General features: G+C 36.5%; 1 protein-coding gene across 1 annotated transcript; it reads right to left on the reverse strand.

Moving 5' to 3' along the window:
• Nucleotides 1-1,547: 1,547 nt before the first annotated feature.
• mtx2 (metaxin 2) lies at nt 1,548-59,879 on the reverse strand. Its single transcript, XM_028806240.2, has 10 exons — nt 59,644-59,879; nt 40,858-40,905; nt 39,971-40,017; nt 11,730-11,802; nt 8,580-8,656; nt 7,861-7,953; nt 6,636-6,674; nt 5,878-6,003; nt 3,376-3,452; nt 1,548-2,294 (listed from the first exon to the last, which is right to left on the reverse strand). Exons 1-10 carry the CDS (start codon nt 59,681-59,683, stop codon nt 2,102-2,104), a joined length of 813 nt encoding a protein of 270 aa, XP_028662073.1. The 5' UTR covers nt 59,684-59,879; the 3' UTR covers nt 1,548-2,101.
• Between the last annotated feature and the right edge of the window lie 12,210 nt (nt 59,880-72,089).

Below are 72,089 nucleotides of genomic sequence, written 5' to 3' on the forward strand. Positions count from 1 at the left end.
TGGTTAACAGAAGCTAATCACCTTGTAAACACAAAGCTCTTCTTTGAGTGAAACCTTGTTAAGGACTAACAAAAAGATGCAGCACTACCAGTTCTGGGCAACATCAGCTAACATTACAATTCCCCTTATGTGAAATGCAAATCAGATTTCTTTGTTCTTCAGTGGGGGGGATTTTGTCATCATCCTCCCACTAAAATAGGAGGCAAATGTAACTATCTTAAAAGAGAACAAAATAAAAGCAGTTCTAAAAAGAAGAATGAAGACTGTATTTAAGATTTTATAGATGAAAAATATATTAAACCATTTTCAAAGTATAAATATTTAAGGTATGGCAGTATGACACAGTGGGTAAGGTAGTGGACCCTAAACCACAAGGTTCCTGGATCAGTACAGAGGAATATTTCAGACAAAAATAAATAAATAAATAAAAACATTTTAAATATAACAAATAAAAATATAAATAATTAAATGCTTATTGTGTTAACAAACATGTTTCTGTTCTTTATTTCTTTAATTATTTCTTCATTTATTTATTTCGATGAAACCACACATATGAAAAGTGGCTTGAAATAAAACAGTCAAAGTTGAAAGGGTGAGTTCTAGCAAGTACTGTGTTTTGACTGGGGTTACCGTCATTTTCAATAATGTATTTATTTTTGTCAAAAATATTCCCCCATAGCTTAGTTCCCACCTCTGACATGCTTGGTGATCCTTAACAAGTCACTTGACCTGCCTGTGCTCTAACTGTAAAATAAACTAATACTAAATTGGCCCTGTGCAAGTGTAAGACTAGAGTCTGTGATGGACTGGAAGCCTGCCTTTCATTTACTGCAAGTGGTTCAGTGGGACAGGCTCTACATACCCCATCCCAACAATCCCTCCATGGTCTTGAATTGAAATAAGTGAGTCCGAAAATGTTATTTTATCTCCGCTCCAAGGTCCTGGGTTCTCATCCCAACCCATTCACTGCACGTGTCAAGATTCTGTTTATGTCTGCATGGGTTTACCTCCCATATGCCAATGGCATGGTAAGAGTGGAGGTAAGTGCATGCATGTACCTTGCCATTGACCAGCACACTGTCAATTCCTGGCCCCAACATTATGATCCACTCTTCTGAAACAGGCAGTTGCACACTATACATAAAACCATATAATCAGATTAAAATAACAGATGGAAGGACAGTATCAATTTCACCCTTTAATTCTGCATCCAAAGTCCATCCCAGCCCGAATGCTCCATGTCCTGTGCCACAGTTTCAAAAAGTTAATCAGCTCAAAACAGTTCAGTGTAATATGAACATGTAGTGTTTCTTCCTAGCAAAAAAATAACCAAGTTTGCAAAAGCACAGTGTAACCTTCATGGAGGTGCAGTCATCTGTGACGGATACAAGTCAATTGTGTATTTTGTTTCAATCTATACAAGATGCCTCAGCACCATGCACCTCCCAAATTCCATTGCCAAGGATTCGGCAAGCCTCACTGGTTTTATCTGTAACAGTTCAGTATGTTTCTGTTAAACACACATACATAAAAACACTCAGCAAGTCTTCTTGTAAAAATAATGCTTCTTTAGTTTGCTAAAAACAGAACATTCCTCTTGCTTAAAACACATTGCAAATTCAAGCAAAGAATTTTGTGAATAAGCATCAGGAACACATTGCATTTACTGTTTTTTTTCTTCTCTTCTTTCAGTTGTAATTTGCTCATTAAAGTTTGCTTTGTTTTCCCAATACACAATCGTATTTTCGTTTTTCACAAACAGCACGTGTTTTAACTATTATGTTACAGATATTTCTGTCTTCCTTCATGTCACAATAAAAGTTAAGGTCGTTTGTATTACTGGGTTCTTTCCTTCTCAAGGTCAAGAAACACACACATGCATAATACAGCAGTAAGCAACTGTAAATGATGACCACTATTAAACAGTACACTTAAATATCATGCACAAGTTTTTTAGAATGTTCTGGCTTTGATGCTTTTATATGCTTGTATACACTTTTAACAGTTTTATTCATTTTTTTTTTGTTAATGAAAACAATGAATTACTACAAGACATCAAGCAACATAAAGGAAATGAAGCAAACACAAAAAGAATTACAGTTCAAGAAAAAGGAGAAATGCGACCGACTATGCTAGAGCTGTCATTATCTCCAAAGTAGTTCTTCTCAATTCTTTGACAAAATGACAACAGGTTGCTGTAGTTTTTCACTCTCTCTGCCAAAGCATCACTGGTCAGCTCTGTTGTAAGAATAGTGAACAGGTGTCCAAATACTAATGCATCAAGCTCAGTTGGTCTACAAAATAGGGACAGGTGAAAGAAGAAAAAAAAAAAAAAAAAGAAGTAGTCAATATATTTTATTTCTTTAACCTTACATTTTTGTCTCAAAGCCATTTTTTTTTCTGCCCAGCATGGATAAAACTTCCCAGGTTAAGTGCAAGTCAGAAAAATTAACATTCTCAGGATAGCACTTCAGATGCCCAGTCAGCTGCTGGCATTTTGTAACTAAATTAAACAAAACCTCCAAAGGTTTCACTGATGCATGCGATCTTAATTTTTATTACTGCAATTTATTATACATTCCCCAAGCTTGTGACAAACCCTGCTGTCATTAACAGATTAATTATAATTTCCCAATGCACTAAAATTAAAGAAAAAGATGGAACCATAGTCCACACAAGAAAATGTAAGTAGGCTACTGTATTTTATCACTTACTTTTCTGGCTATCCTTCACACATCATGCTTAATAAAAATAAATAAATAAAGAGAGACAGACAGAGGGAGGAAGGGAGACTGCAAGTCTGTGTTCAGTTTCCCCCTACAGCTATGCTGCATAACAAAACTAAAAAAAAACCTGATGCACTTCAAAAAAGTGCAATGCCTTTCGGCACTTTTCATCTGCGAAGTGGACTGACACTAATGAAAATGAACCCTACGTGGTGTCAGTTTTTGGATGTATTTCCTTTGTAATCCCTTCTAAACAAATGGAAATAAACACAACAGCAAAATCAAAGCCAGATATTTGCATACTGGAAGCTTGCCCTTAGTTTTACCCATGAGCAAGAGATGACCTTCTGTAACCTTTTGGCATCAGTAACAGTTGATCAGTATGCTAAAATTTTAAGGAATACAAATTAAGAGGCCGATCCAAATAAAAAAAAAAAAAATCCATTAAACTTCAAGTAATCATTAAAATATGTCTAAAAAGGCATTTTGTTTAAATTATTTGAAAATGTTAAGCCATTAAGGGCAAAGAATCAACAGTAAAAACAACAAAAAAAACCAGACTGCTGAATTCACTGCACACAAAGTAATTAGCAAGTTTACGTTTACTTTTTCTCTGTCTAGTCAGTTTCATCACATATTTTTAACTTACTGTTTGTTAAAGAAATAAGGTTGGGTCCCTAGTCGCTGTGACAAGGCCTGGCAGCATTGGCTCACGTCCTCATAAACCTGAGAATGAGCGCATTGAGAATAACAATTAGCACTCTCTCTGAAAGCAGTCGACAGAACATTCAAAACTTAGAAGTAGAAAGCCTTCTGGATAACCAAAACAGTAAATACTCCAATAAATACTTTTTTTTGCCTTGGATAAACCACTGCTTCAATATACCCATGTAATTTAGACATTAGAACACATTAGCACAATGTGAGTTTTAATAACCTAATGTTTGCTGTGGATCTCTTTATTTGAACTTTAATCTGTAAATCAAGCCTCAGGAATGAAGCACAATATATAACAAACTTTTGCCACTATTATCTGGGTTCATTATAGTGTGGTTTAACTAAAAAAAATTAAGATGATATATTTAGCACATAAAAAGGGGACATTCTAAAAAAATTAAGTGTTTGCACTTAGTAAACATTCACAGATCTAGGGTATTGTCAAAGATCTTCAGTAACAAAATTTTCTGGATGTTCACTGCTTTTCCAACCTTTTTTTTTTTGTATTTACTTATGTTTTCATATTCCAACTCTTAACTTTATGTTGGCTTAATTCCAGTTTATCAATCCATATTATTATTTTGAGACTACAATTTTACAATATAAAATAGTCACTTGGTCTACTAACAGAAAATCATTAATCAGCTAAATACATATACTAAAAGCACAGTATGCACAAAAAAATCTGTCAATGTGAGGCCTGAACATGCACCAAAAATGTTGTTGAATTCCCACTGTGAAAAGAAAATAGGGCTAGAAATGGCGTTTCCACTGTGGGTATTCTTTAGAAAATAACCAGGAAAAGAAGAGGGCTATTAGTAGAAGCAATAGAATCTAACAACCCTTTTTCCTTCTCCTAGTTTATTTTTGAAGACCACCCACAGCTGAAATGCCATTTGTAACTTTATTTTGTTTTCACAGCATGCATTCAACAACCTTTCCTTGCTAATAGCATACATATGATATTGGCAATATTCACTTTTAAGTCACACTGTCCCATTTCAATTTTTGGAAAATGAAGAGTCATTATTGTTGTTATTATTATCATCATAAATCTCTATTTTTTTCTGCTACAGTGTTGAATTACTTACTTTTGTCAATGTCTACTATTTTTTAATGATCATTAACTATTACAGTCTAGAAGGTATAGATCCTTGAAAAGGTGTCAGCAGCAAAAGAATGCAGCTTTAATTAACAATGTCTTTGTTTATTGAAAAAATACCCACAAATAAATTTTCATAATTTTTACAGCTCTATACTATTTTTTATTAATCAAATGGGAAGGAATAAGGTATAAGGAAAAAAAAATCTTCACTAATGACTGGATTGAAACACTATATAACACATTAATTTTTATGTGCTAATGAAACAAAACTGCCTTGAATACATAAATGTCTCCATATTAGCTAATAAATACATTTTTTTCTATTGTAATTTCATTCTCTTCTACTCAATCAAATATTACCATGATGAACACCATTTTTGAGATAACTTAAATATTATTTATTTATTTATTGAATTGTGCAGAGCATGGTTAGTGCTGTTGCCTCATAGATACAGTATTCTGGGTTCAAATCTAGTGTCTTGTGACTGTCTGCAAGAAGTCTGCATATTCTCCATACATCTGCATGGGGCTTTTCCACTTGTACTCTGGTTTTCTTTCCACATTCCAAAAGATGATTTTAAATTAGTCTCACATGAATGTGTGTATGAGTAGGCACTGCAATTGACAGGCGTCCCATTTAAGGTTGGTTCTGTGATGAACTCTGATGCCTTGAGCGGTCCTAAATTGGATTGGGCATTTCGTTAATTTTTTTTTTTGCTAATACCTTTCTACCTTTACTCACACATTTCATTCCATAAGGAACACTGTACACCTAAATATAACACCACAATATGGACGAAGAACAATATGGTTTTAAGATGAAAAGCCCTAAAGGCCAAATTTTTAATGGGAAGTGTAGTAGAATTTAATGTACAATATAATAATTAAAAAAACATCACAGTATCAACAGAGAAAGCTTCAACTTGCATTTTAATCAAACAGTGTGTCTTTTTAATCTAATAATGTCAATGAGATCAATAATCAAATAACCAAAGTGTGGCTATTTAAATAGTGTGGCTTTTTTGTGTAAAGAATCACACCAATCCAAGGCTGTAGTACAACTGTTTACATACTGTATTTCTTTACAATAAAAGCACAGGAGAGAAAAATAACTTGCTCAAGGTTACACAGTGTGCTGTAGCCTAGGACTGAAGTGACAGATTTATGTTTAAAGTCCACTGCCTTAGTCAGTGGGCCACACAGCTTAAATCAATTCAGATGTATACTATCAAAGAAAACTCTCAATAACATCACCATGAAAGCCAACAAAAGTTGAAAACAAAAGTGGTATTAAACATACACATACACACATAAAAATAAATTTGTTACCTGATCAATGGTCTTGCCTGCCCATCCAATGGCCTTCATTTTGCGTTTGACTTCCCATTGCTTCTGATAGGCCAAAATGTGATTTAGAGGCCATGGATAAGGAGTACTATACCGTGGTACTGTGATCTAAAAAGGAAAAATATAATCTTCATTTAGATTTTATTTATATATGTATCTATTTAAATAAACTAATGACTTGTATCTTCTTATTTAGAGGCCATGGAAATGTGAGTAATGAAGCATTGTATACTGTGCTATACATAAAAAGCAAACATTGGATATTATGAGTCTGAAAATGATTATATAAGAGAGGCATTAAACAAACAAAAAAAAAAAAATGCCACTTTCCTCATCTGCCATACTTTAGTTAGATACAAGCCAATAATATAGCATAGAAATAGTCACATAAAATGCTTTGCGCAAAATATATAAATAAAATACTTTCTTGTCTGTATTTGCCACATTTAAATATTAAACGAAAATTTTACTGAACGTGCTGCACTGCTCATTTAATTTATTTGCTACTTGATTACCAGACTTGTACAACTGGTACAAAGAAATTAATTTTTAAATGTATTCTCATTTAACTGTGCACTCTCTTATGAGTTATAGACACAGCTTTTTTGAAAATGTATGTGCAGGCAAAGTAATGCTGTAAAACACCATGTATCATTTATGAGCTGGGACTACCAGTTGTGAAGAAAGCCCCTGTTCATTAAATTTTAATTAAGATAAATGCTGATAAAAAAAGTGCTCACCTGCTTTGCAGTGTTCTCATCACACCACAGAATATACAGCTGCAGAAATAAGAAACATTTTATATAAACTACAACTGGACTCACAGTAGAGCTCTGTAAATGAATTCCATCTACAGAACGGTTTTTGATTTATAAATGAGACTGCCAAGAATATCAAAATGCTGCAAACAATTCATTACTACAGCTCCTGGAGCGCAGTGATTAATTAGCTTAATTTTATATATAAAAAAATTAATGTTTACACTAAATTCAAAGCATCAAATTGTAAACAAACAAAGACAACGGTGAACCAGAAGATATGTGAAAGTAATTAAAGCTAAAGAAAGGGGGTAATCAGCAAGAATAATCATTTGTAATCAGACTAATTAATCAAACAATTCTGTACATTTTACGCCGATCACAAAAGTGTATGGGTAGAGAACACAGTGCCATCCATTGTTGCCCAGTGGTTTCACTTCCAAAATGCTTGTTTGTAACCACTTTGCACAATGTACATTATAGCTCAAAGCCATTTAAGCCTTTTTTATCTTTTAAAATAAACCACATATTCTTCAAATGGAATTTACAATATTATTATATTAACATTTACATGTTAGGTATTTACACAAAATTAACTTACTTTGAATGTTCTTATACAGTGTTGACATGTCATTACTCTCTCTTTCACTTGACTAAAAACATTAAATTAATGGATTGTAGTATACATCTCAAATGGAATGTGAATGTTTTTTTGGAATCTAAAAAAGAATCTACACATTTTAAGAGATACAAGTGGTAACTGGGTATAATTCACTTCTTACTTTAGACTGGACTACTTATGATTATTTATGTATATTGCATGAATATATTATGAGCTATGCTCTTTTGCAGACTATGGCTCACACAATGACTTGCTGCAGCAATTTCCTATATAAGAATACAGTCAGTCTCTCACTCCCTATCTGTTCCATTTAGTTTCAATGATACCCAGGGGCAGTGACTGGTTTTTAGTATTCTAAGGACCACGACTAAGAACAGATTCTAGGATTTGCAGTTATATCCTTAAAAGACATGCATTTGGGGAGGCAGACTTTCCAAATTCCACACATGCTCTTTTGGCCTGTCAGCATTACAATAAGCTCTGTCAATTGCAAGGAAATCAAAGGTAAAGGGAAAAAAGCCACATTTTGTCATTCACTCTGCCATTTAGAGCAAGTACTACACAAGTTTTCAGAACTTACTGTACCTCAGCTGTCAACAGCATACTATTCACAAGTTCCATGTAGGCTTTCATCTCTGCCTTCTGGACTTCATTTAGTCCATCACTAAGTGAATGGCCCTAAAGGGACAGAGAAACGGATTGCACTAAGTAATATCAATCGGTTCAGCTGCAAGGCAGCACAATAGATTAAGACAGATACACAGGGATTTTTTTATTGCCATGTTTAGGGAGATCATATCATCATTTAAGTGACTGAAAACATGTCATAAGCAAAACTCAGTACTAAAGAATAATGTCAAATTATAAGTAATAAGTCAATCAAAAAGATAGCTATTATGAGAACACGGAAATGTGCTATGTACTTCAAGGCGACTCTTTAATGATTATTAATAAGATTCCATGTTGATATGCTCACAAATGTAATGAGACCAATACTGAAACTTCTACAGGTTGAATAATTTAAATAAGATCGTCAAGTGTACAGTGTTGAGCTACAAACAAACAAAAATGTTTCTTTTGTGAGTCCAAGTTTTTTTTATACCATTTGATTTTTTTGTAAGGAATTTACTTTTCTCCTACCCAACCACTAGCTAGTAAATGCTTCACGATAATTGTGAACAACCATAATTTTTATAAATCGCTCTATCAATATGTTCTGCCTGAACACGACAGAAAATGATTGATGAAGTGCTTTCTTCAGTGACTGCTACCAAAAGCATTTATAAGGATGTAGTTTCTCTTACCTTTGCTTTGGTGAACTGGACTATTGGACCCAGTTCTGATACAACTTGATTGCCAACATGGATAAAAGGTACTTTACCTGAAGATATAAATAAATAAATAAATCAAAACAGAAAAGGAACATTCTCCTTTGTATATGCAGAGTTTATAAAGAAACCCATTGTACTTTTTATCATAGCCTCTAATTACTTTTTACAAATGAACTGCAGTATTGACAGGGCTTTTGTGCATTTAATCAACTTTGTTTGTATACAGGATAAAAGGAGAAACATACAAAAAAAAATATATGCGCAAGTGGGAAACACAAACATTTAAACTTCCTGCAATTTCCCCAAATTCAAAATATACAAATCCAGGCATACTATAAACTAAACATAGTCTCACTGGCAGCAGTTTCTTAGTTTCATCTGTTCAAAATGGTCTGCTAAAAGACAAGAACCTGCACAAACACATGGCTGGGGTACAGAAAGACAGAAAGAAAGAAAGGCTATTATCAGAAATGACAATACAAAACACAGAAAAATGAAGCTTTCTTAAAAGACAATTTTTCTACCAAAAATGTGCCACTTTAAATTACCTTACTGTTAACAATGAATAAAATAAAATCAGAAACCTGTTAAATAAAATGAGTAAATAAAAGGATAAGATGGTACCATTTTGCTCGTACATGTAAATAAACAACACTGATTTAAAATTAAGATTTTTTTTGGTGCTGTTCATTTGTTATTACTGGTGCTGGATTTAGATTGCGTAAAGGCTACAGATGAATTAAAAACCTTGATATCAGGAAAAAATCTTTAAGGTATAAGAATTACATTTTCACAGATGGGCAACACTGCTAGAATATTCTGCACTTTCTGTCTGCCCTAGTCAATCAGTTAACTAGATCTCTAAAGCCGCAAATCTATTTCTGTGGAACTCAAATTAATTACATTCTTTCAAGCACTATGAAAGATGGTCTATTATGTGTAAAGCTTGGGGAAAAAAGTGTTAGCATCTAACAGTGTGCTCATATTTCCTATAAGAAAATGATATCTGGATATAATAGGACTCTGAATGCCAAATCAAAAAGAGGCACCATTGTGTCAAAAACAGAAATGCTTAACAGCATTCTGAGAATCTGTATTGTATTAATAAGCCCTCCTGAAAACTAAAAATCAATGTGGGTTAAGAAAGGGGAAAAGATTATACTGTATATATAATTATACATATACACGCAACCACACAAATAACCATAAGCACTGCAATTACTAATAAGTTAATAATTACTAATAAAAGGTTTTCTGAGGAAAACTAAAAAAAATATATGTAGCTTAGATATTAAGAGGAGTATTAAAGTAATGTTTGAAATAACTTTTGAGAAAACTAAATAACTTAATGAACGAAAACAAAGGTTTATTAAAAATGGTAATTTATCTTTTGTGCCAAATTATACTTTCACATTGTTTGGATGAATTATTTGCCACTAAACAGAAAAAATACATTAACACTTATGATCCAGAATTAGTGAGCACTGACTATGGACAGAGTTTATGAGGTTAACTGGTACTCAGTCTATTCAGAAAGCAGAACTTGTGTCCAATAAAATGCATGTTAAAATATGACTTTTAAATAAAATAAAATAGCAATTTTTTTCTTACAACTCCCTTCTCATCTTCTTAATTATGGAACCCACTGTTAAGCCCAGTTCACACAGAGTTCATACTAACAGCAGGTTCTGTCAAAGTTCCTTTGAAAAGATTCTTTCTCTGTAAGTTACAGGCAGCCTTAGGGTAATGGATGGAGTATAGCAGACCAACAAAGACTTAATCTGCATCCACACGATCAACTGTATGACAAAAGAAATGCAGCTCTCACTGACCAGAGGGGTCTCCAAGGATGTTAACATGTAGCTTCTTATAAAAAGATGGTGTGTTTTAGGTCTTTGATTATAAAGGCAAGTTTATTTGTTGCTATTTTTTCAGTTAAGGAAATAAAACAAACACATGGCATGTGTGCAAGAATTACAATAATTACACTATTTTAGCATAATACAATATGTAAGATAATGACAAAAGCTCTATTTTAGGTATGTGACAACATTTCAAAATATAATGCTTTAGTTATTTCATAAGAAAACAAATTTTGCTAATATTACTTTTCCTTTCTATCCTGTTAAATTCCAAATATATGAACAACTACATACAGTACATATACAGTGCTAATTTTTTGCTTCCTTCTAAAATGTAGAATATGAAACACTCCTCTCTTGGAATTTTACAAGGATTTTCTTTGAAGGAGGTCACTATTCACTATGGTTATGAACCAATTATAACTGAGGGGACTTGACCATTTTTCAAAACATTTTAAGAGGATTTTCTTGAAATTTGACTTAGAATATCAATCTGTTATTTAAAATATTACAGCAGTGAAAAAGGTCAAGGCAATTCAGGCTATCATGACCAAAAGAGAACAAGAAGGAACTAGCACCTTCTTAGATTATGTCCCTTAAAAAAAAAAAAAAAAAAAAAAAAGACTGTTACAAATCTAAAGTGGGTCATCCAAAAATAATGACTATTTTAATGTGGAAGTTAATATAAACACAAGAATCATCTAATAATAACAATTAAGCTACTGCCTAAACAAGGCTGACAATTAATTTAGTTTCCAACACTGGTAAGAATAATGTACGAGGTTAATTTAAAAAAAAAAATTAAGCAGTAAAGCAATATGCATTTCAAATCCGCATCCCTTGTTTACTATAACAGTGGTGTAGTTAAAAGCTGCTGTAAACAAATTATTTTTCTGCAATAGAAAATTGCTCACTGTTTTCAATGACCATTTCTTTGGATTAAAACTTAACACTTTACTAACAAATAAATAGACAATATTTTTGAGGAATAACATATTGTATGACTAAAATCATAATACAATTTACTATGTGCTGCAGAGGTGCTGGCAATAAAAATACCAGTACTGGGAAAGGGGACATTATATATAGCCTGGCTCAAATTACGTTCTTAGTAACCACAGAAAGCTGCCGGTGTGCTGGAGCGGCAGGCAATTAGAAACACTGCATCTAACGGTGTCACTTAATGGCTGTGAGCTGAAATTTTGTTGCCATGGAAGTGTGACTTCACTGCAGCAGTGCACAGAATGCACAGCAGACTTACCAGATGGGGACATGTATTCTGCATTGGCCCTACACGCCACCTGGACTGGCAGAGTGCACATTCGCAAATAGGCCTAGCGAAAAATAAAAAGATAAAATTAAATTATTCACTGAAAATTCAGAAGGACGCAAGGCATGTAAAAATTGTACACTTCCATGCAAGTTAAATGCAGTTCTCACCTTTTAATCACAGAAAAGAAAAAAAAAAGGAAGAAAGAAAGAATTCGCATTAAGGCTTTAGTTCCCAGAAACATACCAGACTTCATTTGAGTTAAATGGGATATGTATTTATGGTACTACATAATAGTATAGAGTTTAGTGGTGCCACCTTATAGCTCCATTGAGCAGGGTTCAATTACCTCTCCAGTCAATGTTCTGAGTGTACCATTCAAATGTACCTTATATCTACCTCGGCTTTCTCAAAGTATTCCTGTTCCACTCCATATCCCAAAGGTGACTATGTTAGCATAACTATTAACTTTAAACTGGTTTTATAGGAATTAGTGCGAGTCTGTTAGTAAGCGTACCCTACAATGACCTGCAATCCCATCTAAGGTTGCATCCTAGCACCAAATGCTCCTGCAAGTCTCCTTCGCTTCACTGCTCTGTAATAGATAAAATGGGCTCTGAAAATGGATTGATGGATACGTTTTATCTGTATAATGATCAATTTCTTTTTTTACTCCTCATAAGGTTCCCAAGTTCAACTCTGGAATGTGATCCCTGCATGTCAATGCTACCAGTAGGAGTGTCTGTGCAAAATGAAGTGTTTGTGTGTATTCTTCAAAAAGCACAGTATATTTATTAACAACTATAGCTTGTGCATGTTGACTACCTGAAGCTGTATTGACAAAAAATACAAGGGTCTTATTTTAAGGTGACATAGTTAAAAGTGACAATCCTTTTAAAAACCAATGCAGTTATACCAGTTTCACCTCACCATGAAGAATTAATGACTACCACCTGAGTTCTCAGATGCAACAACCTAAGACTATATCCTAAAAGTTGAACTGCAACTGGACAGTGTCAACTGGATAATCTGGGAAAGACATTTACAGCGAAAGGAGGCAAGATTGTTAAAAAATAAATTCTAGTGTTCATCATAACCATCAATGCCAAAGGCAATTTCCCTCCAAAAATACACAAGAGTTGGGAAAATGTCAGAATACACATACACATTAGTAGGTACCCGCACATTGAGGACATACTGTACTTTTACACTATATAAAAATATATAGCTACACACTGGTTGGCACCAGTGCCTCACAAATTCATATTTCTATGTTCAAATTATGCATCTGGCTGCTCTCAGCATATCACACCTACAATGTGGCATAATGGTTAAGGCTTTCGAGATCAAACCTTGAGGCCGTGGGTTCAAATCTCACTATTGTTTTAACATAAGCAAGTTGCTTCACCTGCCTGTGCACCAACTGGAAAAATAAAAATACATGTAACCAATTGTATCTCAAATGTTGCAAGATGCCCTGGATAAAAGTGTCAGCCATGCAAGTAAAGTACACAGTTTGTATCCTCTTTCTGTGTCTGTATGGGCTTTTCTCTGGGTAACCACATTTTCTTTTTCATTTTCAAAAAATGTAAGTATTAGACTAACTTTTACTTCTATATTGGCAGGTGCAGATGTTTAATTGGTTGGTTCCTGCCTAATGTTTGCTGATTCTCCCTGTGTATGTGTGGATTAAACTTCTGGTCACCCATTTTCCTCACATATCCCAAAGATTTGTGTCTTACATTAACTGCCATTTCTAAACTAAGACTTTAGACTTTGGTACTACAATGGACTGGTGCATCATTCAAGGCAAGATCATGCCCTATACCAAGTGCTGCTCCTGTCACCTACAACCCTGCACTGGACAAATTAGGAATGATAATATAATGTTATAAAGTGTAAAATGCATGAAAAAATATTGAAAACTGGTAGGTATGGAAGTCTGTAATAAATTGCTTAAAAAGAGGTTACTTTTCAAGCAATAAAAAACAATCAAATTTGACGTCTGCAAATTTGCAACGTGGCACAGAGTACTGAATATTGAAGATAAAAAGAATCTGAAATGACATACATTTATGATTATAAATATTACACTAAATTGCAGCCATTCTTAAACCACTAAATAAAGGCCATTACATCTAATAAAAAAACAGATTCATACTATTATTAAATAACAACAAAATAATATTAACACTTAAGAAAATTATTTTAACTGAAGAAACTGACAGGAATTAATATTTGAGTGTATGAGGTATACCTATCAATTGTGTATGGATGCATGTAAACACACACACACACAAAGTGTGTATATATATATATATATATATATTATATATATATATATATATATATATATATATATATATATATATATATTATATAGGGAATTTTGCCAAATAAACTTGGCAAAGTGCTACAAAACTTCAGCAGGCGGTTTGAGGATTGCAGGGAGAGAAAACAAAAATGAGGTCTGAAATCTTCAAGTCTGATTTTCCTCTATTTATCATTATTTTGTTTGGCAAGCAGAATGTCATTGGCTCCCTGAAGAATTATAGGACTGTACTGCAGAAGACAAACAATTTACTGGCACTTTGCCTCACTGCACAGCGCTGCCAGCCTGCCACCAGCTATTAATTTTCAGCCATACGTGTTTAAGTCACTCAGCCTGAACAAACATATTTGTTGGGGCACCAGCCCATTACATTTAGAAAAGGCTTGGCCATGAAGGGTTTAATTTGAAATCACTGCTCCTATCCCATTTTCCTCATAATATACCCTTTATTACTGCAAAAATAGGATAAAGTTACCTCATTTTTCTCTCCCATTTAGCTTTTCAGAATCATCTGCTTTAAAACCCATAGAACTAACATAATATTGTTTTTTCAGAAAAGCCTTTAGTCATAAATAGAATGCTTTTGCATTATAACATTTCTATGGCCAACAACTGTCATGTAATTCTTTCCCACTACCAAAGCTTAACTCTAATTTTGGCCAGGCTTTTCCCACATTAATTCCCCCAACAGCAGAACTCTAAATTAACTTTAAAGCTCTGAATCTAGCTGGAGGTGGTATGCAAAACTGCAGTGAAATACTCTGGCGCACCTTCAAGAGGCACAACCTAAATTATTCTGGAGCAGAGAGCTGCAAGCAAACTCTCTGACAGCTCTGGCCCTTAGCGAATGCAGTGAAGACCAGGGTCTTGTTCTAAGCAACTGCCACAGAATTCTCAGGATATTTACATTATTCAAAGATAAATGTATTGTCAATTCAGTGTCTCAAAACACTAGACTCACGCTGCTTTATTTCCACTGCAGCCAAAGGTTATTTCACCTCTTCAGTGCACAACATTTCAGCTTATGGAACAATAGAGTATGTCAAACCATTTTAGTAAACATCTAGGACAAGAAAAAGAAATAGAAAAATCAAGCCTGCTTAGATAAATGTTGCAGGCATTTTCCTAACTGGCATCTATTTCTTTTGCTTTCTTACACAGCGACTTCTTCATTAAACCTGGCTTTATGTTAGCTCCAGTTATACACAAATGATTTAGTACTACTAATTATAAAAAAAGCTTATTTTTTTTCAAAGAGACTTCTGCTACCTGTTATCAACCAATAATGTGCAACATCATATTTACCTTTCTTTACATAGTGATGAATGGAAACTTAGCAGTTAACTTTTTAAAATTTGTGCATATATATATCATTTTTATTTCTGCATCCTTTCTAAACTCTGACATACCAGAATATCAATACCAATAACAAATATGTAAGAAAAAGGAGATCATTATCTTGACATAAACATTTATACAATATTGTTTATAAATGCATCCATCTTCAAACATGCTTAATTTCAGTTCAGGATTGTGTGGTCATTAGCATGTACCTCTTAACTTATTTTAGGCATACAGGACAGTGATGCAGTGGCTTGCACTGCTGCCTCACGGACCCAGCCTCCTAGGTTTGAATACTGCACTCAGTCATTTGTGTGTTGTCCTCGTGTCTCCAGGTACACTGGTTTTCCTCTCATATTTCCAAAGATACGTATGCTAGATTAGCTGGTATGAACAGACTAGACCCATGTGAGCATGGCCCCTCACAACACTGAACTGGATTAATTACATTTGGGAATGTTACTGAATACATCAGAGTGACCATGGAAACAAGCTCTTTTTTAATTTGTAATAAGCTGTAGTTAATCTAAAAATACACTACTATACTCATTACATATTTACCAATAGTGACTCAGACTCACTAAAGAAGTTAAACTTAGTTTTACATTTCTTATGCATATTTTTTAATGATTAAATGGATGTCCAAGTATGAACATTACTAACAGTTAATTATTTTACTTCTTTATCATATGCATTTGACACAGAATAGCCACTCTTCTATGGTTTCTTTCAGAGTTCAGGGCAGTAAAGCCACCATCAAACTGAAACAGCGGATAATGTTTACAATGGGTAACACCATTTAAACTTTGTAATACATGCAGAGTGGACTGCTGGAGAATGCCCATATGTGCAGACTGTCTCAGATCAGACAGGGTCAATGTGCAATCAGTTTGGAAGACTAATTGATTTATGAATAAGAATATGCAATTGGCCCATTTGGGCACATTGCCTATTATGAACAAATTTGGGAAAGGGTTAGATTCACACTTGGTCCTCAATTGTGAATCTGGCTCAGATATCTTAAGTTTTAACAATTTATTAATAAGATGTTAATTAACTAAAGGGGTGGCACGGTGGCGCAGTGGGTAGCGCTGCTGCCTCGCAGTTGGGAGACCTGGGGACCTGGGTTCGCTTTCCGGGTCCTCCCTGCGTGGAGTTTGCATGTTCTCCCCGTGTCTGCGTGGGTTTCCTCCGGGCGCTCCGGTTTCCTCCCACAGTCCAAAGACATGCAGATTAGGTGGATTGGCGATTCTAAATTGGCCCTAGTGTGTGCTTGGTGTGTGGGTGTGTTTGTGTGTGTCCTGCGGTGGGTTGGCACCCTGCCCGGGATTGGTTCCTGCCTTGTGCCCTGTGTTGGCTGGGATTGGTTCCAGCAGACCCTGTGTTTGGATTCAGCGGGTTGGAAAATGGATGGATGGATAATTAACTAAAAGTTGTGTGGGGGCATTACATCTGGCCAAAGAAGGGAAAGACATTTACCTCAAATTCAGTTGTTATTTTTTTTTTCTTTTAACACAGTTAATGATGCTTTCTTAAAAAAAATCAGGAGAATATGTCTGAGGCCAGGCCTGGTCAAGGATCTCATACTTTGTACATTTTTCTAGTACATATGATTAGCTTACACTCTACTTCTTCAAGACAAGCAAAATAGGAGGGTGGGTTATTATAAACTGGTCCTATGTGAATGAAATCAGACATGTTTGTCAAAAGTGGTTTACCTGGACCTTAAAACTAAATTTAGTTACTTGAGCAAATGAATGAAGAGAGTCCTTGGAATGAAGCATTTCAATGTATTTGTGTCATATCAAAGTTGAAAATTAACATTTGTTATTATGTAACAGTGGCTTCGTGTGACCACAGAAATTAACCTTCTAAACTGATAATAAACCTGCTATCCAGAACTCAAAAATGTAGTTTTTATTTAAATATTAATTGTGACTCACTGTGAATAGAGTAATCATTAACAGTATAAATATATTGAACACACATGAAGTTTTGTTTTTAAGAAAAACATGCAAAATGACACATTTTATTGGCAAACTAAAAAGATAACAATATGCAAGCTTTCGAGGCAATTCAGGTCCCTTCTTCAGGCAAGATCTTGAGTGGCCTCAAAAGCTTGTATATTGTAGTTTTTTTTAGTTAGCCAATAAAAGGTGTTATTTTGCTACATCCATAATGGCTAGTACTATAGTAAAAGCTATCGTGTAGCATGGTGGAACTGGGGTTAGTGCTGCCACTCAGAGTCTTGTGTCTGGTCATCTGTACAGAGTTTATACATTCTCTGTGTGTGGGATTTTTTCCCAGTTCTCTGTTTTTTTATTTATTTATGTTATACATCATCTGGTAATTATAAACTCAAAACTACATAATATATATATATGTGTGTGTGTGTGTGTGTGTGTGCGCACATACGCAAGAGGGCATACCATTCAATGCTGGTTGGCATTTTTCATCAAGTGCTTCCTGAATAGGCTCCAGCACCCTGCAACACTTAACCAAATATTTGCAAACTTAACACTTAATTCAGTTAATAACCATTTAAAACATGCAAAGCCATGCAGAAATGACTTGAATACATAAGGATTTTGTATTCTTCCTTTAAGATGGCATAACTCTCATCTTAAAGGTCTCTCTACTAAATATTTCAAACGCAAGCAGTTGTGGAAGTAGACTTCCACTGAAAAATAACTTTAGAAATTCTATCCACAGGCAAGAGTACATAGCTCAAGCAATTTAATAAATATCAAATGCTTTCCACTGTGACCCACTGGTAACATATAACTCTTTACAAAAAGCATTCCAGGAGAATTTATTTTTTTTTCTTAACAGTCAGTCCAGATTTCCATGATGTTACTTAGAATTAGTTCAGCATGAACGCAACTCACAAGCCTTATTAAAGCTCCTAAAAACAGTGATTTAAATATACAGAGAGAATAGATAATGCTGTTAACAAATTACAGAGCTGGAAGCTTGAAAACACAACATACAGTGGAATCAATGCTACTGTATACTGCAAACACTTTCATACAAATGAAAAGAGTACAAGAGGCACACAAGTGAAGCATATAAAGAGATTGACACATAGTATACCATTCTAAAGCAGTTACAAAGAAATTTTGAAATTTTCACATTTTTATGTAGGAGGAAATCTACACTCGACATACAATAAACAACTACTTTAATTAGTTAAGAGTACCTACTTTCTTAGGCTTTGTTGTCTGAAGGAGTACCACAAAATACATAACATGAAGAGTTGAATGAATAACCATTTGCTTTGCTAATGTAACTCAATCGGATGCAAAAGGAAATTAAGTGAGAAGCCAGTGACTATGCTCAGACTCATCTTTTTGAGCACTTTAAGAGGTAAGATAGATAATAGAAAGGAAGAAACTAAGTATTACACACAATATCTGGATTTCAGATAATATCAATAAGGGAAATAAAATGCATGAAGGGTAATAGAAAATGGGTTCTACACAAAATACATGAATTCAGTTTCCTAAACCACTTGATCAAATTCAGGGATAACTGGAGGAGAATCTACTATGGCAGAACTGGGCATAAAGCAGGAACCAAACCAAGCGCTGGGTGACAGGGTACCACATTCACTCAAGTATTTTAGTTCACTTAACCCTGGCCAATGTTGACTCAACAATCAAACAAGCTTGAAGTGGTACAGAATTTGGGAGGAGGAAGACCTCAACTACACACAGCATTTGGACCCAGTTTAAAGAGGCCGTGAGGCAGCAGTGCTTACAATTTACCACCATATAAATTAAACAGAACAAAAAATAGCTACACTGGAGCAAATCAAAACTCACTTGAAGTAGTTGCTTAAACTCAAATGGCAAAAGAACTGCTAAAGGGCAGAATACAATTTAATTCACTCATCCCCTTCCCTTCTACTTCACCTCAGTCCAACTTTTCAGCTCTGACTAAACTGAAAAAGACAACATACATACTAATAATCACAAAAGGGGAGAGTCATAAGAGGGCAACCAAAAAATAACACCTCACCCACAATGTGTGTAACTGAGCTTAATAGGAAAGCCCATTTTAACTTTACCAACCAACTAATCTGCCCTCTCTCTCAAAACTTCAGAACCTGGACACCTTTACTCTCTTGCCAAGAGCTGCTGCACTTGTATCCATTTAGGATTTTAAACAACATAGCAAATACAATCATATGTGCCAGACAAAGTCAGTTAAAAAGATGACCATACACTTATAAAGTTCCATTTAAAATTATTTTCAGAAAGAATACAACAACAAATACAGTGGAAAGGTGAGCACAGGCCTATTATGTTTTCTTAAGAATTAACTAGCCATCCACCACAGCTCCACCCATGTATTAGTGAAACAGGACAGTGAGGAGGACCCTGCCCAGCTCCCCACTCCTGACATCATGCTTCCCCCTCTCCTCGGCCTGCAGCCTCTGTCTCGGTTTAGCGTGAATATATCACTCCTGCAAGCGAACTACGATTATTAGCTTGATGAGAGAAGTCGTAAAATCAACCGGAATGTTCAAGCAAATTATTGAAAAAAACCTGATCTAAATCCATTAAGTAGTTCTCTCACTCGCTAGCTAAGAGGAGGTAAGGAACGCTACAAGGCTGGTACATGAGTGAGTGAGTGAGGAGGAGGAGGGATTCTGAACAGATCCTCTCAGAAAGAATTTTTTTTGCAGTTTGAAATACTACAGAACATTATTATCACACTAAATTACACATGTTGAATAGGGATTCTTAAGGTTAAACAGAATACACTTTTGTTCAAGTAGTGTGGAACAGGACAGTGTTTTTCAACCTGTGTGTCACTGGATGTTTTGGATGTGTCATCAGCTTAAGTTTAAAAAAAATAAAATAAAATAAGCAATTGCTTTTATATTTTAGGGGGCAAGTAACTGGCCAATTGAAATGACTATTAACCTACATCTAATCAGAAGTAGGTGAAAACCTATTATACATTTCAGTCAAGAAATCCAACAAACTTGGACAAGTTCCTGAAAAATCACCCACTACAACCTATTCTAGTTCTGTATCAACCATAGAACATTGACCCCAAAAACCCGAACCTAACTGGAAAATTAAAAGAACATACAATCCAGACTTTGAGGTATGGATTTACTTTTACCATGAAGCACTGTAAATTGCAACTGTGCGTTATCTCCAGTGAGGTAGTAGCAAACAAAAGCACAAAGCCTTGTAAACTATTAAGACACTTGAAAACAGAGCATGCTAATTACAGAATTACCTACTTTTAAAAATAAAAAAAATTAAAATCTTGAGGCTTTACAAAAAACATTTAGGCATACTTTTACAACAAGCCATCAGACATTCCGTGCAACATACCTCAATGCACATACAACTGCCAAAAAAATAACAAAAGTTCACACAATTGCAAAAGTACCTCATCATCCCATATGCTGAAGACAAGTAGCCAAAAAACTAAAAAATATTTCTCTCTGCCATCTCTTGAATTATCCTTGATTTCGACAGTGGTGGAGTCAAAAAGACACTAAATTTAACTCAATATTAAACACTCCTTTACTGAGTTATTTCTGGGAGGAGTACCATATGTTTCATCTGTTATGTATATTGTATTTAACAAGTGAATAAATATTCAATGTTATTTGTGAACGTGTGTCATTCAGAGGAAGATGTTGGCTGGTTTACATTAAAATTCTTAAAAAAAAAAAATAGATGAAAATGAGTCTCAAGGCCAAAAGGTTTGAGAACCACTAGTATGGGACATTAAAACCAATTTTTAAAAACACACTTTCATACCCTCTGGTATCAATCCATGTCATGCTAATAATGCATTAGGGGCCATTTTAAAATCAAGGCTATCTGAAAGATTCACAAATATTTTGCATGAAATCATTTAAGTGTAGAACATATTGCCTAGCAATGTGCAAGCCTGAAGACATTGCTCAAAGGTACGACCTTGCCTTAAGCACATTTTAAACGATTTTAGGCTATAACAATTTTGTACTGTAAGCCCAAGGACATTTCACGTTCCACTTGAGGTTCACTTTCAGGCTTCCCCTAGAATCACAGACGGAGCTGCTCCACCCAAAGCAATAAGGGCAACCAGGTCACTGCTCTCTTCAGCAGCCTTTGGAATACTGTATCTGCATGCTTGAATTCTGAAATCCATTCCAAAATAAATCCACTTTTTTTTTTTTTTAAGGCTGAATGCCCAAATTTTGCCAGACATCATCTTCGACATGCATTCACTTAAAAATTCTCAAGTGCAAAGATTTCCCTAGTGTCAAAGAAATGTGAAACCAATTAGGGTTGTCGTTATAAATGCAACCCTATGTTTTGTCTCCAAAAACCCTGGAATTTTTGTATTCACAATATAATTAATGCATTCAGATACTGCTAAATAGATTTTACAAACAAAAATTTCAAAAATATTACATCTTAAAAAAAAACAAAACAATCATAAGTTGCTTTCCCTTTTCTCATTGTGGCATCTTAATTTAAGTAGTATTGCTCTATACCGCATAAACAGGTTGTCTATATTTCTTGCCTAAGTACACAAATATAAAATGTGTTTGACCACTGAAAAAGGCACTTAGTTTTTACCCTTGAGACAAAGGTCATAACCATGCCCCTAATTGTGACATGCCTGTGATTTCCGTTGGTCTTGGTCAGTGGCTTCAGAGCTTAATGGATCTGACCACTGTAACCTTCACTAATTACACTTCTATTCAAAAACCTCAGGGTGAGTTATACATTTTGATTACTTAGGGCTTATCTCTTTTCAGGCACAGTTCTGCCATATTAAAAAGTCTACACGTTCACTGTAGACTTATAATTTATCTTTGATATATGTTGAAAAGCCAAAATATAATACCAGTAAAAAAAAAAAACAAAACAAAAAAAAAAAAAACAGAATACTAATATTTATAGTTTTGATTTATTTTGTTCTTAAAAATGTCAAGAATGATTTCACCATAACATATGATATGCACACCACTCTCACTGTCCAAAAGTGCATTATGACAGTTTGAGGTTAATTGAAAAATTCAAAAAATATTCAAATGCTCAACTAATTCCATAATATTAATATGAAAACCCTTTTATTTTTCAAGATTCAAAAAAGAACAGCAGCGGTTGTTCCCAAGTTTAAAATCAGCAATCCACAACAATACCAATACAGTTAGATGGATTTTTTTTCTGATTTCCTCTTGTCCCAGAGTCATCATTTGATAAAGGAGACAGAAACAAAGTTTGAAACTGGTTTCTAGGAAACTAGAGAAATACAATCCAGAAAAGGATACCAATCAAGTAAAGCTTATATCACTGGGGTACCATTTTATTTAATCGCCTTTAAAGCAACAAAACCTGTTCATAAATCTACCATTGTTATAGAATCTCAAGGAGCAGAAGTAATAATCCAAAATACCAGGAGAATGCCAGTACATTAACCTTTACAGATGGATTTCTGGTTTTAAAGTGTTAAGCAGACATTCCACATGCACTACACCAGGCTGGCTTTTATGTCAAATCAAGTATTTGTTTGCACCACTTTAGCCCTGCTATCACTGAATACTAAATTCTCAATCTAAACCCTATAAACTTGTACTATCAAAACGTGAGAGAAACAAATAGAATAAATATAGAGAGCAGCAGCTTTATCTGAATTGGATTTAAAATATACAACTTCAAATGCCACAGCATAAGCTATGAAAGGCACAAGTCCAATAACTAGTGTGATCTAGTTAGTGTAAATAGCTGCAAAGTATGCTGGCTGACTAGCTGAGAACAATCCCATTTTCCCCACTTAAAAATACTGTTTACAATGGCCAAAATAGACAACCTAACACTACAAAAACATCCCACATACAGAGAATTGTAATACATTCATTACAAAACCACTTCGACTCAAAAGGAAAAATAGAGGTCTTCTGACATATGGCTAATCCAAATGAGTGGTTTGCTGCCTCTTAGAGAAACAAATGGGCTGGGAAACAAAGTGAATACAATTAATCTGTTAGGACCACCAGCTTCCTCCTAGACAAGCACAACTCCAACAAACAATTCAATCTAGGTCTTGTATAACACTAAGTACACATTTTGAAAATCTTGTTTATGCTCTATCATTTGTTATTCTGCAGCCTAACCAGAGAATCTGTAAACATTATTACCACTATTTGTTGCTAATTACTTCTGAATTTACAGTAAGTGGTCAAGGCATCTGCTTTTAAACTTTCCCACTCCATGGAAGAGAATGTTAACTTTCAAAACTGAAAATTATGAATAAAGCTGTCCGCAGAATGATTCATTTTTCATATCTAATTTTTACAGACTGTGTTACTGAAATAATATGTCTGAGGTTACAAATGAAAACCACACAGAATCATTCTTTATCCACGAGACAGATTAAATTCCATACCCTGTTACTGTAATAGGCACACTTGTACTTTAACATAAATTAGAACTCTAATTATATTAGCCAGTATTTTAAACAAAATAACAGATTCCTTAGAACCCATAGATGTAATTTATAGTGAAGCCAGGTTCATTTTCCAGAACAATCAATTTCACACTGCAGCTCAGGGCTAATGTAATGATGTAACACAATTTTTCCCTGGAATACTGAAAGGCTGGATTCACTGTTATCACTGAGGGGGTCTCGAAGATAAATGAAGATGCAATTTATTCAGTCATAATTTTATAGTGAAAATGTTATAAAGGGTGTCCATATGGGTAACAGAAATGTCGAAAGGGACTCTAATATATTTTAGCTTAAAACAGTATGGACAAGAAAAACATTATTTATTGCTACTATCCTCTATAATCAGTAGGTTGTCTTTTAGTGTAGGAGAAAATTATGAGCCTTTCAAGTAAACCATATCAATTTCAGAAGTCCACAAATAATGAGCTTATGATAAGTAAATCTTGAACTTGATACTTCAGGAATAATTACTACATAAAGTAGTGGATTTGACAAGATTAGGTGCATTTAAATCTGCTTTAATAAGGGTGCTTTGCTCGGCACTACTTAAGAATATATTGAATGCTGTGTGGGTATATTTAATTCACAGTTGGGCATCATTATGAAAATCCATGTTGTGTTTAATTAAAACATAACATTTCATTCTTAAACCTGCTTAATCCAATTAAGGGTTGCAGGCAAGACAGTGTACCCAACAGCACTGGACAAAATGCAAACAAACAACCCTGGAAGGGGCACTAGTCCAGTGCAGTTTATTAAAGAAATTACATGGAAAAAGTTCAAAAGGCAAACCATGTATTATCTTATAAAATGAAAACAAAAACATGTAAAGTATGTATTCCTGTATCCTGTTTTCATCTTCTTTGCTGTGTTTATTCTATTATCAGTAATAGTAACACCCCTCTAGCTTAAATAAACTGTTTTCCTCTGATGAAGTCCCTTATGATGGCATTTGCTATAAAAGTTACAAAATAAAATAAAGACTGAATGAAAGCTTGAATGAGTGGCTAAAGAGCTGGTATCACCAAAGTGAAATCAGTCAAGTAAGATGAATCATTAGCACAATAAGATGTCAGTTTTATTACATGTGTTTGACCTAATATATCTCTTAATTTACTAAGCAGAACACTTTATAAAATCCTACACAGGGCTGCAGCCACCTTAATGCTATCGCCAAAAAGCATCAAGAAGTGGAAATTTCCAACCACTAGACACTAAAGCATTATGACAAACCATATTAACATATACAAATATCTAAAAATATCTTATCAACTTTAAATGTAACATGAGAATTAGTTATAGATAACGGGCATATTTCAAAATCACATCAATGAATTTTCAGATATATCAAACATATTTTAACATATCATAAAATTACATTCTTGTCACTTTTAGATATCTGAAATGTATTTTAACATATCTTAAATGTATTTTAATACATCTTTAAAAGAACTGCGTGTATTCTGAAATGCAATTCATGTTATCACAAAATGACTTCCTGTAAAATTTCCTATGTTTTGAATAAGGCTTCCTGTCATTTTAACATATCTTCAAATATACTTAAGATACTGTATTCCAAAATGCACAGGAAGTTATTTTAGGGTATCTAGAGATGCATTTTAGCTAATCTGAAATACAATTCAGATATTTCAAAATGGTCTGTGAATGTTATTAAAATATCTTAAAATGCATTTTAGATACCTTTACATTGAGTCATGTTTGATATATCTAAAATGAATTTTACATGACAAAAATGTAGGTTTTGGATATCTTATTTTTTTTTACCACTTTCGGTATAAAACACTTGCAATTCAATGATAGAAAATATCTTTAAAAAGAAAGGAGGCTATTTCAAAATAACTGAATATCATTTTCAGATACTTAAAATGCAATTAAACATATCTAAAATATGTCTCCAGATATCTCTAGCTTCCTGTCCGTTTTAGGATATCGGAAATACACTTCAGGATGTCTCTAAATAACTTCAAGTGCATTTTCAGATGCCACAAATGCAATTTCCAGATATATTTTAAAATAACAGAGAGGAAGTACTGATGAAATAGGAAATATTACAGGAAGTGATTTTGAGATTATGTCAAAATTATGTTCAGATATCCTAAAACATGTTTTCAAATATCTCAAACTGACCATGAATGCTTCTAAGATACCTTGAATTGCATTAGAGATATCTCAAAATATGCAGCAGATGTCTTATAATGTGAAGGAACTTATTTTGAGATATTTTAAACTTTGGCTGGTTGGAAAAGTTTAGGTATCTGAAAAGCTGAACTACATTACATAATATATGAAATTAAACTTTGAAATATCTTTTGGTGTTAATCTGTCTTGAATTAAAAAATTGGATTCCCTCCTTTCAATGCTTTTTTATGATCTTTTGTCAACTATTCAATAATATTTGATAATATAATTTTAATTATCACTTTAAGTGCTGACCAAAATCACAACGATTGAGAGCATAATTACTCATATGTAGAAGAAAATGTGTATTTAATATTTATATATATATATATATATATATATATATATATATATATATATATATATATATATATATAAATTTGAGGTTGAGTTGTTCTGTGGACTGCTTAAGTAGAATAGCACAATATAAAATTATATTTTTAAGTATTGCAACGAAAAATAAACATTTGCATATATCAAACGTGTGTTTTAAAATACTGTACATACACTATATAGGCTTCATGGTTCAAGTCCATTATATAGGGCTTCAGAGACTTGAACCACAATGTCATACATGAAAAAGGCTTAAACTTCCTTATACCTTTATGGTTCTTGGAAAATCTACAAAACAAAAGTATCTTCAGGAACATGTCACGTTCAAACTTGTAAGCATAACACACAAGTAATACATAAAGAACTACATATGCCCCCTACTTCTGCTATTTTAGTACAATATATAATTATATCAAGTGTGTTAAAATATTTTAAATCTAATTTGTCCAAAACCACATTGAATGCTTAAACAACATTAAGGAAATCTCCTTTTCAAATCTGGAATGATTGGGTATATACAATTTACACCTTATACCATTACACAATACAAGAAGACTTCTTTTCAAATAAAACTGCCATCATTTGCTACATAATGATTCTTTCCATAATATGGCAACTTAGGGTAGTTGAAATTTGGACTTAAAAATACACTGCGTATGTGTACATTTCTGTATGCAGGGTTGTGAAAAAGTATTTTCCCCCTTCATGTTTTCCTCTGTTTTTGCATATTCACAACTCGTAATTGTTTCTGATTTCCCAACAAATTTCATATAACACAAAAGATAACCTGAGTAAATATAATACACCATTTTTATATAATTGTTTGATTTGTCGAAGGAAAGTAGTTGTATCCTTAAACACTCAATCAACCAATGAACCAACTTTAAATGATAACGAGTTAAATTAGACAGATATGAAGTTGACTAAAGGGTTTTAACAAGCAGCATAGCATACCTCGATCAAAAGAAATTCCAGAAGACTTGTGAAAGAATGCTACTGTAAAACATTCGAGAGAGGATTACAAAGCAATCTTTAAAACCCAGGGACCACAGCAAAAGCCATCATCTCCAACTGGAGAAAACTTAGAATATCTGTAAATCTGTCCTGGAGTGGCTGGGTAGCAACATTACTATAAGATAGCACAAAAAAAACAAAAAATCATCCAGGAAGTCACAGAAGAATGCAGGCAAACATCTAAGAACTGCATGTCTTTCTTATCTCAGTTAATGTCAGCATTCATTATTCCACCATTAGAAAGACATTGGGCAAAAATTGTATCCATGGATGAGTTGCAAGGCAAAAACCACTGCTAAACATGAGGAGCATAACATTTGTCAAAAAACACCTTGATTACTCCCAAACATTTTGGGAAAATTTACTGTAGACTGATGAGTCAAAAGTACTTCTATCTGAAAGGCATCTGGTGTAAAGCTAACACAACTTTCCACAAGAAGAACATCATGCCCACATTCAAACATGACGGTGGCAGTAAGATGGTATGAGGATACTTTGCTTTTTCAGGGCCTGGGTGATTTACCATACTTGAGGAAAGCATAAATTCTGCTCTCTTAACCATTTCATGACTGATATCATCAGTAACTTTCTCAGAACTTCTGGAATTTTTTTTTTTTTTGATCAGATGCATGGTATACTGCCTGAAACTTGACAGTGCATGAAAGGTTCCATTTGAGTGATGTTTAGATTCAGTAGTGTTGGCAGTAAGCAAGCATGTGTGTCTCTAGTCCATTTTAACCCGGTTAGTTAAATTTGGTTCACTGGTTGATTGAGTGATTAAGGGGGCAATTTCTTTTTCTACATGGCTGATATAGGTGTTAGTGTACTTTTTTCCATCATAAAATCAAATGATCATTCAAACACTGGGTACTGTGTTTAGTCTGGTTGTCTTTGTATTATACTAAGTTTGTTTCGAGATCAGGAACAATTAAGAGTTATGAATAAGCAAAAGCAACTGAAATCAGAAAGGGGGCAAATAGCTTTTCACAGCACTATATGTTGTATGTTGTTTCCCTGTTTGTGATTAAATGTTATGCATTGTGTTTTTGTTTCTTTTCTTTCTTTCTTATAATGTTAATAACTATTGTATAGAATGTTGGGCTCACAAACAAAAGTATAGTTAAAACAAGTAAACTGAATTGAGCATCTTTTAATGTTAATTTTTATAATCTACTCTACCAGGGCTCAGCCCTGAGTGGGGAGTGAGCACCACAAGCAGCAAAAGCAGACATGATCTCAACTGCAGAGTCCACAAGGCTATGTAAGATAAATGAACCTGTGAACTGTTCACTGACTTACTGTATTACTCTGTCCACGTGTTTACTGCATGTAGGTGTCTCAAAGTAGCTGTTAGTAAACTACCAATGTAAAAAAAAAAAAAAAAAAAAAACGACTTGCATTTAAAGACAACTATTTACTGAGTTGGTTTGGTTGTTATTAATTTACTATTTTATTATTTACTTATTAAATTTGTCCACATTGAGAAAAATTAAATCTATATAAAGACTATGTTCAGTATTTATATATATTATATATATTTATTTGTCCATCTATGCATTTTTTTATTTTTTTTAAACGTCTGTAATCAAGCTTGGGGTCAAAGAGGACTAAAGCCCTACATATTCTTACACTGACACATGTATAGGTGCATTTATATATTTATAACAACAATTAATATTTATAAACAATTTATATATTTATACACACATGTACATACACACATACATATGCACACACACATACACTCGACCATACACATACAAACACATGGCTGCTTGGATGTTTTTGAACTGTTACTGCAGCTATCATTATATTTCTTCCCCCTGATTATTCAAAATGCATCTTTTCTAAAAGAATATGTGAAGATTCACAAATTCTGTGCATCATTTACAGGAAGTGATTAAGGTAACTGTACAAGAAATATAGCAGATAAATAAATATTAACCTTGCATGTAAAAAGTAAATTAACCATAATCTATCAGTCAGAAAGGTAAGCAAAACCAGAACAAAAATCGTACAGGATCCAAGATAAAAGGCAAACTACCACGGAAAAGATTAAAGGTCTTCTCCCATACAAATTACACATACTGTATACCTAAGACTATGGTGAATCTACTTACATGAAGACATCTTTCAAAACCATACTACAAAGACAAAAGAATAAAAAGAACATTGAAAAAAAATGAATGACTACATGCAAATGTTTCCAGATATCAGCTGCTATGGATATTATCCATGTTAATACAGTTCAGCAAGAACACAACACAGACTGAATAACAATGGATTTGGTAAAAGGAAAGAAGAAGAAAAACTTGTTCTCAAATAAAGTATTTTACTTTTCATATTATTATGACAAAAGACTGTATGGATGATCCTGGAGAACTATGAAACACTGGTCACAGGATATAATTAATCTTGCTGGCTGCAACAAAAAAGCCATGCCTAATCATCAAAATAATTGTATCCCCACTGGTCAAGCATGCTGGCAATGTTATGATTTGGGGCTAATTACCTAACAATGGGCGCAGATGCCTCAATATCACGGAAAAATCTTGTAAAATCTTCTGGATGAGAATATCACACTCATTTTCTGTCACTTAATGATGACAGAATTTACAAAGATGAGGTCTAACTGCTATATCAGTAGAGCCAGGACAATAATCTACAATCTTAATGTCAGCCAAACCAAGGAGATGGTCACAGACTTTAGAAAGAAGACCATATTTCCATATACATCAGAGGGAATGCTGTTGAAAGAGTGAGCAGCTTTAAATTTCTTGGAGTACCTATCATTAAAAAACTGAAGTGAGGACAACACATTTTGACTCCAGCATCTCCCCTGGCTCAGATATCTGTGGACAGTTCACATTTCTCCATCTGCTCTCATAATCTTCTACAAAGGTACAGTGGAGTCATCCTCACTGACTGCATCATGTTCTGGTGTAACATCTGCTCAGCACTGTTCAGGAAGGGGTAGAGGTAGCACTGACTATTTCAAGCACCTATCCATGACATACTGTATTCTGCACAATACTCACTGACTTAAAAAGGCAAACTGGGATATTACAGATCACAGACCTGAACAAACTTTTTCTCACTCCTCCCTTGTGGCAAACAGTATAGGACCACTGGCACTTGCACCAGTAGATTCAGGGATAGCTTCTACCCACAACTCTTAAGGTTTCTGAACAGTCAATCATGCGAATTAATATAGCAAACAGTGCAAATAAAATTATAATACTTGCAAATACATATTGCATATAATGCTCCAGTTTCCTCCCACAGTCCAAAGACATGCAAGGGAGGTGGATTGACTTTGTTAAATTGACCCTAGTGCGTGGATAAAAGAGTGTGTGTTTGTTGTGTTGTGTTCACCCTGTAATGGACTAGTGCGTTGTCAAGGGATTTTTCATGCCTTGTGCACAATGCTTGCTAGGATATTCTCCAGCTTCCCCACGACCCTGCCTTAGATAAGGGGGTTAAGAAGATGGATGGATAGATACAGAAACACATTATTTTTATTATGAATTATCATATTTTAGTAACTGTTCTAAGGATACATGCAAGTCCAAATTCCATTGCTCTAAGTAAACATAACAAAAAGGTTGAGTTAAAGTTTAAATATGCATCTTTACTTCCAGTATGACTGTCTATACACTGAATAGTTAGTTTCTTTTATATATATATTATACATATATACACACTGCCTGGCCAAAAGAAAAGTCGCCACCTGGATTTAATTAAGCACATAGGTACGAGCCTCCTATTGGATAATTATTGCATGGGCGATTATCTTTCAGCTGGCAACAAGTTATTTAACACCAACTGGTGCAATGAGTTGCTTCTCATTTCTTAAACAACCATGTCGAAAGACACATCTTGTGGTCGTGGAAAAGATGTTAGTCTGTTTGAGAAGCTTCAAATCATTGGCATGCATCAAGCAGAGAAAACATCTAAGGAGATTGCAGAAACTACTAAAATTGGGTTAAGAACTGTCCAACGCATTATTAAAAACTGGAAGGATTGTGGGGACCCATCGTCTTCAAGGAAGAAAAGTGGCCGGAAAAAAATCCTGAATGATCGTGATCGGCGATCACTTAAACGTTTGGTGAACTGTGGGAGCAATTATTACAAAATGGAAGCCATACAAGACCACTGAATCTCCCTTGATCTGGGGCTCCACGCAAGATCTCACCCCGTGGGGTCAAAATGATCACAAGAACGGTGAGCAAAAATCCCAGAACCACACGGGGGGACCTAGTGAATGACCTGCAGAGAGCTGGGACCAAAATAACAAAGGCTACCATCAGTAACACACTACGCCACCAGGGACTCAAATCCTGCAGTGCCAGACGTGTCCCCCTGCTTAAGCCAGTACATGTGCAGGCCCGTCTGAAGTTTACTAGAGAGCATTTGGATGATCCAGAAGAGGATTGGGAGAATGTCATATGGTCAGATGAAACCAAAATAGAACTTTTTTGGTAAAAACTCTACTCGTGGTGTTTGGAGGAGAAAGAATGCTGAGTTGCATCCAAAGAACACCGTACCTACTGTAAAGCATGGGGGTGGAAACATCATGCTTTGGGGCTGTTTTTCTGCAAAGGGACCAGGATGACTGATCCATGTAAAGGAAAGAATGAATGGGGTCATGTATCGTCAGATTTTGAGTGAAAACCTCCTTCCATCAGCAAGGGCATTGAAGATGAAACGTGGCTGGGTCTTTCAGCATGACAATGATCCCAAACACACCACCCGGGTAATGAAGGAGTGGCTTCGTAAGAAGCATTTCAAGGTCTTGGAGTGGCCTTGCCAGTCTGCAGATCTCAACCCCATAGAAAATCTTTGGAGGGAGTTGAAAGTCCGTGTTGCCCAGCGACAGCCCCAAGACATCACTGCTCTAGAGGAGATCTGCATGGAGGAATGGGCCAAAATACCAGCAACAGTGTGTGAAAACCTTGTGAAGACTTACAGAAAACGTTTGACCTCTGTCATTGCTAACAAAGGGTATATAACAAAGTATTGAGATGAACTTTTGTTATTGACCAAATACTTTTTTTCCACCATAATTTGCAAATAAATTCTTCAAAAATCAGACAATGTGATTTTCTGGATTTTTTTTTCTCATTTTGTCTCTCATAGTTGAGGTATACCTATGATGAAAATTACAGGCCTCTCTCATCTTTTTAAGTGAGAGAACTTGCACAATTGGTGGCTGACTAAATACTTTTGTGCCCCACTGTATATATGTATGTGTGTATATATTTCTATTATATACTATATAAGAAATCTTTTTGCTCTAAGTAAGAACACATTATTTTATACTTTTTATTATTACCTTACACAATGAATTAAACATAACCAGTTAAAACCTTCCACATACTGGAATGACAAAAAATAAATAAATAAAAAATAAAAACTGCTGACATACAACTGAACCATTTAGGTCAAGTTACATCCATCTGGGTATCTGTCATGGAAAGAAGAAAAGCTATTTCAACCAGCCTCAGTTCAAAAGGTTAATAAAAGAGATCCTTCAGGGTTGCAAAGTCAGACAGAAGACTCTGTAGCAATTTGGCCCAAGTCATTTGCCTTTATCCAAATATATATTCTTATTTAACAGAAAAGGGTAGGCAATTTTACCCAGTTAGGATCTTTTAATACACACAGAAAATATTTCAGTTACTAAATTACTGGAATTCTACTTTTGCTGGACGCTTCAGGACATTTCCCTGTGTCTACACTTTAACTTAGGTCATACAGTACTGAGGGTGTTGAAGTTGCCTCACAGATCCAAGAAATAGGGTTCAAAATTCTAGCCTGGTCATTGTTTGTGCTGATTTTGCATAAACAACTCCTTATATTTCTTTTTTCAGGGTACTTGGGTTTCATTACACATCTAAAAAGGTGCATGTTGACCCAATAAGCAACACTAAATTGTAAAAGTGAATGCTGGTGTATGCATAAGCATGTCCTGCAATGGTACCATTGCTGGTTCTGCACTACCTGCAACCAAATAATGGAAAGTGACTGCTCACAACAAATAATAAAATAGCAAAATTACTTTATTAGTTATTTGAACATTAAACCACTTCGATATGCTCAGGTAAAGGAATAATGGGTCAGTTGATCAGATGTAATCTCTTTCCAGTCAACAAAATACTGCAAAAATTAGGTTGCCAAAGCGCACAACATGCTATTTTATTGTGCACATATATCATTTCCCTTCACCATCTTTAAAGGCTAACCTCGTTAAATTTGGGGTTTTTATCTTTGTTCTGTTTATTGCTGGCAAATGTAACCATGTCAAACTACTGAGTTAACAGTTGGTATATTTCTTTCAGTCCTTTAAATAGATCAGTACATTTTATCTATGATTACGGCTACAGCATATACATACTGGAACTAAGAATTTATAAATTCTTTAAGGACATCAAGACATCATAGACTAAGGAGTGAAGTGGAGGAAAGCTGAAAGAGGTTAACTCTGTGTAGCACTGTAAACATGTAAAGCCAATGTCACATTATGCAATATTTAGTCGTGGGGAATGTTAGAACTGATGACTGATCTCATCACCAGACCATGTCAATACAAGGGGGCTCCGCCCCCTGCTCGCTTCGCTCGCCTACCCCCGGGGTTGGGTAACCTGAAATACATTGATGAATGTCTGAGATATATCGAATTGTAAAGGTGTAGATGACGAACAAAGGAAGTAAAGAACCCATAGCATGGCACATTAGAAGGATCTATTGGAATACTTCTTTATACAGAACATTTGTAGTAAAATCGTTGATAGAGTGCGTCATCTGGATCTAACACGTAGATCTGTGCATATTTGCGTTCGTGATTTGGCTCAGGGTGCACTGTTGCAATCCTATGTAATATTTGTCTACATACGCGAAAGCAGTATGGGCCATTGCCAGCTGGTGGCCTGATATTTACCCCGGTAGATGTAAAAGCAAATGAACTATTGTAGGATCTAATGCAGTCCATAATGTTTTTACTTTCGGGTACATTGTCAGTTAGAAACATCCGTAGATATTAAGGATATTCATCTAAAGGAGGCAGTCTAACCTGACCCCTTTGACACGTGTAAACTCATTAGTTGTATTGCCAGTTGTTTCTTCAGGGAAGTTAAGTGAATGACAATGATAGCAAATGATATTCATTAATCCTAATGAATGTTCATTAATAGTGGACGCACTTAAAACCAAAAAGCCGTCAACCTGGGTGGGACGCTACAATACTTTCTAATTTTACTGCTTTCATATTGTGTACCTTTGTCTGCATGTGTATCGCGCCATCGTTCGTTTGAGCGTTTTGAATTGCACTGCTTTCATAATCTCTTATCTGCCTTTTTTTTCTCTCCAATGCCTTTGGGTGTCTATTCTCCGTATTCGAGTTTTTCTGTTTGTCCATGTGATTTATTGATTGTCACAGCAAAAGCTATTCTCACGGTAAACTGTAAACATTTTACTACGAATGGCATATCACGATCTCCTTTGGTGTGTAATGTTACTCGCAGAATATATACATCACCTTTCTTTTTGCCTGTTAAAATTTGCATCACTTCTCCGAGATCATCAATATACACCCGACCGAATTGTGTACTCTTTGAAATTTAACTTGTCGTTCCTTTAACTGTTGTGGGACCACAGATTCTCATAGCATATGGTCCATTATTGTGTAAATCCACGTTTTGTCCATTGAATGATGCGAATGGGAAAAGACTTTGTTGTCTACTCTTTTTTTCAGACCTCAATATGGCCTGGTATTTTTTCAATTACACCTGGTTGTGATGATTAATCACCTTTTGTTTGCGGTAATGCAATCGTTTCTATCTTTTCTTCGATACTGTAGTGACCGACATGACAAAGTGTCACAAAAGTTTTACCTGAACAATCGCTGATTTCCTAACCCCAAACACAACTTTCTAGCACCCTCTCCAACGCCCCCCCCCCCATTACCGCATGAAATCAATACCCCGCTATCAGTCCTCTGTGCTGTACTCCGCCTTCCCTCAATCGGACCTAACAGTCACTTAAAACCAAAAAGCCCTCAACCTGGGTGGGACGCTACAATACTTATGAATTTTACTGCTTCCATATTCTGTACCTTTGTCTGCATGTGTATTGTGCCATCGTTTGTTTGTGCTTTTCGAATTCCACTGTTTTCATAATCTCTTATCTGCCTTTTTTTCTCTCCAATGCCTTTGGGTCTCTATTCTCCGTATTGTCCTTATACGTTTTCTATGCGCTGAGAGCACATGATTTGTGTGTACTATGTGCTTTTACACGATTGATTTTTTTTTTGATTAGTGTGCTCTTATATATTCCGTACTATCTTTGTGGACCCCGTAGTGTCTTAACCCATGCCTGCTTTGCTTCCGCGGTTTCTGACGCTTGTTGTAGGCGCCTGCGTTCATTGATCTTATCCAGGTGGGCTTGTGTGTGTATCGTTGAGCTGTATTGTGTTTTAATTTGGTGTAAAGCGTTCAGCGGTTTGTACAATCCCAAGCAGCACATTATTCCTAACCTCACTCCGCAGTAGTGCCACTCATAATATGGCGGTTCTTTTATTTGCTATTTCCGTTAGTTGAGCTGTACGCGCCTGCGCAGTACGTCTCATGGTCCCATCGCCATGTACCTGTGTCCATGCCATCCGGTTTACCATTCTCGGTTAGTAATATGGATAAGGCAATGTTAGACTATGCAACTTTTCCAGCAATTTTCAGTTGTAGCTTTTATTTACATACTTTTAGCGATTCAGTGACAGTCAGTGGTATGCTCCCGTGAAACTAATTGCGACTCACTTCAAAACTTGTTTAATTTTGTTTTCAGTCATTGGAGTAGGCTCTGCATGCAAGGCAGCTGACAACCAATGAATTGAGACGTACACAACCTACAATGCAGCAAAGAAAAATCTGAAAATTTGGACTACACAAATATATATATACATATACACACACACACATATACATATTGTCACACACATGCGCATGACAGCCAGCCACAGGGACCAAAAGAAAGGAATTCCATGCCTAGCCAGAGGGTGATGAGGTGCATTCAACCCTCTTATTTTGCCCACGCAGACCAGACACAGAAAATTACACCTGAATACGAAGGCGTCACTTCTGCCTCAGCTCTGAAGATGTCACTTCCTGTCCCGGCCCCAAGGACCACATCACTTCCTGTCCTGGCCCCGAGGACCACATCACTTCCGCCAACCTCCCTATAAAAACCCACTCCCTTCCTCTGTTGATCAGTTCAGTTTTGTACTCCGTTCTGTACATTACTGTGTTGAATATTTTGCTTGTTTAGAAGCCAAGGTCAAGTACACGGGTGGCTGCCCCAAACCTTTGTCTTGTGTCAAGGCGTCTTATTTTACAGTGGCTTAGTCGGAAGGATGGCCTCCGTAACAAGACCGGAGAAGAACCTCAAGAAAGCCTCGACACAGCATCCAAACCTCCAGCCATTAAGGACTGAGATGGGAAAGTACCGTCCCTGCGTTGCCGGGTTGGAGTCCGTTGGTGTGGGTAAAGGGGAACATGAGGGGGAGGAACGGGACCTGTTGCTAATCCCCAAGACCTACCGGCATCAGGTCTGTGAATTGGCACATACTCGCCTCCTGGGAGCCCATCTGGGTCCCGAAAAGACACCTGAGCGTATCAAACTTAGATTCTTCTGGCCGGGAATCAATGAGGAGGTCCGCCGTTGTTGTGCATCCTGCCCAGAATGCCAACTATGACAGATTCCTAGAAGGGACCTTGCTCCTCTCATTCCCCTACCCCTGATTGACGTTCCTTTCAAACGTATTGGGGTCGACCTGGTGGGACCCTTGGAGCCCTTGGCCCGAGGACATAAATATATAATGGTCCTAGTGGATTATGCGACCCAATATCCTAAGGCTGTTCCATTGTGCTTAGTTAACTCCAAAACAATTGCACGGGAATTGGTAGGGGTCTTTTCACAAGGGGGCATCCCTAAGGAAATCCTAACGGACCAAGGGACACCATTCACCTCAGAAACGTTCAGGGAAACTGCTAAGTTACTGCAAATCAAACATTTGAAAACCTCGGTGTATCATCCTCAAACCGATGGTTTAGTAGAGAGGTTTAACCAGACCCTAAAACAGATGCTATGCAAGGTGGTCAGTGAGGACAGGAGGAACTGGGACCAGCTCCTCCCACTCATTCTTTTGCCTGGAAGTCCCACAAGCCTCTACGGGATTCTCACCCTTTGAATTACCATATGGACGACAACCTCGGGGCATATTGGACATCCTAAAGGAAGGCTGGGAGGAAGAGGCCATCCCTTCAACTAACATATTGGAGTATATCGCTCAGTTATGCGAAAGGTTAGGTAAAATATGGCCTATATTAAAAGGTTACTTGGAAAAGGCGCAAGCAGCCCAGGCTCGTTATAACAACCACGTCACGTCTCTTCGGGAGTTCCAACCAGGAGACCATGTCATGGTACTGGTTCCTACCTCACACTCTAAATTGTTGGCACATTGGCAAAGCCCTTACGAAGTTAAGGAGAGGAAAGGGCTTGTTGATTATTTGGTAAAACAACCAAATTGTCGGCCAAGCGAGCGGGTATACCATGTCAACTTGCTGAAACCGTGGAAGGACAGGGATCCTGATCCCTCCTCCGGCAAGCCCCACTCTTTCTTTGCTCATAAAGTAGAACTTAACTTTGGCCCTAATTTGACCACCAGTCAAAGATGAGAACTGGAATCAGTTGTCTCATCTATCCCTGAGGTAGTGAATGAACACCCAGGACGGACCTCCCTGATTGACATAACATTGTGACGGAACCCGGGGTAACTGTCCAAAAACACCCGTACCAGATTCCCAAGGCAAAACATGCAGAAGTGTATTTGGAGATCAAACGGACGCTGAAACTAGGTGTAATAGAGTAAAGTCATAGTCCCTGGTCCAGTCCCATCATATTGGTCGGAAAGCCTGACGGGAGTTGGAGGTTCTGCAATGACTTCCGTAGGCTTAACCAGGTCTCCCAATTTGACGCATATCCGATGCCACGAGTGGACGACCTCCTCGAGCGGCTAGGACAAGCTAAATTTCTGACCACTCTTGATATGACTAAGGGGTACTGGCAGGTTCCCTTAACAGATTCAGCGAAGGAAAAGACTGCGTTTAGCAACTCTAGTGGACACTAGCAGTATCGTGTCCTTCCATTTGGGTTACATGGGGCACCTGCAACTTTCCAACGTCTGGTGGACAAAGTGCTCCGTCCCCATAATGCATACTGTGCTGCCTACCTGGATGACATCATTTATTCCAGCACTTGGAGGAAACACCTACAGCAGGTACCAGTGGTATTGCAGGCACTAGATGCCGGTCTACGGATTAACACAAAAAAGTGTTTTTTTGGGTTGGTTGAAGCCAAGTATTTGAGCTACCTGGTGGACCGGGGTACTGTAAGGCCACAGTGTTCCAAAGTCAATGACATTTTAAATTGGCTCTGTCCGAAAACCAAGAGGCAGGTCAAAGCCTTTCTCGGATTGGCAGGGTACTATCGCTGGTTCGTGCCCCGTTTCTCCGAGAGAGCAGGGCCCTTGACAAACCTCACAAGGAAGAGGAATCCGAATTATGTGGATGAAAATCAGAAACTGCATTTTGTGACCTAAAGCAAGCCCTTATGTCAACTCCGGTATTGAAAGCTCCTAACTTTTCCTTACCTTTCATCCTCCAGACCGACGCTTCAGACACAGGCCTGGGTGCCGTGCTAAGCCAGAGTGTCGACAGAGTTGAACACCCCGTCATGTATCGAAGTCGGAAACTATTGGACCGAGAAACCAGGTATGCGGCAGTGGAGCAAGAAACCCTGGCGATTAAGTGGGCGATTACTCAGCTGAGATACTACCTCTTAGGCCGGTAGTTCACCCTTGTTACGGACCATGCTCCACTACAGTGGATAGCCTTGCACAAGGAGTCGAACCCTTGTGTCACAAGGTGGCTTTTGGATCTGCAGTCTTACAAGTTTTTGGTCGGTTATCATCGGGGTTCCCTGCAAGCCAATGCCCTTTCTAGGTGTCACGACCTCACGGCCAGATACGCCCGACCTGAGGGGTTTGGGCTGAGGGGGGGTTGTGTCACACACGTGTGCATGGGAGCCAGCCACAGGGACCAAAAGAAAGGAATTCTATGTCCAGCCGGATGGTGGTGGGGTGCATTCAACCCTCTTATTTTGTCCCCGCAGACCAGACACGGGAAATTCCACCTGAATATGAAGATGTCACTTCCTGTCCCGGCCCCAAGGACCACATCACTTCCGCCAACCTCCCTATAAAACCCACTCCCTTCCTCTGTTGATCAGTTCCGTTTTGGACTCCGTTCTGTACATTATTGTGCTGAATATTTTGCTTGTTTTGCAGCCAAGGTCAAGTACATGGGTGGCTGCCCCAAACCTTTGTCTTGTGTCAAGGCGTCTTATTTTACAATATACATACACACACACACACACCAAATCAAGTATATATAAATAAATACACAGAAATATATGTATACTGTATTCTTACCTGCACAGCAAGGGATGAAGCGTGATCTGAAAGCAATATCTGATCATCTATTTAAAAACAAATGCATGAAAATTACATTATTAAAGTGCATTTAACACCATTAAATGCCCTTTGTAAGATGGAAACATAAAGAAGTCTTGCTGAAGCCCTAAATAAAGTATTTATACAAGCAGAGTAAAGGTATGGTGAAATTGAGGTGGTTGCTTTCATTAAATAAGTGTTGCAAACCTTGTCTTAGGCTGTCACAAGAAAGAAAGATGACAAGTTCACTGCAATAAAAATTCAATGGATAGAGGACTGGGGCTGGTAACTATTAGTCTTCATTACTTTGCAGTCCTCTGACAACTGTAGCATGCTGCTGAGCCCCAAATGGGGGCTATAATGTGATCTTATGATATATGAAGAGCTGCTAAAGGGAGCCTGAACCATCCTACTCTGTTTTAACAGTTTCCCCCTCTTATGCTTGCTTTCCTTGCTTTTTTTCTCCCCCTTCTCCTCTCCTTGCCAGAAGCCTGCTTACCACAAGTCTTCAATAATATGCTGCCTCAGCTGTTAGTGCAGTAAATCTACCCAGCCCACCCCATCGTTTGCTTGGCTGCCTACATTGGCTAATAGACAGGGTCAATAACAAAATAAAGCATCCTGTATTCTCTGCTGATGGGGGTGTGGGCCAGGGGAAACACATACAGAAATATTTCCCTTATGGAACTTTATTTAAAAAAAAAAACAAAAAAAAAACACGCAATTAACAAAACTGAAAAAACAATCCTTACACTACTTGTTTAGCCTCCTCTGGTACAATAAATCTATAGAATCCACACAGAAGTTCATCATCGTCTGTTTGCACATAAACAGCAGCACTGTTAATTGTTAAATGAACTACTCACCCTTCAGAGGCTGATACAGAGTTGCATTTTCAGGCCATGGTTCAACAGCTGTAAGAAACAAGCAGGAAGCAGTTTAGTATGCCTGTAAACAAAGCTTTTATAGCACTGTTTAGCTGTATGCCACAGTGTTATGGTAGGAAGCTATCACTACCTTGTTCTTTTGTCAACAGACAGTACACATATTCACAAACATGTTTATGTATGCCCATGCAAATCATTATCTCATTACTTATTAAAAGCAAAGGATTAGGCATTGTTTTTTTTTTGGTTTATTAATTCATTATTTAAAGTACTGCCAACACAGGAAATGTTGAAACACTGAATACACAAAAAAACAAGTGGTAACACACCACATTGGCCGAAGCCTTTAATGTGAATTAAAAAAGACATTTCCGGAACATCAAATATTAAAAAGTCAAGTACCTTAGTGGTATAATTAATGAGAAACAAAACTGACAATGCATATTAATCAAGAATTACTCTTTAATGAAATTAAAGCAGAATAAATCTAATTCCAAACTATATTTATTCCACATTACGCTTGGAATAAATGGTGAGAGGTTCAGGAAGGCAGAGTAAAACAGCCAGACAAACTGGAAAGTGTGGAAATAAAAGTGAGTGACAAGGATGCTCAGGCAGATTTTTTGTGTTCGGTCTTAAGATGGCAAATGACAAAGATTTTAAAATATTCAACGCTAACCTTGTTCTTAAATCTTAATTTTTATATTATGTGAAACTAAATGATGGCATTTAAAACTAACCCTTTATCTTCCCTTTTCTGATGGTTGCCTTTTGACCCCATTCTAGATCTTTTCATTTTCTGTAGACAAGCTTTCCTCCCCCACATTATCTTTGTATCTCTTTTTCAATAATACTTAATTTTTTGATAGATTTTCCTTTTTTCCACCACCACTTTCTTCTAATATCCAGTTTCCCAACACTATCCTTACTTCACCACTACCACTTCAACTGATATGGTAAAGTGATGAGTTTACCTCTGACTACAAGTATTGACTGTCCATAACTGATTACCAAGTGAGGAGACAACTGGGGATGCTACACAGCAAAAGCTGCAGGACCAGATGAACCAGTATTTGTGTTCTTTTTTACCTGTTCAGCCTATCACTAAAACTCCATAAAGCACCTCTGCTGTGGAAAACATTCTGCATTGCTCCTGTTCCACAGAAGGTAGGCAACTCTTAAGCTAATGATTACAGATCAGCGGCCCTTATGTCCCACATCATGAAGCCCTTTGAGAGGCTGGTACTGAACAATAGGAGTCCTCTTGTGAAAGACCACATGGATCCATTGCAGTTTGTCTGTCTATCAAACACTGAAGTGGAAGATGCAATTATCTATCTGCTCCACAAGGCTTACTCCCATCTGGAAAAAGCTGACAACACTGTACAGTTTTTTAATTTCTCCCATCCCTTCACTACCATCTGGCCATCTCTGTTAAGGGTTAAGCTCAGACATATGCAGGAAGATGGACCTATGGCATCCTGAATAATGGACTGTCGGGCAGAATGCAATTTATAAGGCTCTAGGACTATCTCTGATAAAGATGTGAGTGACACTGGAACACCACAATGAACAGTACTCTCTCTTTTTCTCTTCACCCTGTACACCTCTGACTACAAAAACAACACCAGGTCATGACCCTTGCTGAAATTATCTGATAATTCTGCACTAATGCAGTGTATTGACAAAGGGGATAAGACAGGGTATAGGATCAGGCACAAATCTTTTTTCTTGGCACAAAGAGAATCACCTTCTTTTTATTTACATCAGCCAAAACAAGAAACTAGTTATTGACATTCACAGTATCAAAGTGCCTCTACATCCAATCACAATTCAGGTAATGGATGGTGCATTGCTACAAATACTTAGGGGTCCATATCAATGACAGGTTAGACTGGTCTTGTAACACAGAGGAATTATATAAAAAAATGCAGAGCAGACCAAGTTTAAGAAACACTGTCTTAGGAGACTACACTACTTTAATGTGGGCAGAGATGTCATTCACGTGCTTTCCTACAGTGTGGTGTGCTGAGCCAGTAAAATCATTTCAAAAGAAGGCCAGCAAATCAACAAATTAATTAAGAAGGTGGTAGTAGAAAAGGAGAGAATTAGAACAAAACTGACTACCATTATGAAAGTTAGTGTGTCATAGAGATGTGCAGTATCATTCAGAGACAAAACAACAAATAATTCAGCAGAAGCGTGTTAAGAAATGTTACTGCGGCTTCTTTATTCTGGGAGCAGTGTACCTTTGCCCAGTGGAGGCTGGATGGTCTTTTTGTCTGGGACCCCTACAGATTCTGTTTTTTTTTTCTCCAGCTAAACTGCAGTTTTTTAGTTCTTAAAAAAACAATTCTATATTCAATGACTCTATTTCTCTTAACTATTTATGTATGTTATTTAAGTGTGCATTATTTATTTTTGAATAATATTTGCACTTAACTATTCTTATCTAATTTTTTTTTCTTTGCATTTAACTACTTCTTTGACGTTTTGTAAAACACTTTGAACGACATTGTTTGTATGGAAATGTGCTATAGAAATAAATATTCTTATTGTTTATAATGTCACATTGTGACTGTGGCTGTTTTTTTTATCTTTAGTCAAGTCAGAAGTTTTCTTTCTTTTTAGTATTTCTGGTGTGTATTTGATGGAAGCTGTTGTTGTTTGTTATAATACATATTTATTTATTGAGCTTCTGTAAAAAGTAAAATTGCTCCCATTGAACCAAATACAGTATGTACTATCTGTCTAATTCGTGTATATTCCACTTCAGATACATTTAAGAAGTTTAAACAGTTGAAAGGTGTTTCTAATCTAAGGAATTAGCCTAGTCCCGATATAACATGTCTTAATTAGACAGAGTGTGGGACTGGACCGCGTGTCTGCCAGGGGGGTTGCCAACCGGGATCCCGAGTTGTTTTGTCGTGTAGTGGGTGCGGCAACACATTGTACCAGTGCATGCTCCCCAACTTGACTTGAATTAGACAGAAATGCATTAGTGTGCATATAATAAACCTTTTACTTCCCACCGTTTCAAAAATCCGCAATGGACTGGTGCCACATCAATGGCTGGTTTCTGCCTTGCACCTAATGCTGGGCTCTATCCCCCCTAACCCTGAATTGGATTAAGAGGGTTTGTCAATGTTATCTCATTACAAAAGAAACATATCTGAATAGAATGGAGATATTTAAAAAGATAAAACTAGCAATATTCTCAATTGTAATGTGACTGTCAAAGAAAGATGAAAGAGTTTTGGGTAACTTTTGCAATTGTTGTGAAAGTCAGCTTGGTTTGTCCTTTTCCAAAGATGCATAAGTATGACCTCTCGTGCCTGATGAATGACCATTATATGCTAGATCTTTTCAATATGCTTTGCTGAAATCAAACAGTAGCCAGATTCCTTTCTCATTAAGGATAATGGAAAAATAACTGACCTACACTGGATTTTCCTTTTGTTATTTTGGTAGCTTTAAACTCTCAATTTTTCCTTTTCAGTATGGTTAACACTCTTTTTAGATTCTCAGCCAACATCGTGATAATTGTGTCCCTAGTATTAGTATACACTACTTAAAAATGTTAGTAGTAACTTATAATAATACAGCTTTATTTTAACAACTAAATAAACATTTTTAAAGATTGCAATTAATTTAGACCAACATCTTAAGACTACATCACCTGCAGCTATAAAAGTATGATAAGTGCTGCAAAGAATAAATGCCCATGGGATATGGCTGTGATGCATGTTTCTAAAACGAAGTAGTTAACTTAAAGGTTCACTTATACGAGAGTTATCTACAACATACTGTATCAGTAATATGAACAAAAAGTGGACTAACGTTTGGCAAGGCAGAGTACATTAAAGAATGTCTTTCAATAACCACGGAGGGTACTGATAAATCTAATACGTTCAAACAAATTATTCTATCATGAAATACAGGCTAAACCTGCTAGTGTTTTGTTTTACTCAGTTAAACTGAGTTAGTTATTGAGCTTGCTTTAATGTTTCATTGGCTAAAATGGGTTTCCTAACACTGACACGCAAGTTATTTGGTCAATTTATTACATTTACAGCCTAATTAAACTTACTATATAATTGACAAAAGATGTCACACAGGACATCACCTGCTCCAAAACCTTCACTCTGGTAAATGATTTAGGTCATTTAAAAGTTAAGAAGTGGTGAGACAGCCTTTTGCTGTGATGTAAAAAAACAAAACAAAAATGAGAATACTTTACCAATAGAGATGCAACAGGATAACACTGTGGGTCATTTTAAGAAACAACTTTTTTAATTTTGCTTTTTCACAGTTATATTTTTGTTCTACTCTTAATAGACTATACATGCATAGAATTGTCATTTTCTGCTTTCTTTTCCATTTTTTTCTGTGGTGGCATTTGGCTGCGGCACCACCACCACCACCTATGTAATCCAAAAACTGTGCAACCGTTTGCGATGCTCAAATGAAACCAGATACCCCAACTATCCACCAGACCCACTGCATCAAATTGCCTAGGACAAAGCCTACAAAACAATAAAGAACTAGATAATAAAACTTATGTTAGGAAGAATGTCCAATCAGGATGGGGTGGTCTTTTGGCCTTAGAACTCCTGCAAATTTTGCTTTTTCTACACCTTATGGCTCTGGAATTTTTCTCCTTTAAATTTTACTTGTCTGTGCGCCCTGGCTATGACCTCACCATCAGACTAGTTTTTTTTTAATTTTACTTTTCTTATAATTTTATATAAATTTTATTAGGTGTACAGTATATTGCTTTATTTTTTGTATTTTATGTATTCATTATTATTCTAATCTAATGTGAATTTGCTATTCTTTTCTTGAAACTATTTCTTTGATATCTCATAAAGATCTTTGAGCTATATCCCGTGTATGAAAGGTCAGGTTAGGTTGGGGAGCATGCACTGGTACAGTGTGTTGCTGCACCCACCACATGACGAAACAGCACCCACCACATGACGAAACAGCCAAGGATCCTGGTTAGCAACCCCCCCAGGCAGACAGCGTGTCCAGTCCCACCCTCCCTCGCCGCAGCCAGGTGTTACGTGGGCGTCTACTTGTCCTGGTCCAGCCACTCAAGTTCTCAAAAATGAGGATCCTGTGAACTGGATCACCCTCAGGGTATCACGACACATGGCCAACACAAAGTCAAACCAGTGGAACGTAAGGATTCCCCGAAGAGACACAGTACCAAAGAAGTCCAGTCTTCATCTTAGGTCACTGGATAGCGTCCATGTCTCACAACCTTATAGCAAGACAGGAAGCACCAGGACTCTAAAGACTTGGACCTTTGTCCTTTTGCAGAGATATGAGGAGGGCCACAAACCCCTTTCCAGCGACCTCATGACTCTTCATAGGAAGAGTCACTAGAGATGTACTATAAAATTAAATATTGTTGTTAAACTAAGATATCTAAATAATTTCACTCCCATAGCTATAGTCCCCACAAACCAATAATTTAGCCTGTCTTTCAGTAAGTGTGTGAGTGCACACTATACACACACCCTTTCATTTACACATTTCCTGTATAATTACATTATTCTATAAACATTTAAAATGTATGTTATTTAACTTGCATCATTTCTGTTATTTGTACTGTATGTGATGCTGTTTTCTGCCAATAAGCAGCTCCAAAGCTACCAATATAAATCCCTGTACATTAAAAACTGGCAAATAAAAGTTATTCTAATTCTGAAGTGACAAACAGGAACAGAATCATTGTAATACACAACCCCATTCCCACAGATCCTCTTTTCAATTACATGTTGGTCCATTAGGCCAGAAATTTTGGGCACTCCTTGTCTGAATGATTCCTTCGTCTAACTGTATGTGAGCCGAACCAACCCCAACCTGGAAAAATCAAGATTTACCTATGGTATACACAATAGATTGTAAATTTACCTTCTACGGTGCCTAGGTCATCGATTTTCTTAATTTTTTTTTCTTTCAGATTGGCAGTCTCAGAGACAAGTGTGGGACACAAACCTATGACTACATAGCAATGATGTGGCATCACAAACATCTGCATGGATGTTACATTAATTGGCGATTCTAAATTACCTTACTGTAATTAATTAGCAATTCTTAATTGGCTTACTGTGACTTGATTATGGATATGTATATGAATATGCATTGTAATGGTCAAATTCTACATCAAGAGTTGGTTTCTGCCTTTGACCCTGCACTCCCTTGATGGGAAGGGTTACATGTAATTTCATGTGTGAATAATTATATTTATTCATATTTTCTAATTCTCTGCTGTAATTTTTGGAATGATGATACTAGAAACTGCACTTGTTTATTTTACCCATATTAGCACTTCTCATACATACACCATCTTCACAGAACTAGCAAGCCAACCTAAACTGTCACTTAAATCGCACAGACCATGTATTTGTACATTCTAGATGATGCATTAAACACATTACTGCGCAGTGCCCAGAAACTCAGACAAAAACTCTAAAAACAAATATGTTTTGCTATAATTTTTGAAGAAAAAAAAAAATATATATTTAGAAATTTCTTCTCTAACTGGAGGTACTGGGTTGGTCATATCCTGAAGGGAAATATCTTCCAATTGAAGTGATCTTTCATAGAATGCATACATAGTTTTTATGACACACTAGGTGAGCTGCTTTACAAATGCCCAGTGAAGCAGATAATGAATATTGGCTCCTAAGTAGTGCATAGGAAAAAGCATATATCCACGACGTGAGGGAAATAAAAAAAAGTCTGTCTATTAATAAAACATTATATAAAATATATGCACAAATATATATGTGTGTATATTAATATATGCATACACACATACATACATACACACACATAGTACTAGTGAAAAGTCTCAACGCTCCCAGAAATGTTTTTTGATCAAAATACCATTACATTGATTTAAAAATATAGCCAACACATCTCTAATGTTGCTAATGACTATTCCTGCTTGAAATGACTGATTTATACGTCATTATTCACCTATGACTGCAAAGCCCCACTTTCAGCAGCTATTGTTTCAGTGTCTTAATGGCAAACTCCCTTAGCTTACCTCTAATTAGTCATTTTAAATGCTAATTGGTTAAAAAAGAACCCTTTGCAATTGCATTAGCATTACTCATGGATAACAGTGTGGGCAACCCTAATCTAGAAAGACACAAAAGCTAAAATATATTAAAATGCACCTGCAACAGTTAAACTTCAGTGTCACTGAGAAAAAATGTCAATGCTCTAAATTTCAACAATAAGCAGAATCAGAAATGAATAGTTTATTTTATCTCATTTATATGTTTTAAAATCTGACTTATGCCTTGATGCTTAACAATCTGACATACATGTAAAATTGGGCTTACCTTGCAGAGGACTGCCTAATTTGTGATCATAAATTACAAATTAATTTTCCAAACATACTTTTTTTCAACAACTTGTTATAGGGAGGTGGAGTCTATTTCAGAATAATAGATAGGAAGGAAACCGCTCTGAACAGAATGACAGTTTATTATTTACCAGTCCAACTCTACTATTCAAATATCTTGTATTCCTCCTTTTTTAAATGCTAAAAAAATATTTAAGAGCGAGCGTAATCTGTCTTAAGAAACAAGACAAGTAAAACATCCTTGATAGATGTTTGACCAGAAGTAAAATTTGAATATGCAGGCTGAAAGAACAAATGAAAAATAAATAAAAGCTAAACAGGTCAAACAAAGAAAATAGCTTAAAAGTGCTAGTTGAGCATGGAGTATATATGGCTCTTAATTTGTACTATAAATTACTATGTAAAACATATTCTGAAAAGGAAATAATTCATGTAAAAGATGATTGATCTACTGATTAATACATACAATGGTATGGAAAGAGATGGCAATACTGTGAACAGCATAGTCAGATCCCAGTAATGCTTGTTATTACATTTTCAATTTATAAGCATGTTATGGATGATTAATTGAACTTAAATCAGGATGGTGGAGCAGTGCTTAGCAATGGTTTCATACAGCTCCACAAGTCTAAGTCCATACATCTTCCTAGTAGAGCTTACACCATTTCAAGTGTTTGCATGGTATTTGTTCTCACTTTTATATTATGATTGTAGTGAAAAGTCAAGTAAAATGACACATTTAATGGGCTAACTAAAAAGATTACAATATGCAAGCTTTTGAGGCAACTCAGGCCCCTTCTTACATCTTGCCTGAAGAAGGGGCCTGAGTTTCCTCGAAAGCCTGCATATTGTAATCTTTTTAGTTAGCCAATTAAATGTGTCATTTTGCTTGACTTTTCACTACATTCATAATGGCTAACACGGTACAACACCCTAGTACCACAGACATATTACGATTGTCAACTTTATGTTGTGTGTTTGAGTGTGTGTGTGTGTGTGCGTGTGTGTATAAATATATACATGAAAGTGCCCTGTGATAAACTGGCACTCTGTCCAGGGATGGTTTATGTTCAAAGCTGATGGGACAGGTTCTCACCACATGCCAGTAAAAGCAAATAATCATGAGACAGAAAAAAGATTTATGAATGTCTGGATTTAGCAAATTATGCTATACTGATGCAGTTGTTAGTGTTGCTACCTCACAGCTCTAGGTACATGCATACAGATCTGAGTTCAGGTCACATCCATGTGCAGTTTGCAGTTTTTCCTCTTTTTATGGGTAGGTTTTCACTAGGTAGCCCAGTTTCCTCTCACATCCCATATCACGATGGGATGTGAATGTTCCAAACTCTGCAAACATTTCCTTACACAAAGTTTTGTGAGAATCTGGAAGTTAGCAAGCTAAAGCATTAACCAGGATTACTGAAAATGTTTCCAATTATACCATTCTGAATCTGGATAATTAAACATGATAGTGTGGGTGTGTTTGAAATTTTTTTAATGCTCTTTCACACGTGTGGTCATTTTATGTTGGCCATATAAGTGAGTGTGCTCTTCAACGTTATGACATTTTGCTGTACATTGCACTTACTCAATGCTGCCTGGATAAGATAAGACCTGCTTACAGTCAACCAGTAATGGAATGAGCAAGTTCTAAAAATCAATGACTGCAATTATATTTGTGTATTTACCCAATACCTTTATTCAAAGCAACTTACAAACTTTTTAAATGAAAACTCTCTCTTTCCAGACTAGCGTTTTTACATCATTTATGATATTTTCTTCAGGAATGGTGTAACAAAAACTTTTTCGTTTTCTTTTCTCTGCTGTCGCCTTGCCATACAGTTAATTTGCTGGATCATATGGTCACATTATTTTAATTATAATAATCACAGATACTGCCCACTGTATTTATGCATACTCAGTTACATAGGCTTCTTTGACACAGCCAATGGGTCTTGTGTCTAGTTTACAAGTTCTCTCTGTCTCTCCATGGGTTTTTCTCCAGTATTGTGGCTTTCCTACCATATCCAAAAATACATATGCTAGGCGTTTTACTTTTGCTGTATTAAATTTACAAATCAAATATAAATAACTGAAGACCAACATAAAATCTTCACAAAGTTTTACGCTTTACAGAAAACAAAGTTAGAAACAACACACATTAGCTGGCTTTAGTTAATCTTTGCTTCTTTTTTAAAAGAGAATTTAGGTTTCAAAATTTATGTTAAACTGATTCAGAAATTAAACATTCTTTGGATCAATTTCTTTGAATCTGAAATGACAGTGTTATACATCAAAACAATATTTTTAACTGTTGAGAAAGAGGCAAATGCAGATGTATATATAGTACTAATGTTGAAAATGTTAAAAAAAAAAAATCCATTTATAATTAAGGGTAACAATTCAAACTGGTCATAGTATGAGTGACTATGGATGTGCATATTTGTGCCCTCCAATATATTTGCAACCAGTCTGGGAATGTTTTGTGTCTTGTGTCCAATGCTGAAGAAACAGGCTCAATCATGGGTTTAAGAATTTAGGTGAGGATATGAATTAATATATGTATGTAATATGTACTACTATTGTTGCCAAAACTAATAAGGATGAACGACAATCAATATCCATCAAGTTAAAACACGTTAAGCTGTGTTACACCTTTCTAGTTCACATATTTGCATTTGTTTCTGCATGTTGGTGAAATGCACTGAACTCAAGTATTACCAGAGTCACTCAGGATTGCACTATGTACTATTTTATATTATCTGATTCTTTCATTTTAATCTCTCAGCTGTACCAAGCAGAACAAGATTGCTTGTTCTCTCAGTAGCAGATCATGAAGCAACACAAAAAATGGAGTACAAGAAGTTGAATTAGACAATTAGCAATGAAAGAAATGAAGATTATAGAAATACTGCAGAATTCCATTTCATTAGCAGCGGTCTGTCACTTTGAGTCCAGCTACAGTGTTTTTAAATAGTGCCATACCTAGTTGTGAAATGTCACACTCTCACAACCCCTACCTTTGGTTTACAGTGACAGGGGTTATCATTTAAATATACCCCTTTATGCAGGCAAATGTTCTATAACCTTTCCCTTTAAATGTGTGAGACAAAAACAAATTGAGCCTAGGTGTTAAGACATTTGACTTTAAAGTACAAGGTTACTGGTACAATCTTAGCCTCAGACTCACCATTGGACCCTATAAATGTCACTTAACCTGCATGTCCTCTAATCATAAAAGAAATGTACGTAAACAATTTAAATGTATCCTGTTCTTGTACATTTCTCTGGGTAATGGTGTCTGACACATACAGAAGAGGGAGAATAATGGTCATTGACAATATACATCTCAGAATTTTTTTTCATATAACAGTGTACTAAACAGTGCAAAAGCATGGCCATGGGTAGTCAAAATGTGAGAAAAACATTGTGCCTCCTTCTGTATGGCCTCTATGTTATGGGTCAAAATTTGGCTACCCAAGAAATCCAAAATAGCCAACTTCCTCAGTTAAAGGAATGCTACACCCAAAAATGATCACTTTTTCATCATTACTTACCCCACATGAGGTTTACAGACTTTTCTCGACCATCATTTACAAACAAAGGTCACATACCACATTAACAAAATTAAAATAAAAACATAAAATAGAAACCACACAACACTGAACAAAAAAAAGATTTTGCTTCCTTAACACTTTTGGGTGTATCTTGTAGATTCTGACCTGCTATTCACAAAAAATATCATCTTTAAACTTTCCTATCAAGTACCATTTTATTGCAATGATGAGACAATAAAGCAGTATATCCACAAAGATGATGAAGAAGAACAAGACATTACATTTATATAGCACTTTTCTCACTACTTAAAGTGCTTTACATGGAGAGTAAGGAGTACCTTCAATCACCATCAATGTGCAGCATCCGCCTGGATGACGCGATGACAGCCATTTTGTGTCAGTACACTTGCCATACATTAATTATTAGATGATGAAGGAATGAGAGAGACAGTTAACCAATTAGGGACATGGGATGATTAGGGGGCCAGAATAAGCAGACCGCGGTGGACAGTTTAGCCTGGATATTGGGAAATGAGCACTTTGGAATGAAGGTGGGGGGAATAAATATTAAAACTCACTAAATCCAACTCTTGGTCACAAAAGGGCCTTTGAGACTATCGCTACAGGCACAATGCAGGAACTAAATCTGGATGGAGCATAATACACCTGCACAGTCTACACACACATAAACGTTCAGACTGACAGAGGGCTAATTTGAAAAAACCTGTTAACGATGTTTGGAAATACAGTTGAATTTAATTCAAGGGTTAAAGTAAGGAAATTGGTTTAAAAGTTTTTAACTTCTCATTGTGACTGTTTGCACAGGGTTTTTAAAGGGAGTCGCTACATATGTATTTTCGATGCAGAACCTACTCTTGAATTAGGCAAATACAGTGTGATGCAGTATGGGGAGTGAGCCGAAGGGTTTACTAGATTACAAACAATGTTGTGGAATACACTTAAAATCATGAATAAACAAAGTTAATAGAACAATTAAGAATATGTTAACATAATTAATAACATGCAGCCATTGCAGATACATTTCCTTCTGCCTAGTTAATAATCCCAACTACTCTACACTCAAACGCCAAAGAGAGTCCTTTATATGCATTTGAAAATGCATCTTTCTTAATACAACTGACCTAGATGAAAAAGAAAAAAAAAAAAAACTGTAAAGTTTTAGATTACTTTACAGAAGCTGTTAAGCTGTATAAACAGGTGGCATTTTGTGCTTTACTGAACATAAATATTAAATTTGATTTTTTTACACATCACCAACGTAGCAATAAAATTACAGAATCTGTATTACTGAGCATACACTCATCCTACTTTAATAATACTGACATTTATATAAGTTTACATTATCTGCTCCACAGAGCTGATGCAAATACCAAAACAAGATCTACTTTAATATATATCTGCACGCTCCTCTGCTTCCAATACCAAACTACAGAAATACTGTTAGAAATGGGCAATAATTGGACCATATTGTATGACAAGTTACTTTTTTATCACTGTCACACAACTGGCGCATTAAGGTGGCCACATGTTGCAACAGTCACATTACATACGTCAAATTATATTAAACCATAGCAGTGGCAAAGCTTTCAAAAGGGCACTACCTGTCTGTCATCAGGAAGGCTGAAGCGACAAAGATGTGTAGTCCTGCTTTGCAACATTAATCATTAAAAGCACATGTGAAGGTACGGCAAATGAAAAGGAACCCACTGTTACAGTAGTCAATCAACGTGACAGAATCTCATTGTGGTGTCCCATTGGTAAAAACACATTTCCTTACTATATAAACCTTAATAAGTATCTAAATATACACATGCCAATCCTGGAGATTTTTTTGTGTTCTATCTGGTTTGGCTACTGATGTGGATCAGGATTTTCTAAAATAATGCTGGATTACCACAAAGTTTTTGTCAATTTAAGTAACACCCCAAGTCAATTTAAGATTAATCTGACATAACAGTCTATTAAAAGGAAAGTGTACATTAAAAACAGCATTTTAACATACAAACACCAAGCGAATGATGAAGGCAAAAAAAATTACAAAATACTGTAAGTACTTGTGATGGGCAGGTATATAAAAAATGTTTGAAACGGTTTGTATATTTCAATTATATCTTTTTAAATTAAAACCAGTTATTAGTTATAGACAAGAAAACAAAACTTTGATTTTACTAGCAAAAAAAATGAAAACCATCAAAATACCCACCCTAAGCTTTAAGAAATGGTAAATATTAAAGGAAACAAAAACTGATGGGGACAGAAGTCTAAAAGTCTGCCCTCAAATACAGTACACTAAAGAACAAGAAAAGTGAGGAAACTCCCATCACAGGGCAAATCCCCAGCCAGCTCGTGACCAACTGAACCACACTGAGCTCTCTCTGAATTGTAGAACGTGATGATTTGTTGATCCATGATACTGAAAGTTTAAAGAGGGCTAGTTAAAGACAGATGATGTTCAATGGGCCAAAGTAACAGCAGCAGGGTGTATCCAGTCTCAATGAATCTTCTGGAATCGACGCGCTATCGTGACCTGCATCACTTGCACATTCGCTCCTAGTTTCGCTCTTGACTGGAGACGATGCAGCGGACCGGGGTCACGGGAAATCTGTGCTTTCGCCTGTCTGTTTCAGGTCAGTCCCTGTAAGGCTGTACCTTGAGTTTGGACTTGATGCCTGTCTAGGCTTGGGTGTAGCTTTGGGTTTCTTTCCCGTTTCTTTCTGAGCTCCTTTCTTTCCACTAATGTTTATATATGACTGCAAAAACTGTAATAGAATCTCCTCGAGTTGGGTAAATACAGGATACCTCGGAATTATAAAAAATAAGAGAAAAAATAACACCGCTGCTAATGAAGTTCCGCTTCAGATGTCCATCTCCTGTATCAGATGAGACCAACTCCAGCAGGGTGTATCCAGTAGGAGGCCAGCATTAGTTCTGCAGCGTAGTAGCTCGAGTGATTACCCTCTGCTACAGTACAGAGAAAGAGAACCTGACGAGAGAGAGGGGTACATGCAAACAAAGAAATTGAGAGAGACATAGCCTTATAGAACCAGACACACAACTGGAATACACTTCCAGAATATGTGGGAGAAGGTGCCAGTGGTATTTCAGGAACAGAGATGAGAAAGTTTGTCTGAAGTCAAACCCAATTAAATGACACTTACATGAATTGAATATAATCGATATATTTCTGAACTGAGTGTGCAAATGATTGGTGTTTTTAAGATAAGTTTTCAACATTTCAAAATACAGAATTCCAACACAATGTAAAATCAAATGGAAGATTATAAGGCCAGGTGTTGAAAAGAAATATGGGTTTATAGGAAACTTTGCATGGCATGGAGTACAGAAAGGTAACAAAACTTGAAAAGTGCAAGTGGTTGACAGGGAGAGAAGAAGTAAGAGAAATTCAACATACTCTAAGCAGAGACCTCAGCTGGAGACAGGATGAGGAGAAAGCAGGAATGGCAAGCCTGAACTGCAAGGATTGTAAAGACTTGGTCAACAGTTATTGAAGATTTTCCTTAATGTGCAAATAAATACAAGGAGGTTGCGTTCATTGATAATTGTAAATTCTCCATGGATGAATGAGAACACAGATAAGTATGCAAGTGTGTCATGCAATGAAGCAGCAGACGGGCAAATCTTAGCTTCTGCTTTCCACCCACTGCTGCTGCTGGTATAGACTTTGGACCTCGACAACACTACAATATACTGTAAGGAGGTTCAGAAAATTAATGAATTAATACAGTACATGAATCAACAAACAAGCAAACAAAGAAACTTCCAAAAATGGCACACTAACATCAGTTATACTGAAAACAGCTGTAATTTGTTTCCTAGAAGTTTATTTCTTCATAAAATATCAACAAATAACCATATCTACATGCTACTGTTAGATACCTGACATTAAATATACTTCAGTACGCATTGATCCCCTGGGGTTTCGACAACATATCTATAAAATTCCAATATTAAATTACAAAGATGTCAACACAACCATTCCAGAACTTCCATTTACTCCATGAAAGACCATAATAGAACTAAGATCTGTGCTAATATTACTTTAAGCCTCAAATCTGTCTTGCACACCATCTGGTGAATATTCATTTGGTTTTATGCTCCCTATTTATGGGAACCCTAATTTGTTGGAACCGTCCTTAGGTTTGCTTATTAGGCTTAATTTTTTTAACATCTAATTCTTTGCAGTCTAAAACAATTAATTCTACCAGCAGGTACCCTGCCTGGCTTTTCTATGTTTATAATTTGCCTTGGTGGAAGCTAGTCACAAATGCAAGTTTCCTTTGATATTTGCAAGGATACTTATTTTATTGTTTTTCCTTCTGTTAACCTTACAAGAAAACTACATCAAAACAGTCTGAAGCGTTGACTTTAAGGATAGAAATGTATTCAATAAACACAAAGGCTTTCAACCCCCAAATTCTGCTATACTTTCCATCATCTGCCTTTATTTCCCCTCTTACAGGCTTGATCACAGGTAATTTGAAATTTCATTATATTCTAGGTGCTGTTGCTACATAAATAATGCTAGTTATAAATCCTCACAGGTGGCGCAGTGGTAGTGCTGCTGCTTTGCTGTAAGGAGACTGTGGACGATTGTGGGTTCGCTTCCCGGTTCCTCCCTGTGTGGATAGCGCTTTGAGTACTGAGTAAAAAGCTATATAAATGTAATGAATTATTATTATTATTAGTTCAGCTTTCTACACTGCACTGGAAGGTGTAAGTTATTGATAGGCAACAAAATAAGGAAGGGCTAGGAGAGATTTGGAAAAAGTAGATGACAATGCCTTTATTTGTTGTAAAGGAGAACATATGGTTGACTAAATTGAGTTTGACTTTAAATTCTCTTTATTAAACAAAAACTCTAACCAATCTTGTGACAAATTTGTGCTTTACTGAACTTAAACAGCATTTTCAAATCCACTCAGGACAATTAAAGGATTTTGAAAAGTATTCTGGCAGTATCAGGCACAAGCGAAAGACCAGAACTGGGCAGAGCATCATCCCAATGAAAAATACACTCGTGCATACTCACATTGAGCCAATTTAAAAACCTGGAGAAAAACTTAGACAGACAATGACCAGTTGCTGAATCTATTAAGTGTTGTTACTGTACCATCCTATATAAATATAAAATTTGATATTTATTTTTTTTAAGACATTGCCTACAGGTTATGGAAGAAGATGATTCGCTGTGGCAACCCCTAACGGGAGTGGACAAAAGATGAAAAAGAAAGACATTGCCTACAGGTCCAAAAAAAAAAAAAAAAGACTATTACTGAGCAAACACTCAGGCAACTTGAATAACACTGACATAACATTGGTACCAATGGTACTACGTTTTTCACTTAGCAATAAACTACTGTACTTTTTGCATTATTCACACATAGTTCCAGTGTGCTCTCATTCACAAGATATAGAGTGTACTGTGTATAGATGTGCACCACATTTTTACCTAGGAACACCTCCACTCACCCAGCTAGTCACAACTTTAAAAGATGCTATACAACAAGTACATTGTGCTATAAAACAAGACGATGTGCAGTGTGCAATTAAAAAGACAGCAATACCAAAAAGAGTGACAACATCTAAACATACCTATGTGTAATATGTAAAATATAAAGTATATGTAAAACGGTACACAACGTGTCTGCATTTATAAAGTGTTTTTGGTGTGGTGCTCACTACAGAACACAACCATATTAAAAAAAAAAAAAAAAAGTTGTTTGTGTTTATTTCAGCACCTTGCATCCAGCTGCTTCCAACATCACAACCAACTTTTCTACTGAGCTAATGTGACTGCAAGAGAAGATACAGTTAAGCATCCAAAAGGGTTAAGAAAGGAATTTGAAGAGACTGTCTCTCAGAAGTTGTATGCTTTTCACTTGTCAAAAATGTCTAAAAGTACATATGTATATATCTTAATTAAAATTACAATACTGATGAAAGTACAAAAAATGTAAAATGTTGTATATACTCTTGGAAAGGCTATATCTCATATACTATTTAACTATCCCAAACTTCAGATTACTGAAGACAAACATAATATGCATTTTTTGTTGATTACTACCATACATCTTGTAGTACTAGGGTGTTGTACCGTGTTAGCCATTGTGAATGCAGTGAGCAGTCAAGTGAAATAACACCTTTTAATGGCCAACTAAATTTTGTGTATTAGCAGCTAAGCAAGTTTCTCTCTTTTCTCGATGGTTTCAATTTGGCGACAGAGTCGCTTTCTTTGAGCTTCATCCTGTAGCCACCCATTTCCGGGCCGGACAGAGACAGACACACACACACACACTTCCACGCGTAGACGTTTATATATTTGATTATTTGACTGACACCTTTAGGCAAGGAAACTCACAAAATCTGAGATACAATTGATTAAATTGTGAATTTCCCACTGGGATTAATAAAGTATCTATCTATCTAAATTTCTTTTGTTTTTTTCCCCCCAACTGCAGCACATGCAGTGACTTGTTCATGGTCACACAGTGTCAGTATTTGGGTTTGAAGCCCAAAGCCTTAACCACTATAATAGCACCTGGTTAAATAAATAAAGAAAATACTCTATAACAGTGGATAGCCAACACGGTGCATGCGGGCACCCGGTCACCTGCAGGGGCCACCAGAGTTGCCCACAGGGCATGTTCTAAAAATAGCACTAGACACCATGGAGCGCTGTCTAAAAACTGTATTTAATTGTGTTGCTGTTCTTTTTGAATCAATAGCACTTGCATTGATGTAGATTTGGGGGGGTAGTTTGCAGTCAAAGTTCAATATCGTGCGCAAGATAAAGCTCCCTCTCACTCTTTGCCGAGACAAATAAACGGGCGCAGCTGTGATGGGGAGCTACACGCAGTTTTTACCCCCTAAAAATAAAGAAAAACATGGTAGAAAAGCTAAGGAAAATTTCCAATATATTAATAATATCATTAAGATGAACTGTGCAATTTTTTGTTATTCAGGAAGTTTGTATCAAACAAGTAGCCCTTCGTATTACTTAGCACCCTTGAAGCAGCTCTCGGTTTCAAAATGTTTGGTGACCCCTGCTCTATAAAGAAAAGTACTTAGTACATCTGATACACCTGTTTAAGCAGCACTATAATAATTACAAAATACCCTGGGTCAACCCACGTAACACAGCTGGTAAGGCATATATAAAGAATAAACTAGCAAACTAGATGTGAAAAAAATAAAATTGACAAGACACTGTAGTCTTGAGTACAAATACTTGAGAACAACGTAGTAGAACTACACAATCAGCACAGGTCAATTCACTTCTCATTTGGAGGCGTGTTAAGATTAAGGAAAAAAAAATACTGCTTAGTTGGTCCTTGATGCTTAATCAATAAATACCGGGGTGCGGAGGTTGACTTAATAATAATAACATAATAATACATTTCATTTACATAGCGACTTATTCACGGTCAAGTTCAAGTTCTGTTTGTAAAATGACTCACTACATTGGTTTGTTCCCATTTCAGCTTGTTTGATCATTAATAAAAAAGGGGAAACTCCGAAAATAATTTAAAAAAACTGTCATACATCGTACATTTATATAAAAAAAAACACTTCATAGATTGGATATTTACAATAATTACAACTAAGCAAATAAAGGACGCAACTTTTTTGAGTAACTATTCCTTCGCTTTTGAGAATAAACTAAAATGAATGCAGAGTTAGGCACACGTGTAACAGCTCTCAAGAACAACCTGCTAAACGTTACTCGCAGCACAGACCTGTAACTTATAACAGTTAGTCAGCCCAAATGAGGATTACCTGCTATCTGGGAGACGAACGCCTCTGCAGCCAGAGACATATCGACGAAATTGCTTCCGACAGAGTAATGAGCTACGTCAACCTGTTGTTTTTTTTAGGCACGTTGGTGAAGAACTTTTGCAGTCCCTTGAAACAAGCCACCAAGGTTAAAGGCGCCCTAAGCTGCACGCAGGGCACGAGCGCGAAACGTCAAAGACATAAACAGAGAGTTAAAGCGAGAACTTCCGGGGTTAGCGGAAGTTTAACTTCCGGTGGAAAGTGAAGCCTTGCTGTTTATAGAGCGTTGAGTGCATTGGTGTAGAGGACGCTGGATGGTCTGCGAGTAAGACGGTTAGAACGATGAGGTATTTTATCACGGGGCTCTGAAGACGTTTTTTCTAAAGTTACTTTAATTTATAATCAATGTTATTCGGGTTCAGAAACTCACTAGGATGCTTGGCATCAACTTTTCTGTTTTGTTTTCAATAAAATAGAAATTAGTACTTTTACATTATGTAATAAAGCCCGTGTTTTTTAAATTAAAGCAACTTACAGGCATTAAGCGACTAGTTCAATAGAACATTTATTCTATAGCATATTTTCAAACAAACAATGTAGCCCAAAGATGAAATAAAAAGGAAGTTAATATATAAAACAAAGAAATATGATTAGGCAATAATGTTATACAGTAAAAGGTAAGGTTGGATGGCCAGTGGGGCATAACAAAAAACAAAAAAACTCCAGCTACAAGTAAGAAAAAATAACCAGGGCTCTTCATATTTTTTCAATAAAAAATGCATTTTTGGAAAATGCTGGAAGTATATTTTGATAAATAGAGATGCCAAACTTTACCTTAGGGCAAGCACAATTTAATACAATTTATTTTTGTATTGTAGGCCAAAATCACACAAAAAGTGCCACAATGGGCTTTAACAGGCCCTGCCTTTAGACAGCCCCCCAAGCCTTGATTCTCTTAAGACGACAAAGAAAAACTCCCAAAAAAGATTTTTAATTAAAGCAACCTACAGGCATTAAGGGACTAGTTCAATAGAACAACATTTATTTCTATAGCATATTTTCAAACAAACAATGTAGCCCAAAGATGAAATAAAAAGGAAGTTAATATATAAAACATAAAGAAATATGATTAGGCAATAATGTTATACAGTAAAAGATAAGGTTGGATGGCCAGTGGGGCATAACAAAAAACTCCAGCTACAAGTAAGAAAAAATAACCAGGGCTGTTCACATTTTTTCAATTAAGAAAAATGCATTTTTGGAAAATGCTGGATGTATATTTCAAACTATAAAGAGATGTCCAACTTTGCCTGAGGGCAAGTACAATATAATACAATACAATTTATATTTGTATAGTAGCCCAAAATCACACAAGAAGTGCCACAATGGGCTTTAACAGGCTCTGCCTTTAGACAGTCCACCCGCCTTGATTCTCTTTAGACGTCAAAGAAAAAATCCCAAAAACAAAAACCCTAGTAGGGAAAAAATGGAAGAAACCTTGGGAAAGAGAGACCCCTTTCCAGGTAGGTTGGGCATGCAGTGGGTGTCAAAAAGAAGGCAGAACACAAGTAATCCTCAATACAATATAATAGTAAAATAAAGATATTACAAGTACAGAGCAGAATTCAACAGTAGATGATATCACATAAAACAATTTGGATTTGTTCAGTCATAACAAGATGTCTGTAAACACACAGACTGTGAAACATTTATAAATCTTCACTTCCCACAGCTACTGATGTCCATCCATCCACCCGTTTTCATCATTGCCGGCTCTATCATGTAGGTGAACTAGGCCGGTCACCTTGATTGGAAAAGTTTTCCGGGGGTGGCATTTTGTCAACTCTAATAGACGCCCAGCCCCTGATTTTTCTGCCATGCAACTTTTGCTTCCCAAACCTCTCATTCTGAAAGAATAAATGTCTGACTATTTTCACTTTCTAAATAGGACCCCCCATGATCTCTTTGATCCAACACAACATCCTTTGATACAATATGAATGTATAGCTCATGTGAAAATAAAGCCCTAAACCTCCCCCACCCCTTTCCATGCGGCAGTGATACTTCAAAGAGGACCACTCCCGTTTTTCTGCAGTAGTATTTACAGCAATTGCCTTCAGGACTCTGTGGTCTGTGCTTGATATTTTCACTTTTGTCTATGGCAGCAAAACAACTAGAGCTGGCATTGCACTTTCTAAACCTTCTTATCCAAGATAGAGTTGTGAGGAATCTGGAGGCAATCCCAGCAATCATCAGGCACAAGGCAAGAATGGGCACCAGCCCATCACAAAACATAAGAAATCAGACAAACGAGAGGAGACCATTTAGTACATCAAATCCATTTGTTTAGCCAATAGCCAAGCTGTCCCAGTATATCATTAAGACCATTCTTAAAGGTTGTGAAGATTTCTGCTTCAACTACAAATCTAGGACAGTTTGTTTCAGATTCCCACAAATCTTTGAAAAAAGAAGAACTTCCTGGCTTCAGTTCTAAATGCACTTCCCCCAGATGTGGTCTCAAATTATATATTCTAGCTACCAAAGCTGTTTGAACAAAGCAATGAGTAAAGGGTTTGAATAATTGTGTCAATGTGATATTTCATTTTTTATTTTTAATACATTTGTATTTCTGCTGTATTGAGTGTTGTTTAAAAAAGGAAAAAAATAGTTTAAATGATTTAAGCATGAGGCTGTAACATAAACTGTAAAAAGTGAAAGGGACTGAATATAAGAGACTTTGTGACTAACCTTCAGATTTCTTGTTTTGTATTTTATTCGTGTTTACATTTGCTCCAGATGGATTGGTAATACTAAATAGGTCGTAGTGTATGGTTGGTGTATGTGTGTGTGTGTTTGTGATGGACTGGCGCCCTGTCCAGGGTTTTTTCCACCTTGCGCACTATGCAAGCCGTTCAGCCCATCACAAAACATGGAAAGTGAGAGGATGCCTGAGGAGTGGAGACGAAGTGTACTGGTACAGATTTTTAAAAATAAGGGGGATGTGCAGAGCTGAAGTAACTACTACAAGGAGATAAAATCGATGAGCCACAGCATGAAGTTATGGGAAAGAGTAGTCATAAGCTAGGTTAAGTTGGGAGGTGATTATTAGTGAGCAGCAGTGTGGTTTCATGCCAAGAAAGAGCACCACAGATGCAGTGTTTGCTCTGAGGGTGTTAATGGAGAAGAATAGAGAAGGCCAGAAGGAATTGCATTGTGTCTTTATGGACCTGGAGAAAGCATATGACAGAGTGCCTCAAGAAGAGTTGTGGTATTATATGAGGAAGTTGGGAGTGGCAGAGAAATATGTAAGAGTTGTACAGGATATGTACAAGGGAACTGTGACAGTGGTGAGGACTGCAGTAGGAGTGATGGATGCATGGAGATGTGCTCTAGAGAGGAGAGGAATGAAGGTCAGTAAGAACATGACAGAATACATGTGTGTGAATGAGAGGAACGTCAGTGGAGTGGTGAGGATGCAGGGAGTAGAGATGGCGAAGGTGGATGAGTTTAAATATTTGGAATCAACAGTACAGAGTAACTGGGATTATGAAAGAGAGGTGAAAAAGAGAGTGCAGACAGGGTGGAGTGGGTGGAGAAGAGTGTCAGAAGTAATTAGTGACAGACGGGTATCAGCAAGAGTGAAAAGGAAGGTCTACAGGACAGTAGTGAGACCAGCTATGTTACATGGTTTGGCGACGGTGGCACTGACCAGAAAGCAGGAAACAGAACTGGAGGTTGCAGAGTTAAAGATGCTAAGATTTGCATTGGGTGTGACGAGGATGGACAGGATTAGAAATGAGCACATTAGAGGGTCAGCTCAAGTTGGACGGTTAGGAGACAAAGTCAGAGAGGCGAGATTGCGTTGGTTTGGACATGTGCAGAGGAGGGATGCTGAGAATATTGGGAGAAGGATGTTAAAGATAGAGCTGTCAGGCAGGAGGAAAAGAGGAAGGCGTAAGAGAAGGTTTATGGATGTGGTGAGAGAGGACATGAGGGTGATGGGTGTAACAGAGCAAGATGCAAAAGACAGGAAGATATGGAAAAAGATGAACTGCTGTGGCATCCCCTAACGGGAGCAACTGAAAAAAGAAGAAGAATTAGCTATTCTGAAATCCATGAAATTATGGAAATGCACTAAGTCAATCACAACAGGCCCATTTAAAGGGTGCCAACTAACCTGACATTTTTTCAATACAGGAAGAAAATCCACACAAAGACTACACATGTAACGGGGCCAAGCTTTAGACCATGTTTCTGTTAACCAAGGTGACATTTAAAAGTCAAGAAAAATACAATACACATCAATTCTTGACAAGATATTGCACATTTATCAAGAAGCTGAGAATAAAACAAAAAAAAATTGTATTTTATGTGAGTGGCTTACTGTCAATTGTGGGATTTTTTTTGAGGGGCCCAGTTAGACCCCGAAATTGAACCCAAACAAACACCTCTGTTTTATATGACTAGCTTAGGATCAATTGTTGGAGTTTTCCAGAGTGGCCCAGTCAGAACGTTGGTTGTGAGAATAGATAGATAGATATTTTAAAATAGATAGATAGATAGATAGATAGATAGATAGATAGATAGATAGATAGATAGATAGATAGATAGATAGATAGATAGATAGATAGATAGATAGATAGAACTTTATTTGTCCCCAGGGGGGAAATTTGTCTTTTACAGAAGCTCTTCAAATACATAAATAGGTAAATAAATAAATATACACACACTAGGATGACTATAAAGCAAGAAAATTAAAAAGAAACTTTCTGACTATGCTGTCACAGTCACAGCCAGGCATTATGCAGATGTAGTTGGTATAAATGACCCCCAGTGGCGTTTCTTAATACACTTCTTGTGAATAATTTGTTGTCTGAAAGTACTCCATGTTTGTGTGTCAGAGAGAGGAAATGCAGTATTGTTCATAATGGCACTCTGGTTTTGTTTTAATTCTCTCCTTTACTACTACCTCCAGGGGGTCCAGAGTGCATCTTTTAACACTGGTAGTCTTCAGCCAACCTGACAGACCTCAAGAGGATCAGCAGAGGTGAATGGAATGAAAATCTCCAAAATCCAGGTGTGTAAAGCTTGTTGCATCAGATCAAAGAAGACTCCAGGCCATCATTGCTACCAAAGCTGTTTGAACAAAGCACTGAGCAAAGGATCTTTATGTCAATGTGATATTTCAGTTTTTTTATTTTTAATACATTTGAAAAAAATGTATATCTTTTTTTTTTTTGCGTTGTCTTTCTGGTGTAATGAGTGTTGCTTAATAAGGGAAAAAATTAATTTAAATGGTTTAAGCATGAGGCTGTAACATAAACTGTAAAAAGTGAAAGAGACTGAATATTTTCTGATTACACTGAATATAAAAGACTTTTTAACTAACCTTCAGATTTCTTGTTTTGTATTTTATCTGTGTTTACATTTCCTCCATATGGATTGGTAATACTAAATAGGCCGTAGTGTATGGTTGGAGTATGTGTGTGTGTTTGCGATGGACTGGCGTCCTGTCCAGGGTTTTCTCCTGCCTTGCGCCTTATGATAAAATGTTCAGGACTAAGCGGGTTAGAAAATGATTAACTGACACCTCAAATAGAATCTTATATTGATAGGACAAGGGAGAATAATTATATATGTGTGGCTAAATGCAAGTGAAATCTACATGCAAATAAACTATAGCCAAAAAAATCTGTCTGCATAATCATTTAAAGCAGTGATGTGCTGATTATTGATTGTTTGTGCTGTGCACTACACTGTGTCACAGTGAAAGAAGTAAACACTTAGGTCATCTTTTTGGCTAATTACTAAAACATGTTTTATGTAAATTGATTTTTTCAGAAGTTGCCTTGGGCAAAAGCATCTGCTGAATAAGGACTAATAAAAGTAAGTAGCATAATGAGATATTTTCAGATTTTTGCTTTTAATTATTGTAGTAATAATGACTTTTAAAACAAGTGTTTATTGTTAAAGAATACTGGTATTTTATTCAAAAACATATTGCATTACATCACTTGTACATTATGTGTCAAATTAAATATTAACGATAGAAAGCTGTCGAGGGAAAGCTAGAAGTGTGTTCTCATTGCAGAGAGGCTTTTGATATGTAGAACGCTCATATCTTCATAAATAGCAGGAATTTGCAATTGCCCACTCAACATTTGACCCTTGCTGTTTAGACTGCGGGATACATGGAGCCACATCAGTGAGATACTACAGCCTAAATAGGACATCCATTCATCAATCCATTTTCTAACCCAATGATTATATACACTGTTCCCTAAAGCACCACAGAACATTATGTGTTTTTTTTTGTTGCTGGTGTGTTCATGATAAAAGTAATAGACTACAAAAATACAGATAAACATGGCAAACTTACAATCTAGGAGGGTTCAAGTGAATCCATATATACAGTATAAGCTGATGGGAGCAATGGAAAGACTTCAGAATCATTGGTGTAAACCAAAAGTATAGATATTAAAATATTCTTTTTTGAATAAAATGTATTTAGCTAATCTAACCCTTTATTTATAATAAACATATGTTACCTAAACAATAACGGTGAATGCAGTATGCTGATGTAATAAGTGTAAATTTAGGTATCAGCAATGGAGTTGTTTTGGAGAAATTAGGTTTGTTCTGCTTCTTAAGTGACAGGTTGAGTACCAGGAAGCGCATAGGCAAATCAGGGGATCAGTCTGCCATTCCGATTTGTAAAGGAGCATTTGTGGCATTGAGGGAAACATTTATAATGGCTGTAGAAGGAGTAGTATGCTCTATGGGTGTAAAACTTGGCCAATGAATGTGCAATATGAAGTAAAGATGGAAAGAACGGAGATGAGAATGATCAAATGAATATGTGGAATGTTAGGGAATGAGAGAAAGACAAATGAGAAGTTAAGGGAAACAGTTGGGGTGAGGTGATAGATGTTGTGCTGAGAAAAAGGAGACTGGGGCCATGTTCCATACTGTACTTGACATTTTTATTTAAAAGCTGCGTTATTAAACCAAAACATACTCCGTCAATATTAGTGTTTTCACATTGTTCATGAAAGTATCCCTGTTCACACTAAAAGGACTGAAACTGATTATGATGTAGACGTTCACTTACACCAGGCATGCCTGCTTTGAGCAGAAAAAGGTGTGGTAATGCTACCAACCACAGAATTTATCACAACACTGTAGTGACAGGTAAACTGTTTGCCTTTTTCACAGGTGTGCAGCATTCAAACATTACAAAATGCCATTTACATGCATTCAGATAAGCAATACAACAAGGAAAACAGCTCTCCTGTATCCACTAGGTTAGAATGTGTCAAAAACAGAGACTAATGTCTGTGTATCAAAACAAAACCATAGTAGTGTGGACTGTGCCTAAGATGGTTTAGGTACATGTGAATCTAAAGGCAGAGGATGAAGACCCAGAGGGAGTCTGAAGACTTCAAACAAATGAGACTTACCCCAAATGATTCTTAGGATTGTTGAGATTAAAAGAAAAGGATTTTCTTGGTGGGTTGGATGATCAGCTAACCTTGGTAAACCTGGAAAACGGCTGTGAAATTGGAGATAATAACATAGATTCAATGAAAGTATTAAAGTAAATATTGCTTTAACAATTGCTATAAACAGTTACATAGAATTTGTCTTGGTGATTCTTATTAATATAAACAATAAAAATACCCAATGCAAGCATAGCAGTGATCATCATTACCCAACAGCACTCCAACAACCAATTTACCTTAAACACAATTAAACACATTCATCAAAAAATGTACTGTAGATAAATCTTAAGAGCAGGAAGCTAAGTTTATGAACCTCATATCTTGTTGATAAGTACTTTTCTGAAATCTAATAGTCCTGATCTTGATGACCCCGAACTGTTTACCAGACAGTCGTAGAGTGAACAGTGGGTGCAACCAGGCCATTATTATATAAAAGTGAAAAAGACTGTTTGCCACATTAAAGCCCAGCAACAATTTTGTAAGAGACAATCTTGAAAAGTTAATATTAAAATTTACATAAGTATAAAATATTAATTTCATAAAGTTGTATATATGAGTCTCTGCTCAAGCTGCTGCCCCTGCGACCTGACCTCGGATAAGCGGAAGAGGATGGATGGATGGATGGATGGATGGATATATGAGGTGTTTGGGGTACTGCAGAGGACTGGCTTAAATGTATTATTTCAGATGCTATTCAGTTCCAGACAGGTTTCTTCTGATTCAATCAGATGATAGAGTGGAAAAGGCAGGAGGGGGACTGGAGATTTGTGAATGACCAATGGTAAAAAAGCAAGTACATTGCAATTGAAATTATCCAGACATTGAAACACTGACTAAATGTATCCATATTACCACATAGGGAGATAAGTTACATTGTCCATATTAATTTTTTTTTCTTTTTTTTACTACAGCAACATAAATGATTCACTCTGTTACCAACACTCTATTGATGAATCATTCTGACCTTAGAATGCTGGTGACTTTAACCAGGGTAACTTTAAAAGGAACACACTTCTGTTAGCATGTACCATTTATGGACACAATACGTTGGAACTGCACTATTCACATGTTAAAACCTTTAAATTTAAACCTGTGGTACAACTGGACAGATATGAACATATCCTATTGTCACCTAGAAGTTTTCAGCAGCAACTCTCGTTTTATCTAAGCCAGGAGTACTTATGTGTGTTGGGGGGTTGTGGTTTATTAAAATATTTATATTTCTGTTGAGCTTCTGTAAAGTTTTAAATACCAAAGAAAGTAAAATAAAGTATCTATCAATCTATCTGTCTATCTGTCTGTCTGTCTGTCTAATTAATTGAAGATTTTTATCCCCAGTAAGCAAACATGTAATGAAACATTCCCAGTTAGTTCTCTATAATGTATGTATTAAAGGGGTCAGTTAGCTAGAAAATGAACTGTTGGACAGATTGCATTGTTTTCTGGTAAATAATAAGGTATGAAGTGGTATAAAATTTTCTGGCCCACTAATGCACAAGCCCACACTCAACTGATGCCAATTTACAATCAATTCAATTCAGTTTATTTTTGTTTAGTGCTTTTCACTGTGTGCAGGTGCAGAGTGGCTTTGCAAGTTCTCAGGTATAATGCAACTTTATTTACTATTACAATTTAATAAATAGAGAATTATGATACCTTTAGTTATGAGCTAAGTACAGGTACCCTCTTAAAAATATTGGCTGTGTAATGGCACTTGATTTGTGTGGTTCCTCGTAGAACCGTTGCTTCACAAAGAACCATTTTATTTTGGGACAGGTTCTTCACATAGGAGATTGGGTCTTTGGGCTTTCAAAAGCTTCCTAATATTTGGACAAAACAGAAATCTTAAATGTGTAGTAGGTGACCTAGCAGGATACTAATAAATCAAGAAAACCAGAATTTAACTCATGATATTGTATGCTGCAAGAGTCCTTTAAAAATCATGAATGCTTTGGTATTTCACAAACCTGTTATCATCTGTTCATGGCTATTGTTGCTACCTGTTGAGGGTCTAAATAAAAAACTGATCTTTCTAGAGCCTTCTTTAGATGGTTCTTTTGGGAAACCAAGGGTGCTTGACTCTGATCCTGGATGTCCTCATTGTCTGAAAGTTTTCTTTCCAACTGTTTTCTTAATTAGTGACTGTTATTTTGCTGCTAATTAACTTCTTTTAATTGATTTGCTATATGAGACTCAGACCCTTTAAATTAGGGGTGAGCAACGTCGGTCCTGGAGGCCTGCAATGAGTTCAGGTTTTTGTTCAGGCCCAATTACTTCATGACAAGTCATTTATTGCTGATGAAGCATATATTGCTCAAGTGACATTTTTCTGCTTTATTTTAGTTGTCTCGCTTATTAAGATTCTGCAACCTTAATTGCTTGTTTTAATCTTAAATAGCTGCATTCCCTGTTTTGAACTGCTTCTTATTAGCAATAAGATGCAAATGACAAAGGAACCAGCAGTTCTCCATCTAGCTCATTTCCATTTACACCTGTATATATTCATTGGACACTATCTGGTTTAATAAAGTACTGAGAAGAACATTGAAAAGAAAGTGAAGAATGGAAAATTACTTGTTCGTTTTACGCTTCAAATCATTCATAAGATTTCATTAGAAAGGGGGAAAAAAATCCACGATTTAAGAATGACCTGACATTGCAGAGTTAAAACACTAACAAGCCATGAAATTAAATGTCTGCTATTGACAAGAATTGTTTTCTGATTCAGCAACTGGATTGGAACAAAAACTTGCAGCCACTGCAGCCGTCCACAACCAACACTGATCACCCTTGTCTTATAGCATCTCTCTGAAGAACCACTTCTTGCACCTGTATTTTTAACATTTTAATAGTTCTACTAGTGACTAGTGGTTGGATGGTTGGGAGACAGAATCAGAGAGGCAAGATTGCGTTAGTTTTTAACCAGATTGTTTAATGGAATCTTGTAAAGTGAGAGGACGCCTGAGGAGTGGAGAAGAAGTGTACTGGTGCCGATATTTAAGAATAAGGGGGATGTGCAGGACTGCAGTGACTACAGGGGAATAAAATTGATGAGCCACAGCATGAAGTTATGGGAAAGAGTAGTGGAAGCTAGGTTAAGAAGTGAGGTGATGATTAGTGAGCAGCAGTATGGTTTCATGCCAAGAAAGAGCACCACAGATGCAATGTTTGCTCTGAGGATGTTGATGGAGAAGAGTGGAGGAAGATGCACACATGTAGATTACATCCTATGCAGAAGAGTTGATCTGAAGGAGACTGAAGACTGCAAAGTGGTGGCAGGGGAAAGTTTAGTTAAGTAGCATAGGATGGTGGTCTGTAGGATGACGTTGGAGATCAAGAAGAGGAAGAGAGTGAGGGCAGAGCCAAGGATCAAATGGTGGAAGTTGAAAAAGGAAGACTGCAAGGTTTAGTTTAGGGAGGAGGTGAGACAGGCACTCGGTGGTAGTGAAGAGTAACCAGACAGCTGGGAAATTACAGTGGATGTAGTAAGGGTGACAGCAAGAAGGGTGCTTGGCGTGACATCTGGAAAGAGGAAGGAGGAAAAGGAAACCTGGTGGTGGAATGAGGAAATACATGAGAGTATACAGAGGAAGAGGATGGCAAAGAAGAAGTGGGATAGTCAGAGAGATGCAGAAAGTAGACAAGAGTACAAGGAGGTAAGGCACAAGGTGAAGAGAGAGGTGGCGAAGGCTAAAGGAAAGGCGTATGATGAGTTGTATGAGAGGCTGGACACTAAGGAGGGAGAAAAGAACCTGTACCAATTGGTTAAACAGAGAGACCGAGCTGGGAAAGATGTGCAGCAGGTTAGGGTGATAAAGGATAAAGATGGAAACGTACTCAAAAGCAAGGAGAGTGTGTTGAGCAGATGGAAAGAGTACTTTGAGAGGCTGATGAATGAAGAGAATGAGAGAGAGAAGAGGTTGGATGATGTGGAGATAGTGAATCAGGAAGTGAAACAGATTAGCAAGGAGGAAGTAAGGACAGCTATGAAAAGGATGAAAAATGGAAAGGCCGTTGGTCCAGATGACATACTTATGGAAGCATGGAGGTGTTTAGGAGAGATGGCAGTGGAGTTTTTAACCAGATTGTTTAATGGAATCTTGTAAAGTGAGAGGACGCCTGAGGAGTGGAGAAGAAGTGTACTGGTGCCGATATTTAAGAATAAGGGGGATGTGCAGGACTGCAGTAACTACAGGGGAATAAAATTGATGAGCCACAGCATGAAGTTATGGGAAAGAGTAGTGGAAGCTAGGTTAAGAAGTGAGGTGATGATTAGTGAGCAGCAGTATGGTTTCATGCCAAGAAAGAGCACCACAGATGCAATGTTTGCTCTGAGGATGTTGATGGAGAAGTTTAGAGAAGGCCAGAAGGAGTTGCATTGCGTCTTTGTGGGCCTGGAGAAAGCATATGACAGGGTGCCTCGAGAGGAGCTGTGGTATTGTATAAGGAAGTCGGGAGTGGCAGAGAAGTACATAAGAGTTGTACAGGATATGTACGAGGGAAGTGTGACAGTGGTGAGGTCTGCGGTAGGAGCGGCGAATGTATTCAATGTGGAGTTTGGATTACATCAGGGATCTGCTCTGAGCCCTTTCTTATTTGCAATGGTGATGGACAGGTTGACAGATGAGATTAGACAGGAGTCCCCGTGGACTATGATGTTTGCTGATGACATTGTGATCTGTAGCGATAGTAGGCAGCAGGTTGAGGAGACCCTGGAAATGTGGAGATATGCTCTAGAGAGGAGAGGAAGGAAGGTCCGTAGGAACAAGACGTAATTCATGTGTGTGAATGAGAAGAAGGTCAGTGGAATGGTGAGGATGCAGGGAGTAGAGTTTAAATACTTGGGATCAACAGTACAGAGTAATGGGGATTGTGGAAGAGAGGTTAAAAAGAGAGTGCAGGCAGGGTGGAATGGGTGGAGAAGAGTGTCAGGAGTAATTAGTGACA

Source organism: Erpetoichthys calabaricus, chromosome 8 (genome assembly GCF_900747795.2).
Source record: "Erpetoichthys calabaricus chromosome 8, fErpCal1.3, whole genome shotgun sequence".
Taxonomy (NCBI): Eukaryota; Metazoa; Chordata; class Cladistia; order Polypteriformes; family Polypteridae; genus Erpetoichthys; species Erpetoichthys calabaricus.

What these genes read in the sequence shown, in the direction of transcription:
- mtx2 (XM_028806240.2), bottom strand. Translation starts at nt 59,683, where the DNA reads ATGTCTCTGGCTGCAGAGGCGTTCGTCTCCCAGATAGCAG. An exon ending in GTTCGTCTCCCAGATAGCAG is followed by an intron (nt 40,906 to 59,643) that starts GTAATCCTCATT and finishes TGTTTCTTACAG; the next exon opens with CTGTTGAACCATGGCCTGAA. An exon ending in CTTCATCCCTTGCTGTGCAG is followed by an intron (nt 11,803 to 39,970) that starts GTAAGAATACAG and finishes ATTTTTCGCTAG; the next exon opens with GCCTATTTGCGAATGTGCAC.